Source organism: Antechinus flavipes, chromosome 4 (genome assembly GCF_016432865.1).
Source record: "Antechinus flavipes isolate AdamAnt ecotype Samford, QLD, Australia chromosome 4, AdamAnt_v2, whole genome shotgun sequence".
Classification (NCBI taxonomy): Eukaryota; Metazoa; Chordata; class Mammalia; order Dasyuromorphia; family Dasyuridae; genus Antechinus; species Antechinus flavipes.
In genome coordinates this window covers 424,710,102-424,782,190 of record NC_067401.1, presented here as the reverse complement: position 1 = coordinate 424,782,190, position 72,089 = coordinate 424,710,102, and the positions used below count along the sequence as shown (strand labels likewise).

The 72,089-nt window shown below is 38.4% G+C and overlaps 1 protein-coding gene across 1 annotated transcript; it reads left to right on the top strand.

The window, feature by feature from the left end:
• The first annotated feature begins 24,974 nt into the window (after nt 1-24,974).
• On the top strand, nt 24,975-48,360 carry METTL13 (methyltransferase 13, eEF1A lysine and N-terminal methyltransferase). Its single transcript, XM_051998951.1, has 8 exons — nt 24,975-25,382; nt 27,285-28,044; nt 32,386-32,585; nt 37,472-37,667; nt 40,132-40,299; nt 42,789-43,001; nt 47,551-47,682; nt 48,023-48,360. The coding sequence occupies exons 1-8, from the start codon at nt 25,230-25,232 to the stop codon at nt 48,295-48,297; spliced, it is 2,097 nt and encodes a 698-aa protein (XP_051854911.1). The 5' UTR covers nt 24,975-25,229; the 3' UTR covers nt 48,298-48,360.
• Nucleotides 48,361-72,089: the final 23,729 nt, after the last annotated feature.

Genomic DNA, 72,089 nt, shown 5'->3' with positions numbered 1-72,089 from the left:
GATACAGGAGAATGTTTGTCATTCTCCCCTTCCAGGTGCTAGCCAGGTCCTATGGCTAGGAACATAGCCAGGTGCTATAAACAGGATATTTATAACCTCTGTTCTTTGTCTTCTCCTTAAGTATACTCTAGTAAAAGCTTTTAAAAGTCTCTGATGTCAAAGAGGGTCTGCACAATAAAGGAATGAAATTAAAACTAAGATTGTAGCTGTTGAGTAGACTGAAAATAGGGAGCTTTCTCAATACTCAGTATCTACAAGCTTCCTTGGCCTAGCCCTATACATAATGGTTTGAAGGCATGGGGGCAAATAACCAGAAATTTGATTAGAGTTAAAAGGAATTTTCTAACCCCAAATCAAGATAGTTGAATGGAGTAGACATAGAATGGAGTCTGATGAAAGAACAATCAGTCCTAGCCCAAGGACTTCTCCTGACTTCTGCTGCATACATGACTTACTGCAGTCATCTTAGCTACTCAGCTATATTTTGTGGTTACATAGATTAAAAGAGATTAACTGTATTTTGCAAGGGTAAGGCTTCTTACCTGCTAACCCCAAGTTGATAGCCGCAGAAAATAGCTCAGAAAATGCAGAAGCTAGTGACCATCAGAGATCCCAAGCAGAGACAACACAATGCCCAGTGGTAAGTACAGATATAAAGATCAACAGAAATATCATTCAGAGGAAATACAATGCCTAGTTAAGAGCAGTAGGAAGCACTGTGATAGTGTTACTAGAGAATATTGGCAGTCATTTAGCATCAGAGGTGTGAATTGCCCTAAACATGTATATTTTCTGGCACCACAGATTACTTGCATAAATCTGCCATGGACATGTTTCCTGTATTTGTATATATCCTCCATATGTGATTCTTATTTATTTGTATTCTCTGCTTGTGTGCATTGGACCTGGGTCTGAAGGAAGACTTGACCTTAAATCCTGCCTCAGTCACTTAAATATGTGTGACCCAGTGTAAGTCACTTCACCGTATTTTACCTTGATTTCCTCAACTGTAAAATGGTTATTCATAACCTGTCTTCCCAGGATTTTTGCAAAGATCAAATGAAGTTATCTTTATAAAGTGCTTAACACAATGCCTGGTCCACAATAGATGTTTAATAAATTTGTTTCCTTCCTTCTACTTATTCCGCTGGTAATATAATAATAACCTGTAGAGAATGTAACAATTAAGTACAGGGATAAGGAATTCTTCAAGATGTAGTAAAAGGAGCATTAGCTCTAGAGTCAGAGAAGATTTTGGTTTACACCTTATCTAGGATGCTTATTATCCGTCTAAACCGTAGGTAATCTAGATAAGATTTCTGGCTCTCAGTTTCCTTATATATAAAATGAAGGGATTGGATCAGATAAATTCTGCAGTAGATCTGAGATACTAGGAATTTAATCCGTATGGCTCTTTAAATAAATTTATTTTCTTTTGAACGAATATGTATTTCCTGGTTAACTTAGTAAAAATAAATACATTGGTGAATCTGCTTGGCTCTTTCAATAAATTTATTTTGCTTTGAACTAATGTGCATTTTCTAACTAACTTTGTAAAAATAAATACATTGATGGAGGCTTATAAGCTATGGTTCTGTGTGATACCGACCCTCAGAATACCTAGAACCTAAGGCAGGCTTTTTGGAAGAGCCCCCAAAAAGGCCCATAAAGGCCCAGATGCTAGGATGGCATTTATTAGGATTCCTGACAAGTTTTTCTAACTTTTTGTGACTCCCAGTTTCCAAGTTCTATGGATGATATCCATCTTTAACATAGTTTTATGGATAGCCACATGCCCATATATGCCAGAACATGTGGACAGAGAACATATATAATTTGTTCCATTCTTATAGGTAATATCCTTTTACAAAGATTGAATTTTAACCTGTTTCAGAGCTACACTCAAAGATTAGATGCTCAATAAATATATATTTATCAATGATTTTGAGGAGAAGAGAATTGGCAGGGGGTGAGAAAAAGAGGAACATTAGGTGGTACAATGGATAGACTGCCTGGAGTCAGGAAGATCTGCCTCTTCTGTAAAATGAGGTGGAGGATATAACATCACTTTAGTATCTTTATCAAGAAAACCTCAAAAAAAAAAAAAGAAAAGAAAAGAAAACCTCAAATGAGGTCACAAAGAATCAGACATGAAGTGACTGAATGATCATTTTTTTTTTCTTTTTAGATTTTGTTTTTGAGAAGGGGGAACATTGTTAAAAGAAATTTAAGATAAAAGAAATGAGGAGAGAAATGAGAAAGAGGAAACAGGGGAGTGAGAAAAGCGGAGAGAAAATATATTTTGCCATATACATGAGCCTGAGAGAAAGCTGTATTGAATTCCTTGCTGGGGCTTCCTGATTTTTATTCTTGAGGAAACACTTATTAATACTTAATTCCATTTTCCTATCTTAAATACATGAAAAATCATGAGTGACAGTGTGAAATCGGGGATAGAGCATTGGACTGGTAGTCATGAGGCTTGGTTTTACCCTCTTAACAAGTGACCTTGGACTAGCTTTTCACTTGAGAGTAAAAAGTTTTCTCACCTGCATAAAGAGGTAATAATAATAATAATAATACCTCTGCTTTTCCTTTCATTTATAAAATTCTATGATTATAATCTCTGCCCATTATTTTCCAGAGTTATTACAGTGCTTAGTAAAAATGTTAGTTTGCAAAATATCCCATTAATTCTCACATGAAAAGTTCTAGTTAAGTATTAAACATATATCTTATTTATATAGTAATTTGTATTGTTTTCTGTTTCACTGTTTCATTCAGTTAGATGATAAAGATAAACTGTAGCCATTTGTAGTCATTGTTTTACTTTGGACAAGACAGAACTGAGTGGCATTATCTATTTCAGAAATATTTGATTTTGCAAAAGGATAGGGTAAAAGAAAGATGTATTTTTACTTTTTTTCCCCTAATCTTGAGCCTTATCAGATAATGTAATGGAATAGTTACTAGATGAGGCACTGTGCTTTGATAATATGAGCTCATCTTACATATCCATTTATGCCTTTGGCATAAATAGCCTTTTAACAAGATTCTGTATTCCTTAGAGGCTCTTAACTTTCTGCTTTATTCTCACATCAAGGAAAAGTCAAAAGAGTCACATTTATAACAATGAACTCAAGTACACCACTGAATAACAAAGTAATTTTTATTGGAAAATAGCTTTGTGCAACCCAGGAACCCTTTTCAAACAAAATAAATGTAGCTAAAATAAGAAGCTGGCAATTGATTTTTTTTAAACTGCATTTTTTGTTTATTGCCAATTTCATTGGTGTTTCCAATGATGGAATTTATTCCAATGAATAAAATAACTTCAGCCAATATCATTAGCTGATTTGCAAATTGTAGTTTAAAGACAGTTGCATCAAATACTTCTGATAAAAGTATGATATTCAAGATATGTAGGAAATTGCCATAAAATTTAAATAGTGGGGGGGGGGGGTTGTTACTTTTTGTTTTTACATCACCTACATTTCCCCTTATTCCTCATCTTTCTACTCCCAAGAGTCATTTTTTATAACAATTCTTTTTTTTTTTTTGAAAAAAGAGATGAACATTTTAATAGAAAAAAATGTAATCTCTCAACATGTTTTTGAAACTACTTCATATCATTATTAATAAGAGAAATGCAAATTCCAACTGAAATTTTACCTTTTACTTATCAAATAGGCAGTGATGATAAAATATAAGAATAATGTTGGAATTTTTCTGGAAATACCATGTCCTATTGGTGGGGTGTGAATATATATATATAACCCTTCTGGGAAATAATTTGAAATTATGTTTTTTAAAAAGTCATTAAGCTCTTCAAATTTTGATTGAACCATCCTACTATAGGTGTGTTAAGGAAGTCAAAGATAGATAAAAAAGGTGTATGTATATACATACATATATATTAGTGTGCATATCTATACAGACATATATATATATGTGTGTGTACATATATACCCTAATCAGCATCTTGTGGTAACAAAAAAAAAAAAAAAAAAAAAAAAAACTGGAAACAAAGTGAATCAATAGGGAAATGAAGGAACCAAATGTATTATATATAAATGAAATGGAATATTCTGTAAAAAAATGAAAAATGTGAGCAATTCAGAGAAATATAGAAGACAGGTTTGACCTGTTTCAAAGAGCTAGAAGAAAAAGACACAATATATGTATGTCTTGTGTATATAAAATATATCCAAAAATATATTACAATTATGTAAATGAATATAACATTAAGAGGAAATTGAACAGAGATCAATTGCATTGACTCATTTTGGTACTAGAGAGCAGATGATGACACATCATTTCCTCCTCTTGATGTGATAGAGGGTTACAGCTACAAAATATTATATGTGCTATCAAAGAGGGCTGCTTAGTGACTTTTTCTTTGTTATAAGGGAGGATTCAATGGGAAATAACTGTGCTATAAAAAATAAGAAACATAAATACTAATTCCTTTCATTCATTATTTTTATCTAATGATACATTCAAATTTCTCTGCTCTACTGGATTTCTTTAAACCATTAATAATTTTTCTTTACTATTTTTTTCCAGTAAAACTAATTGGGCATCTAGCCTTTTTTTTTTTTTGAAAGTTGCTTCTAACTACTTTCTAAAAGAAACTTGATAATTTTCCCAATGTTTTATCTAGGAAACTGAAAGGACTTGTAGCCTACTCTTTTTGCAAGACTTTATCTCTGATACTGGCATTGTTAGAATGCCTTTAAGCAAGTCATTTTGGCAGTGTCCATTCTGCCTCATTTCCCCCCATCAATAGGATGATGATAATACATAATTACCAACTTCATTGTACCGTGTGATGAGAATGATTTTTTTTTAGGTTTGTGCTTTGAATTACTTAGAAAAATGACCTTTCAAAAGCACAAATGTTTTGAACCTGTTTCCCTTCATTTGAAAAATGATCCTTCAGAAGCATAAATGCTTTAAACCTGTTTCCCTTAACATAGTTCATGGGAAAAGTAGTCTCTATTAAATCAGTAGGAGGGATATTTTCTATCTGTGGGGATACAATAAGAGTAGAAAAAGTCTTCCTAAATACATGAAGTTCTGTGTGTAATCATAGACCACATGTATGTGTTGTGCATTATTTCAAACACAAAAATGAAAATTAGGGTTTAATGTGACAGGTCATAAGTCAGCCAACATTTTTGCACCATGCTATAGTAGTTAGTGTGATGATATTATAGTCAAAAAGATCTAATTTTGAATCCCATAAACAGCCCTTAATAGCTATATGCATTTGAATAAATCTCAAACTATCTCATCAGAATTCTATCTCAGAAGGTTGGTTGAATGCTTATATGAGATCATAAGATAAGAAAAGTAAAGTATTTTACAAACATTAATATGCCATATAAATTTCATTTGTCATTATTTTTATTATTTCTAGCCTATATTGTAGCTGCTGCTATAAGGCCTTATTTATTGTTTGTTCTGAACTTCATAGATACCAAAAAAAAAAAAAAAAATCAAACATTTCCATATACCAAGCAGAAAGAAAAAAGAGAATTATGTGACAAACTGAATTTTTCTTTTGTACAGTTTGCTTTTTTAAAAATAGTATTTTATTTTTCCAAATACATGCATAAGTTTTCAACATTTACCTTTGCAAAAATTGTGTTCCAGAAATGTGTTCTCCCTCTCCTCCCACCTTCCCCCTTCCTTAAGACAACAAACAATCCGATATAGGTTAAACATGTGCAATTTTTCTAAACATATTTCCATATTTGTTATGTGTGCAAAAAAAGACCAAACAGGGAAAAAACATAAGAAAAAAAGCAAGCAAACAACAACAGGTGAAAAACCTATGTTTTGAATCTACATTCAGGCTCCATAGTTCTTTCTCTGGATGCAGATGACACTTTCTATCACAAGTCTATTGGAATTACCTTGAATCACACCTCATTGTTGAAAAGAGCCACATCCATCACAGTTGATCCTCACAATTTTCTTATTACTGTATTCAACATTCTCTTGGTTCTGCTCACTTCAATCAGCATCAGTTCATGTAAATCTCTCCAGGCCTTTCTGAAATCAGCCTGTTCATCATTTTTTACAGAACAATAATATTCTATTATATTCATATACCATAACTTAGTCAGCCATTTCCCAAATGAGGTGCATTCACTCAATCTCCAATTCCTTGCTACTACAAAGAAGACAGCTAAAAACTTTTTTTTTTGCACATGTGAGTCCTTTTCCCTTTTTAATGATGTCTTTGGGATCCTGCTGGATCAAAGGGCATACATTCCAAATTGCTCTCCAGAATGGTTGGATCCAATCCACCAACAATGCATTAGTGTGCCAGTTTTCCTATATTCCCTCCAACATTCATCATTATCTTTTCCTGTTATCTTAGCCAATATGTGTACAACTTGCTTTTTTAAGATTTATAATTCATTAATTTCAATGCTGAACTCTTGTCTATATTTCCTCCTTCTGAACGTCTGTTTCCTTCTGTACATCTTTACGCACTTCAGTGATCATTTCTTTTTCTTCTTTTTCTTTGGTCAACACTATCTCAAGCTTTCCATTGTCTTATAAAGTGGGGAAAAAAAGAAAAACAACAAAATTTGTTATAGTATAGTCAAGTGAAACAAAGTACAAATTATTTCCCATGTGCAAAAAGGTATGTCTCATTCTGCACCTTGAGTCCTCAGTAAAAAGGTGATCAGTATGCTTCATCAGTGGTCCTCTGGAATAACGGCTGGTCATTACAATGATCAAGGTTCTTTAATTTTCCCAGGATCTTTTTCTTTAAACGGTGCTATCTCTGTATAAATTTTTCCTGTAGTTCTGCTCACTTCACTTCATTTCATATAAATCTTCCTCTGAATTACTCTGAAATTGCCTGTTTTTGTCATTTCTTCTAGAGCAGTAATGTTCTATTACATTCATATAACATTATTTGTTCAGCCATTTCCCCATGTAATGGATACTCCCTTAGTTTCCAATCTTTGCCACCAATATAAAAGCTAATAAAATTTTTATTCTTATCAGTCCTTTTCTTCTTTCCTTGATTTCTTTCCAGACTAGGTCTAGTAGTGGTTTCAGTGAAGTATACCCAATCTGATGGACTTGGTGTGTGTGTGTATAGTTCTGAAATGCTTTCCAGAATAAAAAATCATTCTGGTTTTCCAAACTGTGATGACCATGTATTTAAAATCAGCCGGAGTCAGGAATTCAGGTTAAGGGAAAAATCTTCAATCTTTATTCTCAGTAGAGGTAAGGAGGGATTGAGATAGCAATATGGGCAACTGCAACAGGAAGGCAGCTAGCAGAGGGGGGATCATAGCGATAGCAATGCAAGCAGCTGTGTCAAGCTGTCAGCCAGCAGTCTCTCCTTCTGCTTCCCTTTCCACTCCCCACCCACCAAAAACGTCATTTCCTATACAACACATCCGGGACTTGCACAAAGAGTGGGCTGGGGCCATTCTTTCTCCAAGCATATATATTACTAGAGTATGGTCCAATTACTATTTAGCCTCATGTGCTTGGGACCCTCAGTGCATCAACTCAAGCCTCAGCCTATTACACCAAACTAATGGACTAATCTATAGTTCAATCTATCCTGTTTCCCTGAAACCCTTCAACAATGATTTTCTTGGTTTTTAAAATAATTTTTGTCAGTCTACAAAGTATGAGTGGGAACCTCAGAATAGACCCTTTTTTCTTCATTCTAAAGAAGAAGGAGGAAGAGGAGAAGGAGATAAGAAAGAGGAGAGGAAGGGGAAAAAGAAGGAAGACAAAAGGAGGAGGAAGAAAAGAAAGAGGAAAAAAGAAAGAAAGAATAGAAGGAAGGAAGAGAAGGATGGAGGAAGAAAGAAGAGAAAAGAGGGGGAGGGAGAGAGGAAGAAAGAAAGGAAGAAAGGAAAAAAGGAAGAAAAATAAAGTGATAGAAAGAAAAAAAAGAAAAAAGAAAATGATATCTAGGGATTTTTGTATCCAGTTAGTAATTCTCCTGAACCTTCAAAAAAACCCTCACTTGAGAAGGTAAGACTGAGCAGATGGCAGGATTCATTGGAGTCATTTGAGGGAGAGAGATCTCCCACCCTGAAATATAAGTTTGAGATGGCAGCTCTGAAGATCTCTATAAAATTGCTATGGGAAGGAGGAACAGGACAAAGCACGAGAAATAGCTATCTAATTGTATCCTAAATTCTGTTGTTTCTATTGTGCTAGAAGATTGCAAATGTCAACACTCTCTAAACTTGGCACCATTAGGCAAAGCCCTTCCCAAGGAGGCAAATTACATATATCTTCCTGGGTACAAACAGGACAAAGCCCATTATCAATTATAATAAGAAGTGAGCAAGAGTGTGAACTGGGCCATAGTTTCTTTCAGTCAACTTTATTCATGGTGACATTTACTTCCTGGGTGATTTTCTTGAACCACAGGCTATGCTGCCAAATAACTTTTAAAATTTAATTGTGTCTATTAATGAAAGATGGAAAACAAAACCAAGTGCAGTCATCTCCATTTATCACACATGTTGGATGGGACCCTTCACTCGCATACATACAACGTTTCCTTTGCCGTAACAATGACCATTCATCAGTTCTCCATTCACATATCCTCCTCCCAGGCTGTTTTTAAGACCACTGCTTATGCTGCATCCCATATCCAGGTGTTGCCTCACAAAAGAATCACCTCTGAGCTGGTTTCCCCCAGCTCTTATGACTTTACTAGTGAATGCATCCATTCTTCCTCTTGCAGTAGAGTACAAGAAAAGTTCAATGTACCTGTGTTGCATGTAGGTTTTCTCCTTCACCATGGCGGCCACTGCATCCTCATGTGTCACAAAATCAACATCAGCTTCTCCAGTTGCCTTCCCATCTTGCCCAATTTCAATGTGCACTCTCAAGGGGCAGAGTGGTGAAAAGAAATGGTAAATGTCGTTCACAGTTGCTTTATAAGGTAGTCCTCTCATGTGTACCCAATGATGGCAAGTTGCATTGTGAAAGATGAAATTTCCATATCTGTTATCAGCTATCCTCCTGTTACTGATGTTGACATCAATGTTGTGGTTATTATTGGATCTATTTTTGCAATCATAGTTTCCATGAACCCTCTCACAGACTCTTGGTCTTATTCCCTTATCAGAACCTTCTCCTCTTATGGTTTTAAGCCTCAATCCAAGACCTTGCCTATCATAAGGGCCTGGTCTCTGCCTGACCATGAATGCCTGAAAGGGTCCCCAGTGAGTGGGCATTTGTATTGAGCGAGGCTTGAGATTTCCCAGATGGCTAGGAGCTGGTCTTCCCTTGTGTTTCCTTATAGCTATTTCTGCTGCTTCCTGGGAAGCAAATTGCACCAAGGCAGTCCCAGTGCTCTTTCCCTGAAAGTCCACAGGAAGTATTATTCCATTGGGCACTGTTTCTAACTCTGAAAAGAAATGCCTAATGGTCTCCTTAGTACAACCAAAAGGGAGCCCTCGAATACAGAGAAGGCCACCATTAGCAATTAGGGAGCCATCAGGAGTAGCCCGATTAAAAACCTGAATCATTTCAACATTATTCCAGGAAAATCCTTCATTGTACCCAGGTCCAATGCACTGACTCTGTTTCTTCATTTCTAGTTGAGGTTTACCATCTGATTTAAGAGGTGCAAAGGCTTACCATTTGATTTAAGATCTGCAAAGGCTTCACTTACATAGTCTGTAATCCTTTTGGAGAAAAGTGAGTCTAAACAAGTCTTCTTTGAACTTGGTCTTTGGAGAAGCAGCTCTCAGTCCTGTTTGGATAGTCTCTGTATCTTCATCATGTTCTGGTTACTGCTAAAATGTTCAGGAACATTTAAACAAAAAGATTTGGACTGATGTAGTTAAAAAGATAAGAAAGTTCTCTTGATAATTTTCATTTACAGATACAGAGAAATCTACAAGATATCATTGGCATTTGTCATTGAAGTTTTGCTGTAGCAGAAGAATGAATTTTTATATCTTCATATTATTTTTAGATTTTTGTCTTATTCTGAATATAATTTTTTAAGCAAATGAAACACTGCACCTTCTACTAACATCTCAGGTTAAATGCCCCCCAAAACCCACAGGAAAACCAAATCTTAGGTCTTGTTTCAGTGTGTTAATGTGACATCATAAACCAAAAAGGCTTGCTTTGGATGCTATGGTTACAAATAGGATAGGAATAATTAGGCAGGAATGATGTCATAACCTTTCTTACTGAATGGACTCAACATCCTTCAGAAAAGAAAAAGCAAAACATTAACTCTCTTAATGCCAAAATAACAATGTTTGCCATATGTTATATTTTATAATACATACTTCCCCCCATATTTTATCTTTTTTGTTTATTTTTCTTTTTTAGGGCGATAAACATGGTTAGCCATTGCATTGCTGCTAATATGTTTATCCCTACTGAAATGCAGTAGAGAGGAAAGCATTCATGATTGAAGGGGAAGGAAGGAAAGAAGGGAAAGAGGGGAGGGGAGAGGAAGAGTGAGAGGTACAGGGAGAGGGGGAGAGAAAGAGGGAGAAAAATGGGGAGGAAGAGAGAGAGGGGGGAGGGAGGAGGAGAGAGCAGGGGAGGGAGACAGAAGGAGAAAGGGGGAAGAGGGAGGGAGAGGGAGAGGGAGAGAATGAGACTAACTACTATAGTTATTTTTGGTCACATAATTTTTATTATGCTGTAAGAAAACAATTATTGATTGATTTTAAAAATAATTTCCTGGTCAGAGAGAAAAGATTTCTACTGGGATTGCTCAGCATTTAGCACATAGGTACTATGTAGTACCTACATAGTAGATACTTTAGTGTATGGATTGATTTGCTTGTGCAGCAAGATAATTTGTATAAATATGTATGCCTATATTGGATTTGACATGTCTTTTTACCATGATTAACATATATTGGATTACTTGTCATCCTAGGGGAAAGGGTGGGGGAAAGGTAGAAAAATTGGAACACAAGGTTTTACAAGAGTCAATGTTGAAAAATTATCCTTGCCTATGTTTTGAAAACAAAAAACTTTAATAAAAAATAAATTTGCCTTGTCAGGTCTTTTCAACATTTTGGAAAGTTTTTCTCATTTTCCCTTGACACAATCATGATACCAAAAGAGCATGACGCATCTTTGGATCAAAACAAGAATGAGGTATATTTATCTTGTCATGTGATTCACCTATCACTTTCACTTGTATATTTCTTTGATGATATCTTTTAGTGTGCAGCAGCCAACTATTTTCTCCATTATCCCCTAAAAACATAAAAAAATTGACACCCATTTCTTCCCTATCCATATATCCAACTTTCTCATCTGCAGAATCAGAAAGCTTAGAGGAAGGCATGAATTTTGGGGAAAGCCAAAAGATGTGTGAAAGAGGTATGCTTCATTATTTAAAGAAAAAAAATTAATAACCATATGAAAAAGTTTTCAAATTCTTTAATACAAAAAGAATGCAAATTAAAACAATCCTAACATGTTACAGGCACTCAACTAGCCAAGATAGAAACAATAAAATCCAGTGGAGGGATGGCTTATGGAAAAATAGTCACAATATTAAATTTCTGGTAGAATTGTAAACTGGTACCATCTTTTTTGGAAAGCATTGTAGTATACAGGATGAGCTAGAAAACTGTTCATATCTTTTCACCCAGTGGTGAAAAGATTCCATTACCAAGACTATGTAAGAATGTTTTTGTCTGAGAGAAAGAAAATTGACTTCTTTACAAAAGTATTCTTGTGAGCCCAATGATTTCAGAAAAACCTGGAAAGACTTACATGAATTGATGCTGAGTGAATGAGCAGAACCAGAACATCATACACAGTAAGAATAACACTGTGCAATGATCGACTCTGATAAAATTAGCTTTTCTCAGCAATACAGTGATCCAAGACATTTCCAAAAGACTCATGATGGAAAGCTTCATCCACATCCAGAGAAAGAACTATGAGACTGAATGTAGATCAAAGAATACTATTTTTACTCTGTGTATGTGTGTGTATATGACTTTTTGTTCTGTTTCTTCTTTTACAACATGATTAATGTGGAAATATGAAAAACAAAAACAAGGTATTCTTAATAGCATTATTTGTAAAGAAGAAAACAAACAGGAAATCAACCATGTGCCCAATGCTTTGGGAATAGCTGAACTAATTTCAATTTATGCATGTCATATTAATTTCATGGTTCTTGTGTTCAGAAATTCAGAGCTAGAAGACTCTTTGGAGGTAATCTAGTTCAAATTGCTCATTTTACAGAAAAGGAAAACGAGACTCAGAGAGACTAAGTGATTAATATGCTTTAGAAATATAGGAAGAAAGCCACAGTTTGATCTAAGATTCTTTTGCATGCTATTCCAGCACCCCTCCCGAAGGCCCCATTGCCTGTTATTGAGACACTGAGACTTTACAAATGGGAAGCATTCACATAAATCTGAAAAGACCTATAGAAAATGACAGAGAGTAAAGGTATACACAATATTTTTATACACTCATTATAACAGTTTACAAGATCTAGAAAATACAAAGGGGGAAAAATGGAAGGGTCTATAAAATCAAACAACAATTTTGTCACTGTGCTACTAAAGTTAATATAAACATTTGAAGATAAACCTTAAAAATGCTCTTATTTTTGCTTGAATAATTGAATATCATTTTCAAGTTGTGTTTTTGATTATTGCTAGATTTATTTTCTTAAAAGGGTTCAGATTCTCATCTATAAGTTGGGGTTATTAAAAAGAGAGGGGACTTAGATCTAGTTGCCAATGCCCCAGATGTGAAATGATCTTTTCTTTTGAAAAATTGCTTCATAGTTTTAACCAAAGTTGTAGAGTTAATTCTTCTTGCATTATTCATTAATATGCAATTTGCTACGTGTTTAAATTTTAGCTTAGCTAACCATATTTTACAAGGGTACTCTTCTTAATCATTAATTACCTCAGAAATTTCCCAGCCATGTGCCCTAAGGGGTCCTTTCTTATGGGAACAGAAACATGGCAAGGATTGCTTAAATGATTAACTACAAAAGTTTGCAATGGTTTGTTGCTAACTTATCTCTTAATGACTAAGCAATAAGTACCATAGATAGTTCATAGATGAGGCAAAATAATAACAAATTTTGGATACTATAACCTCTCAGGAGTGTTTCGAATGCTACCATGGCAAGAAAATAATTTTAGAATTAGAGAAAGATTACTTTTGAATATCACTTATTTATTAGACTAAAGGGAACTTAGTTCTCAGATTCCACTAAAGAACTGACTTTGAAAAAACAATTTAATATCTTTAAAACCCCATTGGGGAAAAGAAGCCAATCAAATGAGTGATTTCATTGTTTTCCATTTTATTTTTGAATCCTAGGCATATGTGGTGGAAAAAGGATCTTATTTTAGTACTAAGACAAATCACTTGTAATAAACTGGGATGGATACCTGAGACGCTTGTAGTTGGATAGCAAGTAATGAGTTTTTCAAAGCAAGTCTATTGAATGCCAGGATTTAGCACAAAAACAACTTGTTTTTTTTTTTTTTTTAATTCTCATCTCCCCAACTTTTTTGGTAAAGAACATGTGGCTCAAAGGTTTAGAATGAAGTTATGGAGAAAACATTGCAACACCCTGTCTCTTTAAACCATCCCAATAAACAGGCTGTAAAAACACACATGAGATCCAGAGGAAGCAATGCCAACCTTCCCATTTGGGGCTCAAGGAGACAAACCTTTGCCTTGGAACCACTACTGAATCTGACTTTCCAATTTTTAAAACATTCCTTTTTGTTGATCCTAGGAACAAAGCATTTATTATATGTGATGGAATGGAACTAGGTTTGTGATTTCATTTGTATAGGGACCTCCTATCAACAGAGGTTGGTTGGTACCTATTCTGTAACTTACATCTTAGAAAATTGCCTTAGCAATTACAAGTTAAGTAGTGGTAAAACTAACAGGATTTATATAATGACACACATTACCATACTGGATCCTCAATAATAATCCTTTGTCAGGTTAAGTAATTTGTCCAGAATCATATAGCTAGTCTGGGGCAGGATTCAAAATCAGTTCTTTACTCCAAGTCCAGCGTTTTATTCACTATTTGACTGAGCTGCCTTCAACTGATTTTCCCGGGGCAGGAGGCATATGGGGAAATGTAGCACTTGACCCCAAGTCTTTTTTACTTTATGAGAACTTGCTTTATGAGGTCTACTTTATCTTTATCACCACATATGATATATCCATTCCCCCCCTACACCTACTAAATAAATAGGTCTCAGTATTTCATGCATATCATGCACTAGTTGTGTCAAGATTCTTGAAAATGAGAACAGAGAGTTTTCAATAAACACTTAATAAAGCTGTGTGTCAGGCACTATGCTAAGTGCAGGAGATACAAAGAAAAACAAAAGACAGTCACTATTCTTAAAGAACTCAGATCAACGGGAGAGAAACATGCAAATAATTACATACAAAATAAATCGGAGATTATCAACTATGGGAAGATATTAAAATTAAGAAAGATAAGGAAAAGCTTCCCATATAAGATAGGATTTTAAATGGGAATTGGAGGAAGTCGGGGAAGTCGAGATAGAAATGAGGAATTTACATAAAGGACAGGAAATACATCAAACTTCAGAATTATATTAAAATGAAATTTACATGATAAAAATGGTCAAATTTAGGTAGTTGATGAGTTATACAAGAGTTCCCAAGATCATAGATTCAGATCCAGAAAGGGCCTCAGAGGCAATCTAATTCAGCCCCTTCATTTTACAGAGTAGAAAACTTCAGCCCAGAGAGGGAATTGACTTACCCATAGTCAGGGGCAAGGTTCAGGTGTAAATCCATGTCTTTTGTCTCTAAATCTATTACATTTTCCATTTTGATATGTCATTCTGTTTTGTTAAATTGACTTTAATATACTGCTTTCAGAGTAATTGGATGTTCAATGGAATCTAACCTTAAAGACTACAATCCAAGGTCCATGTACTTATAAATTTAGGGAACCATTAATGTACTTATCTTGCATAAAATATGAATGCTCATTCAATCAGATAGGTCAAATGGATGAGTAGGGATTATAACTCTGAAGCTATAAAGTTCCTCTATGTCCAGAACTTTTAGGATCCAAATTTTAGCTTGTAAATTGCTTTAGCAACCCCCTTCTGAGGCATCCAAGACAAGATGCATCCCAGTTCCAGGGATAAAATGGGTGTGAAGTAATATCAAGAGCAGATACTAGGCTTCCTTCCCATCATTGTAAAGCACAGGAAAATACTCATTTCTTAACTTCCCAAATGTGAAAAACAAACACATTTGAAAAGCAGAGTTCCAACACTCAACAAACTTTTCCAGCACTGTGTGAGTCACTGAAATTGAAGCACTAGGAGGGAGTAAAGAATGCATGTAATTTCAGATTTCTTTTTAATCATTTTCACATGCCACCTATGAAGCACTGCCTTATCATGGATAATACCTCTAGTTATTGACCAAATGCAACCCTGACCAGTTTCTATTTAGTTTTGTTATTTCAAATAAAACCCAATTCTATACAAACATTGGCTTTTAGATGGGGAAAAAATTCCCCACACACAGTTTACCAAAAAAAGATACAGCTATATTCATGACTTCTGTAAAAGGCAATGAAATTCTCTCAAACTCCCAAGTTCCAAACTTTGAGATCATTTTTTTTACTCAACTATCTCATTCATCCCCTATATTCAACCATTTACTAAGGCATGTTTGTTTTTCTGTTGAGAGATTTCTCATATTCTTTTCTTTCTCTTCTCATTATCTAGAGAGGTGCCTACACCTTAGTTTATACTTTCATCCACATATACCCGGACTACTTTAATGGCCTTTTAATTTCTCTGATTCCAATATGAGGAGGTCTTCTCTTTGTCCATGAATGAATGAAAAGGCACTCACTATGCACCAGGCATTGTGCTAAACCCTGGGGATTACCAATTTAAAAATAGATTTCTTACCCTCAAGGAGCATACATTCTATTATGGGAATATCTAAGAGGGTATTGACCAACGAGAGAAATTTTGGTCTGGGGATGGTGAATTGACACCTAGTGGGCATGAAGTAATGGTACTATTTGATAGCTTGCTGTGCCCAGAGTAATAGGTATAAAGTTGGGAGTTGTATTGGAGAAGAACGTCCATGTAACAGAAGATAGAAGGAATGATAGCTTGGGTAAATAATCAGATATAGTGTGGAAGGGCACAGGGCTAGGTAAATATAGTATACTACATGGATAAATTTGTAATTAGGCATTAACTAAACCAACTATTATTAATTAATTTATTTTTAGTTGATTATAGGATTAGGCTCCTTTTTTAGGAAAAGCTAGTTGCAGCAGCTAGGCCAGACTAACATAATTACTTCAGGCTAGGTTACTTATAGATTTAATGAATAGATAAACTGAGAAAATATTATCATTTAGAAGTAAAAAAAATTAGAGTGATAAAATAATCATGAGTATGAGGTTTTTCAAATGGGTGAGTTCCTCTTACTAGTAGAAAGAGGGTTTGATCAGACATTAAATGCCCCTTTCTGGCAGCTAGAGAAAGATTAGCCAGAGTTAAAGTTAAATTCCCCCTCCCCCTCCTTTTTTTTTTCTTAAGCAAGACTTGAGTAATATTTTAAGGAAGATGGAGAAAGGGCAGTGATAGTGACTGTTAACCACTAACACAAATCCTTATTTCCAGTATACTTTCTGGTTATAAAAGGTATTACCTGGAGGAAAGGATATGTGGCATAGGATTAAGAAAATCTGGGAGCAACTAATAGTCAGGTGACTTGACTTGTCCAATTGGATTATCTTCAAAATAAGTTTCTTGTATTTTTCTAATTCTTCTTTTTTGCTATTAAAAAACATCTTCATAAATAACTCCTTGTCTCTAACCTCTGAGGAGTCAGGTAACCTGGCTTAATATGCAAATACAAGCTTTGCAAATTTTAACATCTTGATTTGCAGACAAATTAGATCTAAGTTAGGCTTTGTTGCACTTTTGTGCAACAAAATCCTCAGTCTCATTTTTTCTACCTGAGTCACTAAGGGCAAGACAAAAGTCAAGATGATTGATGATGGACCAGAGTGCTGTTGTCTTCAATGTCTTACCAAGCTCTAAGTACTCCACCGTGCCTGCTTTGGTCATCTTCATACCTGTTGGAACAAATTGTTCTCATTTGTCCATTCTTCAGTGGGAAGTCTTCACATACTTAGGGTAGACTTCCCCTTAACTTACTGAGAGATTGAAGCCAGTAGGTAACCATCCACCTGATTAATCCATCTGCTCAGGTAGGTTGCCAAGGTGCGGCTGCTGCATATGTTACAGCTTCTTGGAGCCACACATAGAAGAGTTGGGTAGACACCAAAGATAGATGAGCAGCCCTGAAAAGGGCTTGGCAAGCTCTCACACCAGAGGTGCTAGTCTTTCTGAACAGCCCATACACCCTGCAGGAAAAATGTTGCAAACTTTTATGAGTACATTTATAGTTGAGATACAAATGAAGGGAGGTGCTATGCTCTATGAGCAAAGGAGAATTGAATTAGCCCAAAAGAAACATGAGATGTGCAAAATTAGTCCACCCCAAATGTTCATAGGGACCTTGTGTCCAACCTGTTGCAGAGCATTCCCAGTTCGTATTGGTCTGATTAGCCATAGTTGGACACACTGTAACTCAACGCTAACATAGTAATGTCATTTTTGGTCCTCTTCAAGTATGAAGGACAACCAGCTAACCAACCAACCAATAAAAGTGTCTATGAAAGTGCATATCTCAGATATTCCAAAGCCCTGATGTCCTTTATATCTACCTGGAGTCCTTTTCCTGAGTTCTATGTGTTAAATGGACTCTCTGGATGTGATTCTCCTTACATTGAATCCATGTTTGGTTCTCTCCTCTGCTGTCAGGTATCACATTCCTCCCTCCAGTCATTATTTCTCTGTGCTTGTGGCTAACTGGAGACAATTTACCTCTGTTCCCTCAAGTATGCTTCAAAATCAAACTGACAAATTCTTTTTAAAATTATTATTATTATAGCTTTTTATTTACAAGATATATGCATGGGTAATTTTTCAGCATTGACAAGTGTAAAACCTTTTGTTCCAAATTTTCCTCTCCTTCTTCCTACCTCCTTCCCTAGATGGCAGGTAGATCAATATATGTTAAATATGTTAAAGTATATGTTAAATACAATATATGTATACATGTCCATACAGTTGTTTTGCTCACAAGAAGAATCGGACTTTGAAATAATGTACAATTAACCTGTGAAGGAAATCAAAAAATGCAGGTGGACAAAAATAGAGGGATTGTGAATTCTATGTAGTGATTCATAGTCATTTCCCAGAGTTCTTTCGCTGGGTGTAGCTAGTTCTATTCATTAATGCACTATTGGAACTGATTTCGTTCATCTCATTGTTAAAGCGGGCCACGTCCATCAGAATTGATCATCATATAATATTGTTGTTAAAGTATATAATGATCTCCTGGTCCTGCTCATTTCACTCAGCATAGGTTCATGTAAGTCTCTCCAGGTCTTTCTGAAATCATCCTGCTGGTCATTTCTTATAGAACAGTAATATTCCATAACATTCATATACCACAATTTATTCAGCCATTCTCCAATTGATGGGCATCCACTCAGTTTCCAGTTTCTGGCCACTACAAAGAGGGCTGCCACAAACATCAAACTGACAAATTCTTAAATTGGTAGATGGAGTATCTTCAACTTCTATGCTGATGGTATAAAGAAAGAAAATCCTTTCTCCTACCACCTGTCGCTGGTACAGGCGCAGCAAGCTCACTCCATAAAGCTGCATCCATCCTGGACTGAGGGAAATTCCAAGCTTATATTGATTTTTAAAGGTTCAGCTACCTTCTGGGGGTAGCCAAACCAAGACTTCCCTTCTAATTTAGAGAAAATTGTTCATCCTTCATAAACAGTAAAGTATTAATATTTTATTAACATGTTAACATCTCATTGGTGTATGATCATATCCTGCAAGGAAAAATTATTGATCACAGATTAACTTCCTTCTCATACTTACCATTTACTGACCCTTCTTAGGTACATTCCATCCCTTAAAAGCAAATTACATCTATATTTTAAGCTAGAAATCAAATCTCAACTAAAACACCATCTTCTTAGCAAGCAGTTGACTTCTCAAATTTGTCTTCTTCTTATGAAACCCCTATAGTCAATCCAACTATTGGCTAGTGTATTTTAAATATCCTTAAGATCTTCATTTTTATTCCTTGGACATTACAATCATCAGTAATGACGTTCTTTCCACTAATGGCATCTCTCTATGAACCAGAAGGTGTGGGTTTCAAGTTTGATAAGGTATTGGGAGGTCTACTGTAAGGTGCTAGATTATAATGGTATTAAAAATGATAGCTTAGAAGATGGAGAGACAGCTCACATCTAGGGGGATCAAAAAGATTTGAGAATGAAAAAATATTTGAGATGAGCCTTATGATCATAGATTTAGAGCTTACTAGTCTGACCAAGAACTCAATGTTTCAAATGGAATGTCTTCTTGATATCTCATATGTAACTGAAGTTGCTAAAGACCAGATGTGATCACATCATTCTCCTCATTAAAAGCTTTAAAAATTCTTTTTCCTTGGGCATCAAGTACAAATTCCTCTCTTACTCTACTTTTCCTTTCTAAATCAATTTCATATTTCACTCTTCTGTGTCTTCCATTCCAACCAAGATGGCTTGTTTTCCATTCCCTAATAGGGTATTTTATTTCTTGCCTCTGTGCTTTTTCATAGGCTATTCATATGCTTGGAATATTAATCTTTCTTCCTTCTGTTATGCCAGTCTCCTTGAATTGTTCTACCTCAGTTTCCCTGCATTAGTTTCCCTGAATTACAGTATCTCAGTTTCCCTGAATTAGAATGCAACCCCGTCCTAGGACTATACAGATATGGCCACCTTGACCTTCCAAAAGATAAGACTCCAGATGTCCTATCTCATATACCTAATTGACATCCTCCACCTCTATTTCTCCAGACTTCCTGACTCTAGCTGAACACCTCAACTCCCAATTAGTAAGAATTTACAATTCTTACCCCCAATCTGTCAGAACAGAATTTATGGCCCGTTCCTGAAAATTGCTGCTCTTTGACTTTTGTTTCTCTTCTTACTGACTTCCTATTAAAAATCCTTGGAGTCTCATATTCTGGATACTTTGAGATGAGAGTCCAATCCAGTCAATCAATAAGCTCTCCAATAAATAAAATATTAAAAACTCTCTAATCTCTATCTTGCCTCAGTTTCTCCATCATAACACTTCTTCCTCTCCCCTGTTTTCTGCCTTTTAGAATTCCAGCCACAATCAAGGTATGGTTTCAAAGATAAAGTCTTTCTGATCATCCCAGATATTAGTCCTTATTATTCCCAGTCAAAATAAACAATGTGTTGACTTTATGTTGCATTTTCTCATCTCTGAACATTTTTATCCTCTCCTCCTTAACTTTTAATTTTTGTCTCTATATTTCTGGGTCTAGCATAATAAATGCTTGTTGAATTGAACTGATAGTACATGAAGAAAGATTTTTATAGGTCTCATCCCACTCACATTTAATGACAAGTCTGGTCTCCAGATTAAGGCTGGCTATGTCTCCCCTAAGTATTTATAGAAGAAATAATGTTTTTCTGAAAATTCATGAGTTCCCAAGACTGTATTTCTCACAATGATTATAAGTTAATATATCATTAATCACCCAGATTTAACTAGTGTTTAGAAAGGGGTATTTTCTAAGGTGACATACTAAGATAGTTTATATAAATATTTGCCAAAAGTCTCTGATATAATCCTCCCTTACAATGTGTTTCTTGAGAACAGAAACTGTTTTAATTTCTTTTTTTTGTTTGTTTGTTTTATTTTTGGTGTGTGTGTGTGTGTGTGTGTGTGTGTGTGTGTGTGTGTGTGTGTTTATATCCCCAACACAGCAAATTGTAGGTGCTTAATAAAAGCTAGTTAGTTGACTTCTCTGCAAAATTGGAAAGCATCTAGGATTGGAAAATATCCCTATTGACTCACATGCTTTAGGTGGCCCCTTATTCAGTAAAGTCCTTTATTAGCTTCCTCACAGGTAGGAGGCACTTGAGTCTGTCTTCTCTTTTATTCTAATAAATGGAGAGGGAAAAGACACACAGATGACACACACAAAGAGCCAAATTTCTTGGAGAAAATGAGATGAGTTTGTGATCATTTTAGTCCAAATTCTGAACAAAACAAAACAAGAGAACTTCAAAATGCAAATTGGATTTCTTAAATGCTTCTTTGAGTTCCCCAGGCAATCTATCATTGCCTTTCAGAAACAGTGATTTCCCAGCCAGTAGAATTTAGCATAGAGTTTTCCTTCCCCCTTTCACACTTTGGCAAAACACAAACTAAGGACTGCACTAAAATTATCTTTATTGAACCTTGGTTGGAAAAAATAACTTAGTAGTCAAAACATTTCAATGATCAAAGCAATCTTTAGACATTAAGGCTATCTTTTGCTTTGGGTAATAATAGAAGTATAGAAACAGAGAAACACTATCCTTCCAATAGTGTCTCAGAGAAATTAGAACTTAGTTACACTCTGCTAGAGACTTGTAAGGAGAGCTCAGAGATAAGATAGAATATTTTCTAGAGGCTAAAGATTTTAAGGCAGTTACCCTTCTTCACAAGCTACCATTATCTCCCCTCTTTCTTCCTTTCTCTCCCATCTTCCCTCTGCTCTCCTCTTTTCTCCCCTTTAGCTTTTCTCTCTAACCCTGTTCCTGAGATCAGAGTATTTGTTACTCAACTGGAAGAAATAGATTCCAAGGTGCTTTTATAATTTCTGTCTCCTAGAAGGCAGTTCAGCCTTGCCAGAAGGATTTTAGGCATTTGAACCAAGAGACTTATTATTATTCTGAAATCATATTTCAATGGACAGCATTTATCTAAATCAATTATCACCCACATCAGTCTAAATGTATACTTTTAGGACAACAAAATAGAAATAGCTTTGTTAAGTATCCTATATAATATTAATAAAAATAAGGTCCATGACCTGAAGACAGCTATTTAAAGATTAATAAGAATTGCTATATATATTTAGAGCTCACTTTCCCAAGCAATAGAAATGTTGAAAATATGAATTCACCACTAGATTTGCCAAATATACCTGAAATTGATTTATCTAAAGATGAAGTACATAAAAAAGGCTAAGATCCAAGAGTAGAATCAAAAGACTCTCCATGATCAATGTCAGAAGTATGAGAAGTTAGGTTTCCACAGATATTGTTAAAACAGAAGGAAGGGAAGGATGAAATATTTTGTTAAAAAATCTCCAACAAAGTTCCTGGTTAAAGGGGCCCAGGCCTAAATCAGCCCAAATCCGCTAGGGTCAATGACAAAGAACAAGCCTTTTGACTGATGGAATGGGCTAATAAAGAGGATTGGTAATCTGACCAATTGTAACTAATTCAGATTATAAATCTGACCAAGTGTGACTCTGACTAAATCCAACCAATTGTAACTAATTCCAATTGTAAATCCGGCCAATCCTAACCTTGAAGGGAGAGGTAGGGAACCAACTAACAGTATAAAGCTTGCATTAGGTTTGTCTCGCCATTGAGCACACCTGCTTCTCATGAGAATCACTGAATACAGGATTCTTCTCTCACTCTTTTAAAAGAGTGTTGGTTGTAACACTACTCCCCGACAGGCTTGCAAATGGGGAAGTAGTGGGTAGCAGGCAGTTTGTCCTGGGCTTACTCCCCAATCCTGCTGGATTCCCACAGAGTCTTTTGATAACAGTTAATATCCATATCATTTCAATCAACAATATGTTGACAAAGTTAGATGCTGATCAAGTACTTGAATCATAAGGATTTGTTTACAGAAAATGAAGGTTTATGATGGCAATTAATCACCAGAAATTACTAAAAGGTTGTCCTTAAAAGTTCTCAGAATTGTTGATGAATAAAGATTGTGCAGAGAGTAGAAACTATGCAACATATCACTGTAAGTTACAGACCAGAAGACTGGGAATAAACTTGGAAAAGTAAAATAATTAAATTTATTGATATATAATAAACCTAAGTTTTTACATTTAAAAATTTTTTCATATGCAATTTGTGTTTTTGTTGTATTCTCTTATTTTATATGATTTGGCATTGGACTCACAGAATTTTGGATACATATCCTTTAATTCTTCATCATAGATTACATTGTGTATTAAGAATACCTTTCATGAAAAGTCCATTCTTCTAACTCTAACTTTGACTATAGCCATCTTCCTTGTTTCTTTTTTTCCTCTCTCTTTTTCACTTTTCCTTAGAGTAATATACATTCTTAAAAAGCTCAGAATCAACAATACAATGCAAGAAAGCAATGAAAATGTGTATGGCATAAAACCCTGTACTCAGAGATCTAACTAAAAATGGATAATTAACCTCTATCTGGTGCAAGTTAGATGTTCTGAGTTTAGTGTCAGTAGAGGGAGAAATGCCTGATCACTGCTGGCACAAAGTTATTGCTATTATTGCACAAAATAATGCAGTTGGGGGCCAGAATAACATACCCTCGTTCATAAGCCAGCAGATGTCAAGTACAGACTCCAAATGCAGGTTAGTACTTTTTTGGTTATTTCATAGTTTTAAAGAGTTTGACTCTGAATAAATTTTTGCCCTAGTGCTCAGAAACCTTTTACTGTTGTCAGATTTTTTGCCACACCCACACTCAATAACTTGACATCTTATATGGGGTTCAGTTTAAAAAGCTTTGATAATAGGATTTGGGAACTTGGAGTCAGGAAGAACTGTGAAACCCTGGACAACTTCACTTCTTGGGATTCAGTTTCCTCCGATATAAAATAGGAGGGTTGAACTCAGTGACCTGTAAGGCCCATTCCAACTCTAAATTCACTATCCTATCATTTGGGCCCTGTTCTTGTAACTACAAATTCTACTCTTTTCACTTGTGAACATTGATCTCATTAGAGAATTATAAATTAGTTCAGTTTTAATTACCAACTTCTGCTGACTTCTCCTTTGTCACTCATTTTTTCTTTGCTTTATGCTTCTGCTTTTCTTCTTGTTCCCTTAAACCCACAAATTAAACTAAGATTGGTAGTCAAATAAGTTTTTCCTGGGCTTGCTTAAGGCAGGTAGGTGGTCCAGTGGATAAAGCCCTGGATCTGAAATCAGGAAATTCTGCATTCAACTTCTGCCTCAGACTCTTAGCCACGTGCCTGTGGCAAGTCACTATCTCTGTCTACCTCAGTTTCTTCATCTGTAAAATGGGGATCATAACAGCATTTAATTCCCAGGTTTGTTGTGAGGTTCAAGTGACTGTAAAGAGCCCGGCACTTTTCAAATGTTAGTTATTATATTATTCCTTTTCAATTCGACAAATATTAAATGAGACAAAAGGCAATAAGACAAAAGCCCTCAAGGAGTTTAAAATCTAATTGGGGAGACAGCAAGAAAACAAATACAAAGCAAGAGATATGTAGGATCGATAGGAGATAATTATCTGACGGAAGGCACAGGATTTGAGGAGTTATGGGAAAATGTGCCTGCAAAAGATGGGATTTTATTTACAATTTGAAGGATTTGAAGGGAGGTCAGTACTGCAAACCTACAGTTTGTAGTCATTATTTTTCAGCCCTGGCTCCCTATCCATGGAGGTTCAAGGCTTCCGGAAGCCGATTTTTTATAAATCAAGAAATTTATAAACTCAAGAAAAAGCCATAGAGAGCTGGCGCTCCCCATTGGAATTGACAGTACAAGCCCCGCCCTCACCCCAGCGGCTGTCAATCACTTACTTAACCGGTTCTCCCTAAACTGCCGAATGAGAGGAAAGGCGGCGGAGCCAATGAGATGCCGGAAAAGGAACATAGTTAGCCAATGAGAATCCATGTTGGTCCGGCTAACCGACCAATCGCGACGCGGCGAACCCGGAAGGAGTTGCAAGGTTCTAAAATCGAGTTCTGAGAAAGTGCGGCCGGGATCGGGGAGGGAGACTCGGAGCATGTGTGTCCCTGGCGGTCAGTGATCTGAGCTTAGTCTCGGGTTCCCAGTCGCTCTTCGTGGGAAGAGAGAATCCGGAGGAGAAGCCTATCTTTGGGAAAAGACAGTTCCCCCAACTTTGCTTGCACGGCCCTGAGGTCAGCCTCCGGGTGCCGTCGGAGAACCGCGGATCCTTCTCAGCCACGCAGCTGGCTGGTCCGGGAACATGAATCTACTGCCCAAAAGCTCCAAGGAATTCGGGTCTGTGGATTACTGGGAGAAGTTCTTTCAGCAGCGGGGGAAGAAAACCTTCGAGTGGTACGGGAGCTACCTGGACCTCTGCGGCGTGCTGCACAAATACATCAAGGCCAAGGACAAGGTAGGGGAAGGGCCGCCCCCTTCACCTCACCCCCGCGCGCCCACCTCACCCTCCTGTTCTCCCCGCCCCGGGGCACCCGCCTGCAGCCCAGCCCCAGCCCCCGAGACGCACCGCCTCCTCGCTTTGATCTTTTCTCCATGTTCTTTTCATCCAGAGCCTCAGGCGTTAGGCCTGGTATTTGCTATTTACTGGAGAATTATTGGGGGGGGGGAAGAAAGAGGGGGAATCCTGCCGCTTTTCTGCTTAATGCCTGGGAGCTTGGGAAGTAGAGACTGAGGGGCCCTTGGAAATTAGGTACGTGGCCTCCTGTGAGACTGGGGGCTTCCCGAGGTAGACATCACCTTTGTATTCTGGGCACTTAATACAGCATTGTAGGTGCTAAATAAATGCTTGTTCACCCTTCCCCTCAATTGTTTAACACGGCTTCTGGTAACTCGGAGGTGCTGAATAAATGCTTACTCCCATCCCCTCCTTTTAGCACGCTTCCTCCAGTGCAGCAATCTCTTAATAAATATCCATGAATTGTCTCCGTCCTTTAGATTATGAGCTCCTTGAGAGCAGGCACTGACTTTTGCCTTCCTTTTGTGTCCCTGGTCCTTAGCACACACAGTAGGTGTTAAATAAATGCTTGTTCACGCTTCCCCTCAGTGTTTACCGCAGAACCTAGTACCTAGTAGGCACTGAGTAATTTATACCCACTGAATTGGTTGAGTTGATTGTCTCCTTCCATTAGATCTTGAGCTTCTTGAGAGCAGGCATTGGGCAGTCTTTTGCCTTCCTTTTGCACCCCTGATCCTTAGCACAGAATCTGGCACCTCATAGGTGCTGAATGATACTTATTCTCCCTTTCCTTCATTCTGTACATGTATTGGCACAAAGTAGGGGCTTAATTAATGTTTATTGATCAACTTGCTCTACTCCCTTTATTTTGCTCCCCAACAGTGTGATAGGTTCAAACCAGGATCCTAAGGTCAAGAGGAGAAAATGTCCCCAACTAGGGATGAATGGGAATGAACAAGTCATGAGATCAGAGCCCGGAATCAGGAAGACCTGATTTTTTTTTTTTAATAGCTTTTTATTTACAAGATATATGCATGGGTAATTTTACAGCATTGACAATTGCCAAACCTTTTCTTCCAATTCTTCCCCTTCTTCCCCCCACCCCCTCCCACACATGGCAGGTTGACTAATACATGTTATATATGTTAAAGTATAAATTAAATACAAAATAATTATACATGTCCAAACCGTTATTTTGCTGTACAAAAAGAATCGGACTCTGAAATATTGTACTGGGAAGGAAATCAAAAATGCAGGCGGACAAAAATATAGGGATTGGGAATTCTATGTAGTGGTTCATAGTCATCTCCCAGAGTTCTTTTGTTGTAGCTGGTTCAGTTCATTACTGCTCCATTGGAACTGATTTGGTTCATCTCATTGCTGAAGATGGCCAGGTCCATCAGAATTGGTCATCATATAGTATTGTTGTTGAAGTCTATAATGTTCTCCTGGCCCTGCTCGTTTCACTTAGCATCAGTTTGTGTAAAAGACCTGAGTTCTGATGTGATCTCAAATTTAATAGCTGTGTGTGTCCCTTGGCCAGCCACCTAATGCCTGCTTGCCTCAGTTTCTTTATCTGTAAAATTGGGATAACAATAACATCTATCTTCCTGGGTTATTGTAAGAATCAAATGACATAATATAATTATGTTTCTGTTCCCTGGAAGTAAACTCTAGTTTTAAACAGTACAGACAAGATTAAGCCCTGTTAATTTAAGAATCCTTAGACAGTTTCTTTTCCATGATGCCAAAGGGTGCTAACCATTATTCACTTCTCACTTGAAAAGATTTTCCCCTTGGTAGGTGTTTTCTCAGAAGAGCCCTCTTTTTTGCCTTTTCTAGGTGCTGGTGGTTGGATGTGGTAACTCAGAGTTGAGCGAACAGCTTTATGATGTGGGCTACCCAGATATTGTGAACATTGACATCAGTGAGGTGGTCATCAAGCAGATGAAAGAACGAAATGCTAGCAAGCGACCCCAGATGAGTTTCCTGCAGATGGACATGACGAAGATGGAGTTCAATGATTCCTCTTTTCAGGTGGTGTTGGACAAAGGCACCCTGGATGCGGTCCTGACAGATGAGGAAGAGAAAACTCTAGAAAAGGTGGACAGAATGCTGGCAGAGGTGGCCCGGGTGCTGCAGGTGGGAGGCCGATATCTATGCATCTCCCTGGCCCAAACTCACATTTTGAAGAAAATTGTGGGCTATTTCTCCAGAGAAGGGTGGATGGTAAGGGTGCACCAAGTGACCAGCAGCCAGAACCAGACATCAGAAACAGAGCCACAATTTTCCCTGCCTGTTTTTGCTTTCATCATGACCAAATTCAGGCCAGTTTCTGGCTCTGCCCTTCAGATCCTTGAGTTGTGTGCTCAGGAACAAGGCAAACCTGTCCGGCTGGAGAACACTGAGCGGCTGGCAGAAGCCGTGCGAGAGCGGCAGCGGTATGCCTGGTTGAGGAGCCAGTTGAATCGAAAGACTGGGCCTGGAAGTGTGTCCCTGGATTTATGTGATGGGAGCAGCGGGCAGCCACGCTACACCCTGCATGTTGTGGACACCCCCACTGTGAAGCTGTCCAGAGACAATCATTTTGCCATTTTCATCAGTGAGTTGAGATCCTTTCCTATTGTTCCTAATTGGGTTGGTTTTCAAGAAAGTGGGGCTTGGATTGTTGGGGACATGTATGAATTGATTACTTGTGCTCTTTTACAATAAAATAGGATTGAAGGAGCCAGTTCAGCATAGACTCAGGCCAGATTATGAGGTGCTCTAGGTCCTTTAGGCAGGGGTGGAAATGTGGCTTGGTCTCTTTGGATCAAAAGATCTAAGGATGCCATGTAGGCCATCTTCCTTATTCTACAGATGAGGAAACTGAAGCCTGTAAATATCGAGTGGCTTGCTCTAGGTCACACCGCATTGTAAAGATGGAAAGCTCCAGTCCGTTACATTTTCTTTCTTTATTTGAAAACAGTAACCCTGTATTCATTCATTGTTTTATTAGGCGTTTATAAAGTATTTAAGGAAGCTGAGTAAATAATAATAATAATAATAATAATAGCTCTCATTTCTGTAGCACTTTAAGGTTTGCAGAGCATGTAGCAAACATCTCATTTTATCTTTACAAGAACACTGAGAAGTTATCCCTATTTTAAAGAAAAGGCTAAGTCATTGCCAGGCTCACCCTGCTAAAAAAGTGCCTGAAGCTATATTTGTAATTGGGTCTTCCTGATTCTAGGCCCAGTATTCCATTTATTGTATCTTCTGACTTTCATTCATTCGTTTTGTTGTTATGACAAATAATTGTTGAACACTTAATGAAGCACAATAAATGGCTACAAATTACTACAAAGGAAAGAGTGCTGGACTTGAAGCAAGAGGACCTGGATTCAAATTCTTCTTATGCCATTTGCCCTCAAATGACCTTCAGGAGGTCACTAAATCTCTGGGCTTCACTTCCTCATCTGTGAGTTAAAGACATTGGACAAAACTTCTGAGGCCCCTTCCATCCAGACGGAGCTCTCATGCACCACACTAAGATCCTCTGGATAGAGGCAGTGTCTCTCTCTTCAGGAAACTTCTCTTCTGAAGGAGGATCAGACCAGTGTTTCCAGCAGTAGAATAATAATAATTCATATTTACATAATGCCTATTAAGGTTTGCCGAGTGTTTTCTTCACATTAGCCCTGTGAGGTAAGTAGCAAAGCCTTATCCGAGTTGGGATTCAAACCCAGGGTTCCTACCTCTTCATTCTGTGAAGGATCCTCTTTCCATCATTGTACAATCTTGCCAACAGAGAGATTCAAACCAGGGTCAAGAGGAGAGACTGTTCCCATCTAGGAATGAATGGGAATGGTCCTGGAAGTAGAATTTGACAAATAAGTAGGATTTTCATGCAGGGGTGGAGGAAGGAAAATTCTAGTGAGGATCTGTGGGCTTTTGCTCATGGTGAGTAATTGAGTTTGAGTTTAACGTAGACATGAGGTATGTATAGAAAGATAACAGCAACAGACATTTATCAGGTGCTTACTGTATACACAACATTCTACTAGGTATAAGACTGGTAGGAATGCAGAGTTGTGATAAGCCAAAAGCCCTGCCCATATGAGGTTTAGTTTAGTCTGGAGAATTAAAAAAACATAACAATCAGTTTAGATGCACAATGTTACATTAGAACTAAGTGCAAGTTAGAAAGCAAATTGTTGTGAGAAATCTGGGTGTAAATAGGGTTCTTGTAACAAGGATTTTTTAAATAAAAAGTTTTACTTTTAAATAAAAAGTAAAACCAATTAATCAAAAAAAAAATTCTAAGCAGTGTTCTACCAGTGGGCTATGTTGAGCTTTGAGAATGTTAGTTTTGATTTTTTTGTGGTTCTTTCCATTTACATTGCTATAGTTATTATGTGTGTTATTTTCTAGGCTTTTTATTTCCTTTTGTATAGGTTCTTGTTTCTCTGTATTCATATTTGTTGTTTCTCACAGCATGCTAGTTAATATTCTATTAAGTTCATGTACCAAAGTTTGTTTAGCTGTTCCCCAATCAATGGGCATCTACTTTGTTTCCAGTTCTTTGCCATCACAGAAAGTTCCATCATATGTACATGTAGGGTGTACCCCAAAGTCTTAACTTAAATAATTTAAAAGCTTTAATGTCTTAAAACTGCTCTGAGACTTTGGGAATGCCCTGTATGTTGGTGTATATGGAGGCTTTCTTTTTGCAGTACCATATTTAGTGGAATCTTTGAGGTCAATGGTATGGCTGTTTTGGTCACTTTGTTTTTATAATAACAAAGTGGTTGTATCGACACATAGAGCGCTATCAGCAAGGTCCCTTCAACATTGATTATTCCCTTGATATTTTTGCCAGTTTTCTGGGTATGAAGTAGAACCTAAGAGATTTTTTTAGTAGTAATTTCGATCATTCTTTGAAATTGTTTGTATGACTTAGTTCTTTTGGTTTTCTTCCTCACTGTTGGCTGCTACTTCTCATTCTACTTTGCTGGATTTTCATTTAGGTCACTTTGTTTTGATTGTGATTGCTTCCCCAGATTCTGTTCTGAATTTTCTTACTTTTCTATGGTATCTCACTTTTGATTTCTGATAGCATCTGATTAGTTGCCCTGGGTTCTATTATCACTATGCAGAAGGTTTCCAGATCTGTAGAGCCAGTTTGGGCCTCCCTCTTAAATATCCTGTAGGGATCTCAAACTCAATATATTCCCAACTAGAACTCATCTTTCCCCTTAAAATGATTCTTTTTCCAAATTCCCTTATTGTCCTTGGAGGCACTACCATTTTGCCTCAAACTAAGTCTCACAGCTTTGACTTCTTACTCCCTTTTACCCCAATATACAATCAGTTACAAAATCAAGTTTCATTTTCTACAATCACCCTGGATCTATTCCCTCTTTTCTTCCCGCATTATTTAGCATCACTTTCTCCAGAAATATTGTAGGAACCTCTTTATTTTAGAGTCTGTGCCTCTTCTCTCCCTACAACAATCCCATCTTCCACACAGCAACCTAAGTGATTTTTCTAAGGCTCAAGTTCTGACTATACCACCTCTCTATTTAATAAACTCTAGTGGCTCTCACTACAAGGATCCAATATGAATGATTCTGATTTAAACTACAATCTGATATCTTCCTGTACTTTGTTCATCCATTAGTATCTTCCGTAAACTCCATGGTCCAGTCCCACTGGCTTACTTGTTATTTCTCACAGGATGCTCCATCCTTTTCTTCACACCTTTGTGGTGGCTGTCCCTCCTCATCTCTGCCCCTTAGAATTTTTGGCTTCCTTCAAGACTTAACTCAATTCTGATTTTGGCAAGGAAACCTTCCTATGTATTCTCAGCTATTAATGTCTTCCCCCCATAATTGATCTTTCATCTCTTACATCTATCCATTATGTATTTGGTATATATCTCTGTTAATTATAAGCTGTCTCTCTCATTAGGATGTATGTTCCTTAAGGACAGACTTTCAATTTCAACTTTGTATCCCCACCACTTAGCCTTTTATCAGGAACGTAATACATGCTTAATAAATACTTATTATCAACTGATTGCTAATAGTCTTCATTTCTTCTTTTAAATACCATTTCTATCCCTTGACTGTTTTTCTTTGGGGAAATGGCTTTGTGTCTTAAGTATTTTTATTATTTGCTTATATACTTTGGATGTCATATTTTATGCAGAGTTAATTTTCCTAGTTGACCAGTTCCTCCTTTTCCTACTAGTATTATTTTTCTGTGTACAAAAACATTTTGATATTCATATAATTGAAATAATTTGTTTTATCTTTTCTAACCATCTCTATTCCTTATTTGCTTTAGGCTTTACTTCTTAGCCATGGCTATAAAAATTCCCTGATCTTGTTCTCTCCCAGTTATTTTATATGACCTTTATGATGTTTAATTTCCAGGTCAAAATATTGGCATAATGCTAATTTGTGACAAGATTGCTTTTTTATTATCCAAAAAGTTCTTGTCGAAAAGGGGGTTCTTTTCTCAGTTGGGTTTTAAACACTTAGGTAAGCCTTCAGTAAGCAAGCAAAGGGATGGATGGTATTCCTAACATAGAAAGAATAGTGAGTGAATGTGTGGCTGTATGAGAACAGAAGATTTAATTGGATTTAGTTACTAGTGTGAGATTATGCCAGGTGCATGAGTGGTCGAGGCACAGAGCCACCAATCCTAACTTAGACTAGTTTGAGGCCCTATATACAGGAGCAATAGCTGCCACCCCTCTGTCCCAATCCCTGCCCCCTTCTTTCAGTGTAGTTTAGAATTTTGGCCTGGTTCAGAAGCGGGGGACAGCAGCAGAGTTTCTTAGGCTGCATTGCTTCCCAAGGCAGGTTCCATTTTGGGCCATGTCTTTGGGGGTAAGCCTTGGCCCCAGGTGTAAACATTGTCCCTGGTACCCCTAACACGGAGCCTTTTCTTACAGTTCCCCAGGGCCGAGAGACAGAGTGGCTGTTTGGCATGGAGGAAGGTCGGAAGCAGCTGGCAGCCAGTGCGGGCTTCAGGCGACTGATCACAGTGGCCCTGCACAGGGACCAGCAGTACCAAGGCATGGACAGCATCCAGGCCGAGCTGTCAGGGAAAGTCATGGAGCTGGCACCGCCAGGGCTGCCAGCCCAGCAGCAGGTAATGTTGCTGCCACGGCCCAGAGGCCCAGAGAGGGGCCCTGCCCTTCCCCTGGGAGACCGTGCTGCCTCAGCAAGGTTCACACAGCGCCTTCCCCTGTCTTCTCAGAGGTGATGCTTTGACAGAGTGATAGGAGGGTGAGCATGTCATCAGGGCATGTGGGTCCAAGCCCAGCCTTTGCCACTGACTGCCTGTGTAACCTTAGGCAAGTCATTGAGGCTTAAGGTACTTTGACCCCCACTTTCTGTGTTTTTCAGTTAAGAGGATTGGATTGGATTAGGTAATTCTTGAGTCTCTTTCTAGTTTTACATCCATATAACAGCCCTTGGTCCAATTTGTACATTAAATCAGCCCATACTATTTTTTTATTTTTTATTCATTTTCTGACATTTTTGGTCACTGCCATCCAAGGGTGGGAAGGGATTTACGCAAAACTCACCTCAAGCATATGTACTTCAGGTTAGCATTTCTGAACTTGTTGGGGAAAGCTTGACCATTGGTCATGATTAGGGTTTGAACATTTTTGTGCCATCCTGGCCCATCTTCACTATGAGTAATGGATGAATATAGAGGCAAGGATTTGTGTCTCTACACAAAACTGGGGTGCAATAAATGGTAGAATCGAGAACTAGAATCCAGGTATCCAGACATCTGGTCTGTTACTCTGCTTTGTAGACTGTCTTGTTTCAAAAAACAGCTCATTTGTCTTTCTTGGCCAGACCTTGGGATTAAGGTCTTTTAGTTGCCAGTTAGGAATTCTTCCTGGGAAGCTCCGGATGTTGTGGTTAGAGCATGGCTTTTTCTTACTGGACGGGAACAGAAAATCAAGGGGTCATTTGGTGGGTTATTTTTTTAAGTTGCTAAAGAAGAACATTTTTAACATATATATGAAAAGGAGAAAAAGAAGATTGTGAATGAAGTCCAGCATCTCCATTATACAGCTTGCATTTCTTTTCAGAATTAGATAATTGATTGCACACATTAGTTTCTTTCTTTCTTTCTTTTTTAAATAACTTTTTATTGACAGAATCCATGCCAGGGTAATTTTTTTTACAACATTATCCCTTGCACTCACTTCTGTTCCGATTTTTCCCCTCCCTCCACCCCCTCCCCCAGATGGCAAGCAGTCCTTTACATGTTAAATAGGTTACAGTATATCCTAGATATAATATATGTGTGCAGTACCGGACAGTTCTCTTGTTGCACAGGGAGAATTGGATTTAGAAGGTATAAATAACCCGGGAAGAAAAAGAAAAATGCAAGCAGTTTATATTCATTTCCCAGTGTTCTTTCTTTGGGTGTAGCTGCTTCTGTCCATCATTGATCAGTTGGAACTGAATTAGCTCTCTTTATCGAAGAGATCCACTTCCATCAGAATACATCCTCAAACAGTATCGTTGTTGAGGTATATAATGATCTCCTGGTTCTGCTCATTTCACTCAGCATCAGTTCATGTAAGTCTCGCCAGTCCTCCCCGTATTCATCCTGCTGGTCATTCCTTACAGAACAGTAATGTTCCATAACGTTCATATACCACAATTTACTCAACCATTCTCCAATTGATGGGCATCCATTCATTTTCCAGTTTCTAGCCACTACAAACAGGGCTGCCACAAACATTTTGGCACATATAGGTCCCTTTTCCTTCTTTAGTATCTCTTTGGGGTATAAGCCCAGTAGAAACACTGCTGGATCAAAGGGTATGCACAGTTTGATAACTTTTTGAGCATAGTTACAAATTACTCTCCAGAATGGCTGGATGTGTTCCACACTTTAGTTTCAAAGCTGTCCTGCTTGTCCTTGTCTTCCTAATCCTGTCTGATCTCTTCTGTTCAGTTTTTTAATAGCTAAAATAACCCTGTTTTCTTCTTTCCCCTTTCCTCCCTCTCCCTGCCGTTTTTATTCTCCTTTGCTGCTCTGAAACTCAATTAAAAAACATAACAAAGCTTTGTAACAAATAAGCATAGTTAAATAAAACAGGTCTTCACTTTGGCTATAGTCAAAAATGTATGTCTCATTCTCTATCTTGTGTTTATCACTTCTCTTGTCAGGAAATGGGAAATGTGCTTTGGCCATGGCGTTTATCAGATGGCTGTCTTTCAAAACTATTCGATTTACAGTGTTGATATTATATACGTTGGTCTCCTAATTCCAATCACTATACTGTGCATCACTTCTGATTTCCCTGAAACTGTCTCTTAGTCACTTCTTATGGCACAATAGTATTCCATTCTATTCATATACCATGAGTGGTTTTGATGTTTCTTAATTGATAGGCATCCTTTTAGTTTGTGGTTTTTTGTCACTGAAAAAAGTGGTACTGTAAATTTTTTTGTATATGTGGGACCTTTTCTTCATTCTTTGATTTCTTTGGATTTTAGGCCTAGTTGTTGGTAGCTAGGTTGCATAATAGCAAGAACACCTGGACCTAGAAATAGGAAGAGTGTGGAAGGGTAGAGTTTGGGGAGAATGACGCTGAGTGAGGTTTTGGAACATTGAGTTGAAGCATGATCTGCAGTTAGAGGTGTCTTACAGACACCTGGAGATAACAAGACGGAGGTTTGGGGGCTGGATAAGTAGGTTCGAAAGTCGTCAGCCTGCCGATGATAACTAAATCAGTGGGAGCTGAAGAGATTGCCAAGTGAAGTGTGGTAGAGGGAGAGGAGAAAAAGGGTCTAAGCAGAGCCCTCTAGGATACCCACAAATAGCTGACACAGCCTGGAGAAAGATCTAGCAAAGGAGATAGAGAAAAAGGGGTCAGAGAGGGAGACGGGATGCTGGAACCCAGAGAAAAGAGGGTCTTGTGGAGGAGAGAGCGATAGAGAGCATTAAAGGAACACCCAAAGGCGATTGTCCCCGAGCTCCTGGTGGTTGGGGAAGGGGAGGAGAATGAGGGGATTGGAAGGTGATTGGACACTCAGGTTGGGTCGACTGAGGGGAGGATTAGGGGAGCGGGGAGGCAGGCTGTGCGGTGGCTGTCATGGTGGGTCAGAAGGAAAGGTGGGAGATGGGCTATGTGGCATGAATTCCCTGGCTTGGGAACCTGTTTTTGGGGTGAGGGCAGAAATGGAGAATTCTGTTTTGACCCATGTCCGTAGGACATCCATTTGTAGATGTACAGTGGGCATCTGGCGATGGGAGACTGCAGTTCAGGAGAGAGGTCAGGGCTGGATGGAGCGCTCTTTAGATTATTTGCATAGAGATGAGTTGATTCCATGGAAGCTTATAAGATGAACACATGAAATGGAATAGCGAGAGAAGAGAAAAGGATACAGGACCAGCATAGGGAGGGGAGACAGTGAGCACTAGCTAATGGGAGGTAGAGGAATTAAAGGAAGAGGGGAGACATAGGGTAAATTTGTGGGTAACCAGAGAGCTTCTCGTAGATTGGGAGAGGTTGAAGAGAAGTGAAAAAATGAGCATGTTAGACCTTGGATGTTTTATCCACAGAAACTCATAAAGACTTGCCCTGAAGAATCTTGGAGTTTGAGTCATGGAGGCTGGAGGTGTTTTTGCATTCTTTTTATTTACAAAAAAAATTTTTTTATTCTGGCACTCAAATATAATAACTCTGTATTTTCTTTAGTTTGTCAAGTGGCAAGACATAATTTACATTTATATGTGTATATCTGTATATCTGGATGTGTATATATATATATATATATGTGTGTGTGTGTATTTATAAACATATAAAATAGAGAATATCTATACACACATGTAATATTTAGATATGTATCGATAGGCTCATGTGTCTATATATACATGTAAATATATGTACACACACATACAAATACATACATTTATATATGATAAATTGTGGAATAATATTCAGTTACAGTTGTAATAACTTGTTTAAGAGAAGAATATGGCAAACCATTGCAGTATCTTTGCCAACACAGAGTTGAACACAACTGAATGACTGAACAGCCACAAGCTCATTTAAAGTGCAGCTCCTATCACTTCTCTTTCAGTACATTTTTTCTGCAGCTGTTACTCTTTCTTTGGAGGTCTCCCTGGCTTTCTCCTGATATCTTAAGGGAACCAGTGGAGTAGTCTATCCTTCTTCCTGTCATCCTTTATTCCTAGTATGGAACCATCTTGTCAAATAATTGTATACATCATCAATTGATGAGGAAACAAGTGCTAATCACTGAGAGAGGTAGCAGAAGTTTCTTAAAGGAGGCACATATGAGGAACCTTAAAAGAGACTGTGGATTCTAAGGCTATGATGTGAAGTAGAAGTGCATATATTACAGGTGTAGTGGCTGAGATAGAATGAGGAATTCAGGGAATAACAAAATAGGAGTGACTGAAGGAGAGTAATATATATTGAAAGCTTGAAAACAATCAGCTGGACCAGTCAGATTGGGAAAGGCTTTAAATGCCAGGATGGGTTTGTATTTTCTTCTAAAGTCAAGAAGCAGTCCTTGATTATGGGGGGAAAACCCCCCAAAAGTTGTACTTTAGGAAAATTATTTTGGCAAGAGAAATTGGAATTGAGGGATCTGATTAGGAACTTTTCACTGTAATATAGGTGAGAGGTGATAATCCCTGAAGCTGGCACTGTTGGTTATGTGAGTAGAGAGAAGATTACACCAATTCTCAACTCTACCACTATTGTAATAATGTGTTAATAATAATGTTATTTCTCCATGATAATAATATCTCCAAAAATAATTGTATTTCTCCATAATCCTGCTAACATTGAATCAAACCATTAAACTCTGTTAAGCAAATTAATAGTCTTTTACTATATTTTCCTCTACTCTCTCCCCTTTCACCGTTCTCACATATATATACAAAAAGTGTAGACTGTCTCTCTGACTTTTTTGGGGTAACTTGGTCTTGTGAACCGCCTTAATTTTTTTTACCTGTTTTACCTTCAGGTGCCTTTCTTGTCTGTTGGTGGGGACATTGGGGTCCGGACCATTCAGCATCGAGACTGTAGCTCCTTGAGTGGTGATTATGTCATTGAGGACGTGCAGGGGAATGACAAGCGCTATTTCCGACGTCTGATCTTTCTCAGCAACAGGAATGTGGTGCAGTCAGAAGCCAGGCTGCTGACTGATACACCTAATAGAGGTAGGAGTCCCATGGCCAGGATGGTGGGATGAGGGTGGGCCCAGCATACCTGTGGGATTGGGATGGATTGGAGAGGGTTAGGAGTGAATTTGTGGGATAGAATAAAAAGTAACATTTCAAGGTTTTTTCCTTGTCCTGAATCCAGGTGATAAAAGATCAGGATGGTCCTGTTTACTCTGATCTTTAGCAAAGGACTTCTCAGTCATAATGAAAAGCAGAGTTATTAGTTCACAAAAAAAGAAAGAAAATTGTTTCACTTTTTTTCTGGATAATTAGTCATTTTATTAATAATACTAGAATAGCAGTGGGCTCAGGGGCCCATGGGAAAAGTGGGTGTTCCAGAGGGTGGCAGTCAGTTCTGATTGGTTAACAAGTATTGAGAGGAAATTAATGTTACAATGCTTCTTCTCCAGGTAACATATCATCTCACTGATCTCTTGTGACTTATTTCCCTTTTTTTTCCCTCCCCTCTATCTACATTTTATTAACCTCCAATTTGTATAATTGTAGATTTGGAAGAGATGATTGAGGTCACCTATTCTGTTGCTCTAATGCAGGATATTATTTTGTAACATCTACCTCCTCTGCTTGAATACTTCATACAATAGGCAGCTTACTCCTTCAGAGTCAGTTGTTTTGTAGTAATCCCAGAAATGGAATTTAGTGACTTGATTTCCTAATGAAAAAGTTTTCTTTTTGCTATATCACACAGACCTATATCTGGGTCATCCAAGGGAACTTTTGGGGGGAAAAAAAAATCTTAAGAACTCTTCATAGTCATGTATTTGCTGTTGTTTTGATGTAAGGATGCTTGTGACAAGTCTTGGGCTTTCACCCAGTCCACTTTCAAATAATAATTTTCACATCTCCTGTTGGCCATTTGGTAGCTTCCCCAGAAGCGGTCCCTCCTTTTTAGTATAGTTGAAACATTCTCCTTATGGTTCAGTTTCAGGTCTCAGGAGACAATTGTTTTTAAAAAAATCTTAGTTGAAAAACAAAACTACAAAAAGAACCTCTTTCCTTTTAGAGCTTTTTGGCTTTTTCTCTTCAGCTAGGTCACTGGACTCTGAATTATTCCCATTTCATCACCTCTAAAATGAGGAAAAGGAGGCTGCTCCTTCCTGGTTCACAGAGACCTTGTTGAGGACATGGGAACCCCACAGGAATGTGATCCCAGCTGAGAAGGGAAGTACGCAGACCAGCAATTGTGTCGTCTGGTTTCTGACCCTGTAACCCCCTGTACCCGCTGGTGCTGTAGCCAGCAGGCAGAGTCCTCATATGATGGTGCAGAGACCCTTCTGCAGTTGGGGGAAGCAAGGCTGTACAGTGGACGGAGCCTGGGCCTGGCATTGGCAAGACTCCTTTTCATGAGTTCAAATCTGTCCTCGGACACTTCCTAGCTGCATGTCTGTCTCAGTTTCCTTGTGTATGAAATGAGCTGGAGAAGGAAACAGCAACCATTCCAGTGCCTCTGATGAGGGAACCCCCAGTTGGTCATGAAGAGTTGTTCACGATTGAAATGGTTGAACAAGGAGGGGGACAAACTGACATTTTGTAGACCCCAGCAGTCACTATTTGCCACGGTACCTCGATTGTCCCAAGCCAGCCTTTGGCTTTAGTGGAGGAGCTCCCCAACTAGTTTTCACTGAGAATAGCACATGAGTTGCTGCCTTTCCCTTTTCCAAGAGAAGTTTCCCAAAGCAGACCTTCAGCCACCTGTCTGGTCCCATCTCTTTGTTGAGCTGCAGCCATCTCTTTTTTGGTTCTCAAGCTGGATTTCCCATAGGCATCAAAAACTTGACATGTTTAAAACAGAATTCCTCTCTCCTCCCATCCCTGCCATTCATGACCTCTCTGTTACTGTCAAGGGCCCCACATCTTCTGGGTTGCCCACAATTCTGTGTCATCCTTGATTCTCTCCTCTCACTCACCCATGTATCTGTTCTTTGGCCTAGAATCATCATTTATGCCTTGGCTGCATTTCTTGCATTGGACTCACCTCCCAGGGGACTGCATGAGGAGCCTCCTCTTTGGTCTTAGGCTTCAGGTCTCCTCTCTCGACTGCTTGTGTAGGGCCAGTCATGTTCCCACCTACTCTAGGGGCTCCCTTTTAGTTATTACCAAGATCAAATATAAACTCTGTCATTTAAAGCACCTTCCTGCCTCATCTGATCCTGTTACGTTGGCCCTTGTGCTGTTCTGTCCTAATGTTTAGCTCTTCATTTCCTTAGTTTCATTCAAGATACAGCTCAGATCCAACCTTCCGCAGGAGGCCTTTCCCAAGCTTCCAGCTGCTAATGTTTTTCCTTTTCAGACGATCTTTCTGTACTCTGTATGTGTCTTTCATATGTTGTCTCCCATTAGAGGGCTGGTTTTTGCCTTTCTTTGCAGCCTCTCCACTTGCCTGGTAGGTAGTGAGTACTCAGTAAAAGTTTGTTGACTGACTGTCACTCTTATGTCTTAGCCCAAAAGAAGAGAAAAAAGGATAAGAAGAAACTCCGGCCAGCAGATGCTCCAGAGAACCCTCCTGGGCCTGCGAGTCAGCCCATTGACAAGGGTTTTCTGTGCTGTGAACACCACAAGGCTATGATTGCTGGGCTTGCCTTGCTGAAAAACCCAGAGATGCTTCCAGGTGAGAAGCAGAGATCCACAAAAACATTGAATTTGTAGAGGGAATAGCCAGGTAAAGCTCCTTCTAGGGAGAGGAGCAGACATTCCAGTCTGGAGGCCTTAGATTCAAGGCTTGCTTTTGACACATACTATCTTGTGATCATAGGCAAGTCTTAATACAGAGGGGCCCAGAGAACTCTCCAAGAACAAAAGTTAGAGAGAAGTTGTTGATTCTTATCAATGGAGGGAGTTTTTCCCTACTAGGGTTTATCTGTGCCAGTTTCAGATCCTTTGTCCTCATAAATATTTGCACATTTTGTTAACCAGCGTGTTGCTATCTGGGCACAGTTTTAGCACATAGTGAATAATTAAATACCTTTTCATTTCTTCTTTTATAAAGAAGATTATGATTTTAAAACATTACATCATCTAGGTTAAGGAACACATGTTCAGAGCTGTACCAAGTTTCTGTGTGTCTTTCTGAGAAAGATGTACATAAACTGGTGGACAGCTCACAGGTCAGTGGATAAAAGAGCACATTGGACTTAGAGTCAGGAAGTGTCCTCTTCCTGGAGCCAAATCTGACCTCAGATATTTCTGTAGGATTAATCTAAGTTCAAAATTCACATTTCAACAGGCATAGTCTTAAAGGGGGTGGGCACAAGCTTACTACTGCTTAGAACCTTGATTTAAATAAGACATAAGGGAAGAGGAAACTCACAGCACAAAAGGAATACACAGCTAACAAATATTGTGGCAGCCATAAAGACACTATAACAAACATTTAAACAACATACATCACCACCACTACAGAAGCACCAACATTTAAATTCCTTGGCTGGGAGACTCCATGGTCACAGCTATTCAGTCTCACGTGGGAGTCATTGTTAGGCAAGCTGTTACAGTACTTTCTAGTCTGAATCCTTCAAGTCCCTTTTTATTAAGGGGTTTTTATAGGCTGAGAATAAAGAAGGTACTATGCTGAATATTCTTACTTGGTACGTGACTCTTAAGACAGAGCAACCTCCAACTGTAGGATGCGCCATCAATGATAAGAGGCCCACCAAAGAGAATATTTGGGTGATTATGTTTACCCCAGGAACTGGCCAGGTTTCTGGGGTAAACACAACATTGAAATAAAGGATACTCATTAATTAAGGCACCACAGAAGGATGACTGACCCTTCTTGTGTGCTTCCCTGGCATTCCATCAGAAAACTACAAGTGTAGTTATAAAAGCAAAAAAAGTTATACAAAAAACATGGCTGAGACTTATTCAAGATTCCTTATTCACTAGAATTCCTTACAGCTTTCTAGCTGAGTGATCCTGGGCATGTCATTTAACCCTGTTTGCCTCAGGTTCCTCATACATAAAACTGAGCTGCAGAAGAAAATTTCTAAGAAAACCCCAAATGGGCTTATGAGGAGACTAAAACAATGACTAAACATAAAATATATAAGCTGATATATATAAGTGTCTGGGTAATTTTAACCTCAAATTTATATTAACCCCAAATGTTGACATATATTAGTCATTTGTTTTTGAATTCCTATCTCTTTAGCTTACATTTTGAGCCCTTGAACGGCAGCATTTCCTAAAATGAGATCAATAATTATTCAAGAGTTCAGCCTAGCTATCTACACAGGAAAACCTGAATAGATGGAGAATGCCTTTTGTCGGACTGTGATAGGCAGTGAATGGCCATCCCACAGAGCTGGTCCATCAGTTTTTCTAGACCCGGGTAGACTAGTCCTGGATAGTGAGCTAGGCTAGATTGGAGCAGGAGGAAGGAAACAACTGGGATTGTCTTTGGAAAATTGTGCAGTGCTTTGTGGGACCAAGCTTCTCCACGAAGCAGAGGCCTGTCCTACAGCACACTGGCCACAGAAGTCCACAGTCACTGGAGTTCAAACTGCCTCCCACAAGTACAGGGAGCTGCGCTGATCCTCAGAGTCTGACTGCTTCAAGTAGTCCGGGGAGCATTGGTGCCCCCGGTGATGGGAGGGCCCAGGGCGGTTCTGTTTGGGGGGGGAGGGGCTGTGTGCCCTCCGTGATTACCCAATCCTGCTTCTCTCTTTGGGAGGGAACCAGGTGTTGGTTCTTCTGTCAGTTACATGGGACAGATGGATTAAAGGGCCTGACCCTAAGCAGTGGATGCCTGGCAGAAATGGGCTGGCACTGGCCAGAATGAGGATGATCCACAGGAGGAGGTCTGGAGTCAGGCTTCCCAGGGACATTGAGGACACCTCCTGGGGAGGACTTTTTGGGAGAGTAGGAACAGATTTACCCAGGATGAGAGGGTGAGGGTGGGTTGCCATCTGTACCATGGAGGGGGTCCCCACACACTGCAGAGATCACAAAGCCATCAAAATATTGAGGTCCTGATGGTTTTTGTTTTCCAATTGCTCTTTAAACAAAATAAATAAGTTTATATAAAGTCTTTTAAGTGATTCTGTCCCCCTGAGATTTCCTGTGTGGAGATCACAGTGATGTTTCTTTGTCTCACCTCAGAGGCCGCGCTGTCCCTCTTGGTGGTTGGTTTGGGTGGCGGCAGTCTGCCCCTCTTCATCCACGATCACTTCTTGGAGTCTCACATCGATGCTGTGGAGATCGACCCCTCAATGCTCGAGGTGGCCACCCGCTGGTTTGGCTTCACCCAGAGTGACCGCATGAAAGTTCACATTGCCGATGGCCTGGACTACGTCACCACCTTGGCTAGAGAAGGTAATGGCACAAGAAAACTTGGAGTGGGGTTGCTGAGAGAGATCTCAAGTGTTAACCTGCTAGGAAAAGTGTCATGTCATTCATCCCATGCTTGTGGGTTTCTATTTTGAGCCAGGGATGAGCCCACCAACCCCAGCCCCCTAAAATCTATGTAGTGAGGTGAATTGTTGGTCAGATGGGTGGGATGTTTCTTGGGAAAATGACAAAGGAATAGACCAGAGATTAAACAAAATCATTACATTGAACTGCTATGAAGTGGAATTTGGTAATTCCCAGAGAGGCAGGGCTCAGGTTCACCTTTGTGCTAGCAATGAAAAAGAAAATCTTCATTGCTGTGATAAAAAATACATATGTGGCATTTCTGTACTGTCATTCCCTGGTGCTACTGGCACTGTTGGTTGACTCCCAGGAGTCTTAGAGCTTTAAACAAAGCAAAGAGTATTTGTCTGGGTCATGGGTCCTTCTGTTGGGGAGCAGGATCTGATCTCTGAGAGATGAAATGTACCCTCACTCTTTGGGTGGGAGTGCTCTGGTACATGCCATTTGTCACTGCTACCTGGCATCACCCTTAGCTTCTCATGAGTGGGGCAAGTAAAAGGATTGGGTTGAAGGGATTTGTTTGGTACTGGGGTGGTTGGAAATTATCTCACCTTTGGTCACAAACTCAGTAAGCAAGGGTACATAGGGACTGGATCCGTGATTTCTTTGGTTTAGTGACTTTTTCTAGTAAGGATGCTCCCTCTACCAGTGGAAGTTAGCATCTTCTCATAGAGTTGGAGTCAGTCATTCCTTTCCTTTTCCATTAACTTCTCAAGCCCTCTGCTTACCTAATGACCTCCCTGGCTTCAAATCCCAATTAAAATCCAGCCTACAGGAAGCTTTCTCCACCCCTCTAAATTTCATTGCCTTCCCTCAGTTAATAATTAATAATTATTATCCTGTATAGACAGTCAGTTCTCAACATTTGTATATTTAACTTTCATGACATCAAGTATTTATGTAATTTTATTAGTTTTTCACTTTCATGTTGGCAGCCATGCTAGTGCCAAGTTTCTGTGCTAGTGTTGCCAAGTGAGTATCCTGGTCCCCCTGCCCATGCTATTGGGCTTCTGATCTTCCTGCCAGTTTGGAGGCAATGGAAAAGGGAGGGTGAGACATGACAGCTTCCCCTTTTGCTCTTTTTTACCTTGGGGTTTTCTGACATTACCTCTTCAGTTCGTCCGCATCTCATCCAGTGTTGCCTCTGTAATCTAGGGTTATTTCATGGTTACTGCATCAAGACAAGCACATATCACAATTAATGTTTTGTTATAAAGAACTGATAGCAGAAAAGTATGTTTTCAGTCACCTCTAATGAAAGATTAGTTTTTGGTGATCTCTCTAAACTGACTTCTTACTTCCTATAGATTGAGAGTATCAGTATTTGCATTTTTGACTTTAACACTGTTTTCTAGGAATGATAATCTGATAAAAGTTGAGTGTTGACTGAGATATATAATTTGCTTATTGTCTTCCCCCATTAGACTGTAAGCTCCTTGGCAGGGCAGGAACTTGTTTTTGCCCCTTTTTGTCTCCAGGGTTTAGCATGGAGCCCAATACATAGTGTGCACATAATAAAGGTTTCTTGCTTGATAACAGTTGTTCAAGTAACCAAGTAGGGTGGATTGACTTGCATTTTAGAACATTTTCTATGTAAAGGTACTACATCCCCAAGCTAGTTGAGCACCTTTAAGTATAGATAACTGTTCATTTATACATTATAGTCTCTTGCTGAGTACCTTTACCCAACAGTTTCAGTTGTATTGTGATTAAATCATGTTCTACAAGTATTCCTATGAGATGAAACAAATTAGTGGATAGAGAGATGGATTTGGAGTCAGGATGACGTAGGTTCAAGTCTGTTACACCCTAAGCTGGTTGTATAATTTCTTAATGGCCTCCCCACTCCCACCCTCAGATAAATCACCTATATGTTCAAATTAGATATTGCTCTACATTGGTTGAGTGAATGAACTCCTTACCTTTCCCTTTACTAGTGAAATAATGATTGATGATGATAGCTAACATTATTATATCATACAGTGCATTGTGGTTCTTAAGACAGTTTCTTCTCTTACCTGATCACAACCCTTACCTGTGATAGATATTATTACTATTTTCCAGATGAAGAAACTGAGGCAAAGAGAAGTTAAGTAACTTATGTACTTAGAGTCACACAGTTCATAAGTGACTGTGGCTGCATTTGAATTCAGATCTTTCTACCTCCTGAGTGCTTTATCAACTACATCACCTAGTTACCTCTAAAATCATGGGCTTTATTTCAATTTTTTGCTACCATTTTTTCTTTTTTTTAAATTTTAATAGTATTTTGTTTTTCCAAATACATGCAAAGATAGGTTTTTTTAATTTAATTTTTTTTTTTGGCAAAGATAGTTTTCAACATTCGCCTTTGCAAAATCTTGTACTCCAATTTTTTTTCCTTCTCTATCCTCCTTCTTCCTCAAGACATTAAGCAACTTGATATATGTTAGATATTTGTAATTGTTCTAGACATATTTCCATATCTGTCATGCTGTACCCCCCAAAAAAAAATCAAAAGGGAAAAAAAACCAAGCAAATAAACAGTAACAAAAAAAGATGAAAATATTCTACTTTGATCCACATTCAGTCTCCACAGTTCTCTCTCTGAATCTAGATGGCACTTTCTGTCATGTCTATTGGAATTACCTTGAGTCATCTCATTGTTGAAAAGAGCCTAGTTCCATCAAAGTTTATCGTCACATAATCTTGTTACATTGTACAATGTTCTCTTGGTTATGTTCACTTCACTCAGTTCATGTAAGTCTTTCATAATTTTCTAAAATCAGTTTGCTCATCATTTCTTATTGAATAATAATATTCTATTACTTTCATATACCATATGTAGCCATTCCCCAATTTATGGGCATCCATTCAGTTTAGTTTTTAGCCATTCCAAAAAAGATTTCTACAGACATTTTGCACAGACATTTCCCTCTTTTATAATCTTTTTGGGATTTGAACCCACTAGTGACAATACTGGGGCAAAGGGCATACACAATTTGAGATATCTTTGGGCATGGTTCCAAATTGTTCTTTGGAATGGTTGAATCATTTCACAACTCCACCAACAATGCATTTTTCCCATATCCCCTCCAATATTCATCATTATCTTTTCCTGTCATCTTAGCTAGTCTGAAAGATGTGAAGTGTTACCTCAGTTATCTTAATTTACATTTCTCTAAACAGTAGTGATTTAGAGCCTTTTTTTCATATGACTAGAAATGGCTTTAATTTATTCATCTGAAATGTTCATATCTTTTGACTATTTATCAGTTGGGAAATGGCTTGTATTCAATTTGAGTCAATTACATATTTTAGAAATGAGGTCTTTATCAGAAACACTCTGCCTGTAAAAGTTTTTTTCCCAGCTTTCTGCTTCCCTTCTTATGTTGGTTGCATTGATTTTGTTTGTGCAACATGTTACAAATTTAATTAAAATGATCCATTTTGCATTTCATAATGTTCTTTAGTTCTTCTTTGGCCATAAATTCCTTTCTTCTCCACAAATCTCAGAAGTAGACTATTCCTTGTTCTCCTGATTTGCTTAGAGTGTCACCCTTTATGTTTAAATCATAAACTCGTTTTGACTAGTGCCTAGTTTCTGTTATAATATTTTCTGGTTTTCCCAGCAATTTTTGTCAAATAGTGAATTCTTATTCCAGAAACAGGAGTTTGGGTTTATGAAACACTATGTTGCTATAGACTTTGATTATTGTGTCTTGTGAACCTAACCTGTTCCATTGATCCATTACTCTATTTCTTAGCCAGTACCAAATGGTTTTGATAACTGCTGCTTGTATAGATTTAGGTCTGATATAGCGAGGCCACCTTCCTTTGCATTTTTTCCCATTTATTCCCTTGAAATTCTTGACCTTTTGTTCTTCATATGAATTTTATTAATTTTTTTATTTGTTATTTTTTCTAGCTCTATAAAGTAATTTCTTGGCATTTTGGTTGGCATGATACTGAATAAGTAGACTAATTTAGGTAGAATTGTCATTTTTATTATGTTAGCTTGGCCTACCCATGAGTCCTTGGTATTCTTCTAATTGTTTAGATCTTACTTTATTTATATGAAAAGTGTTTTGTAATTATGTTCATATAATTCCATGTTTGTCTTGACAGATAGACTCCCAGATATTTTATATTGTCAACAGTTATTTTAAATGAGATTTCTCTTTCTTTCTCTCACTTCTGGGCTTCATTGATAACATATAGAAATGCCGACAATGTATATTGGTTTGTTTTCTGTCCTAGACTTTGTTTAGAATGTATTCACATAGTCTGTCTGTGGCAGGTATCTGTAACACCATCTCCTTCCCCATGTGGCCTTTCCCTCTTATTACCTTCTCATCCTTCACCCTTTGCCCAGGTCAGATACAAAGAGTATTTGTTACAGGAATTCAAGGCTTCTTCCAGTAGCCGGATGAGAGTTTCCATTAACTGTGGGCTGATCTTCTCTTCCCAGCACAGCCTCGCTATGATGTCATCATGTTTGACGTAGACAGCAAAGACCCCACAGTAGGAATGAGCTGTCCGCCCCCTGCCTTTGTGGACCATGCTTTTCTGCAGAATGTCAAAAGGATCCTGACTCCAGAAGGTACGGGCAATGGAATGGGGGCTGGGGCCACAGACAGGAGCCTTCTTGCATCCTGCGGAGGGGCCGTTCTTTTGCCTCTTGCTAATTGTTCCGTCCCAGTTAATTCACTAGAGTCTAGTTAGACCTGGACTCAGGAAGAGCTGACTTCATACCCAGTCTCAGACACTTTATTAGCTGTGTGAATCTGGCAGTCGCTTCACTGCTGCCGGTTCCCTCATCTGTAAAATGGGGATAATAATATTGACACTACCTCCCAGCGTTGTTGTTAAGATCAAATGAAATGCGCTCTCTCTCTGGGCTGAGACCCCTTTGCCCACTTTCTCTTTTCTCTTCCCTGAAGGCGTCTTCATTCTGAACTTGGTGTGTCGGGATTCAGGGCTCAAGGACTCGGTGCTGGCGGGACTCAAGAAGGTCTTTCCCCTGCTCTACGTGCGCCAGATCGAGGGCGAGGTCAATGAGATCCTCTTCTGCCAGCTGCAGCCCGAGCACAGGGTGGCCACCCCTGAGCTCCTGGAGATGGCCCAGGCCCTGGAAAGGACACTTAGGAGACCAGGGAAGGGCTTTGATAGCACATACATCCTGGCGGACATGCTCAAGACCGTGAAGATTGTGTGATGAGCAACATAGTGCATCTTTGGGGACAGAAACAAAGAGAAAAATAACAAAAATAATTTGAAAGCCTCTTGTTTCTCTTGTCTTAATAGATTTACTTTCTCAATTGGGACTTTGGCTTGCCCTGGATCTGGGAAAACAAAAGAGGGCCTCTGCTTTCAGTATCACCTGCTATTTGGGATCCTGCCTCCCTGAATTTCCCATTGAGCTTTCTTTCCTCCCTGGTTCTAGTTAACTCACAACAGAGGCTACAAACCCTGGATATTAGGGAAGCAGGACTCCAAGATCAGCATTTACTAAGTGCCTTAGGACCATGAGGGATCAGTTATACTTAATAGATTTTGGGTTCTGTCTAGTACATCTTTAGGAAAATGCACCTTACTTTGTGTACACTGAACTAGGTAGTGATGGAAATAGAAAATTTTGATAAGACTTTGTCTTTATCCCTTGTCTTCATGGAATTTATGGTCTATTTGGGCTCAGAGAACTGTAGCGCTCTCCCTTTCATGCATCTTTTTAAAACTCTTACGATCTAAGGGGCAAGTGTGGTGAGAACTTTGTGCATTTGAATTGGATCTTAAGGAGTATTTAGGAATTCAGTGGGCACAGAAAGAAAGGGAAGAGCATTCTGGACACCAAGTGCAACCCAAGCAAAGGCGGAGAGAGGGCAGAGTATAAGGCCTGCTTAGATGGGTTGCAGTTGGCTGGATTGTAAAGTGTATGAAGAAATGAGGTAGGAATGGGGCCAGATTGTGGAGGACCTGAATGCAATGCAATTATCTTCAGCTTCTCACTTGTATTCCCCTAGATACCCAGTATGTTGTCAAATCTTATTTACTTTCTCACTGTCTGTTGTGTACATTCCCTTTTCTCTAGTGCTATGGTCACCTCTTTCCCATACTATGGCAGCCACCTCCTAATTGGATTCTTGGCTTCATTTCTTCCTCTTCCAATCCATCTTCTATTCAATTGCTGCAGTGACCTTTCTACACAGGTTTGATCATGTTCCCATCCTGCTTAATAAATACTAGGGACTCATTCTTGCCTCTAATATCAAACACAAAATCCTTTGACATTTAAAACCCTTTACAACTTGGCCCCTTCCTGTTTTGCTATGTACTTACACTCGATACTCATCCATGTACTCTGCAATCTCGCCCAACTGTCCTGTTTGCTCTTCTTATATTACTCCCATCAACTTTCTCCCTGCCATTTTCACTGCCATACTTTCCTTCCTCACTTTTAACTTTGAGCTTTCCTAGAATTCCGTTGAGAGACAACTCAAGTATCACCATTGACCGTTACCTTTCCCAGTTACCCTTGCTGCTAGTCCTTTCTCTCTGAGACTATCTTCCATTTTCTATATCTTCTATAAATCTTATTTGAATGTTGTCTCCATTATTAGAATGTGATCTTGAGGGCTAGAGCCATGTTTTTTGCCTTTCTATGTATTCCTAGTATACAGTAGATGCTTAATAAATGCTTACTAATGGAAGGCAATGGAAGACAATTAGAATTTTTTGAACAAAAGAATGATAATGAGGACTGTGGGTAAGGATGACTAATTTGGCAAAGAACATAAGACAAGATTATAAACATGGTGGATTAGGAAAATATAAATTTTAATGAGAGCAAAGAAGTTGATAGTGGAATAGCAGGTGACACATGGCTCAGACTGGGACTTAAAATACAACTATTAGTGGGATATCCACATTTCTAGAAGCTCAAACATAATAATTTGGGCTATTTCTCTTGCTTAGCACATAGTAGGTCTTTAATAAACAACTTTTTGATGATTTGACTATCTGTGGTCTGGTACCAAACTAGTTTTTTAGAGATCAGAGTCAGTAGAGTTCTTAAATTCCATTTGGACTAGAACCTTCAAGAACAGTGTAGTCCAAACTTATTGTATAGATAAGAGGTTAAATTACTTGCCTGAAATTCACCTAAGTAGGGAATGGCAGAGTGAAATTGGAATCCATTGTCTTTTGATTCTAAATCCAAGTTTTTTTTTTTTTTTTTTTTAATATTTTGTCAATGTTGGAACTCGAAAAGCTGGGATCAAATCCTATCTCTTCTACTTATGGTAAGAGGGTTGTGACTGTGTCAGTGCCCTGGGCCTGTCTGAAATAATACATGGACAGGACTTCATGAATGATCTTTGTGAAATGAATACATTGGGTTAGATTTTTGTGAAAGGAGTGCATTGGGTTAGACCTTTGTGAAAGGAGTGCATTGGGCTAGATCACTCCTAAATCTATGATGATCACCCCTTTGAACTATGATACCCAGTGCATAGACTTTTTTTTTTTTTTTTTTTTTTTTTTACAAACAAGACCCAAAAAGTTTCTGTGTACTTATTACCTGGCCAGAAAGACAGCCAGGAAATAAAGTTTATTTATTCCACACTTAGAAACTTGGACATTTTTAACTTTAATGTTCTGGCCTAAATATCCTTTTTAGTGGCTTAAAGCCATTCTTGAACATGTGTTCAGTAGAAGTAATAACTCAACTGTCTGAAATTTTTTCATTTTTCAAACCCATTTGCATGCATCTTTCATACTTTATCTCATGCCACATTAGTTAGAAAAGTAATATAGTTTTACAAAGGATAAAACAAGACTATCAGGGGTGAAGTAAGTTGCCCAGAGATAAAACACTTTTGTTAAGTGGCAAAGAAAAAACAATTCAGGATTTGGGTTCTGAATCCAGACCTTTGCACTATACTGGCAACTAGGTGACCGCTGGGCCTGGACGTTAGGAAGATCTGAATTTAAATTTTACTTACTAGTTGTATGACCTTGGACAAGTCACTTATCTATCTGCTTCAATTTCCCCATCTGTAAAATGGAGATAATAGCACCTACTTCTTAGGGTTGTGAGGATCAAATGAGATACTGTTTGTAAAATATCAGTTCCCGGTTCATAATAGGCATTTAATACCTGCTTTCCTTCCTGTTCTAGGCTATCTGGTCACAAAGATAGTCTATATATTTGTAGGCTGTTAACTAGGGGCATCCCCTTGTTTTCTTCATGCTATATCTGTTCCCTCACAAGGGAAGCAATAGGAACCATACAGATAATCAACAATATGTTAGCTTGTGGTTTCTTTTTTTAGATTATTATTTTTAACATTCCATTTAAAAGAATTTTTGAGTTCTGATTTCCTCTAAATCCCTCTTCCACCCATTAGGAAGGCAAGCAGTCTGATAGCAATTATGCGTGTGAAATCATGGAAAACATGTTCATATTCATATTGCAAACAAAAGTGAATTCTGCACACAGATCATCAATTCTCTCTTTTGAGGTAGTGAGCATTTTTCATATCGAGTCTTGGAATTGTCATGGATCATTGTATTGATCAGCATCAGTTACTGGTTTCAATTTATGCTATCAAAACTTTTTGGAGGAACCAGAGTCTTGTCTGCCCTCTACTGGTGCTGATGGGCATTGATATTGGGGTTGAGGGAGGCCGGAGAAGCTAGCAGATCATCCCACACGCTCAGATCCTGTCTGGAAGGGACCTCATTTTGCAGCTGATTCATGTGCTTCATTTTACAGAGATGGAAACTGAGGGCTGGCATTGGGGGTTTACAGATATAAAAACTGAGGGCTCGCATTGGGGGAGCTAGCTAACTTTCCTGGGGTCACATATTTGCAAAATATATACAAGGGATTTGTATCCAGATCCTAGGAATCTAGAGTCATTGCTCAGGCAGTGATCATTGGGCTTGTAGAGAAAGGGTCTTGGGATCCTCCAAGTGGGCAATAATCAGAGGTGCAGCACAGGACTTAGATATCTATGACCTGGTATTTAGCTGTTTCTAGATGCATGTTAGTGCATCCTAAACAGTCCATTAAAGAAGGAATCCTGGAAAAGAACATTGTTTTAGGATAGAAGTATATGTGTATATGCATATATACTTTATATATGTACGTGTGTGTGTATACATACACATACATATATATGTATATATACAATACATAATCGCATTTATGTATATACATGTTCTGTCGATCTATCATTTCCACCATGTATTATCTATCAATTTCTCCATCCACCTATATTTATCTGTCCATCCATCCATTTATCTATATCTATTCTCTCCGATTATCTAAATCTTTATTCATCTCTCAGTTTATCTCCCAATCTATCGCCCTATCTGTCTCTATCTCTCCTTCCATCTTTATAGCTATCCATCCATCTCTCTCTCCTCTTTCCCTTGATCTTTGTCCAACCATCCATCCATTTATCTTTCTATCTCTCCATCCATTCATATGTAATGTTCGGGCTAGCTTTCTGAAGGTCCTCTGGACAGACCTTGGTCTCAGCAGGATAGTCACCATGAGGATGGTCAGGAATAGAGTCTAAAGTCTTTATTGTCTGCTTCCCAGTCTGTACCTGTCACAGTCTGACCCAGTCCTGATTTTAGTGCAGGAGGCAGGAGAGCCACTAGGAGGATGGTTAAAGATGGGATGTCTCATTTCCAGTTCTCTCAGCCCTTTTATATCTTAGTACAATTACATCATTATAACACACTAAGTATGTGTGAACTAGAGAACAATTACATCACCATACTGAATATATATGTGAACCAGAGAACCACTATCTCATCAATTCCACTAAGTGTACACCTTGTAAGTATCCTAGTTTCAAGTATGCTTCTCCAGAGTTCTGGCCCTCTACATCTATAAAAAATATATCCATCTGTTTGTCTGATCTGTCTACTATCTATCTCTCTATATTTGCTCACACACACACATCAGGGAAGCTAGTGGCAAAATGGATAAGAATACTAGTCCTAGAGTCAGGGAGACTTATTTTTAAAATTCAGATCTGGTCCCACACACTAGCTGTGTGATTCTGGACAAGTCACCTCATTAGTAAAATGAGGTGAGAAGGAAATGGCAATCCCTTCTGGTATTTTTGCTAAGACAATTCCAAATGTGAACATGAGGAGTTGGCTATGATTGCACAACAACTATATATATATGTATATATAGCACTCTGCAAATCTTGTAGGATTATGTAATCATGTATCATGAAGACAGGCCTGCACCAAGTGATCTGTAAGAGTATAGTGCCTCATTTGTTATGTTGATATAAATTTATCTATATTAGTTGTACCTGTGATTTCTAGAATCACAACATTTCTACCAAATATCCTCAGTCTTCATTTGAATTCTTCCAGTGATGTGGAACTCACCATCTGTTGAGGTAAGCTCACTCCACTTTTGGATAGCTTGAATCATAGGGAAGTTTCATCTCAAATTAAGCTTAAATCCATCTCTCTGCAACTTCTCCCTGTCCTGGCTTTGGCCTCTAGGCCAACAAGGCTATGAGATCACTTTCAATTAAGGCAGCTCTTCAAATGCTAGCTCCTTCCCTTTAAGTTGTTTCCCCTATAGTACACATTCTTATTACCCTCAACAAATCATGGCATCGTTCCACTTGTAAAATAGGACTGGGGGAAAAGTTCCATCTAGAATTTAGGATTAATGAGGCTGTAATGGCTGCAGTTTTGAGTCAAGAAGTCAAAGGACTGCTAAGCTCAAGAGACTGACCAGCAGCTGGGATAGTTCCCCATCACAGCACTTTGTGTCTAGTGCAGTATGGGGAAGGATGTAGCTCCTGAGCCTGCCTCCTCCCCATCCCAGCCTGAACTGGTGATTCCATTACTATTGGAAATTTCTGGTGAGAAAACTCCATACAACCAATGGAATCAGCTCTTATATTTTATATGTTGTCTTAGAGGATTGTCCAAGGTAACTATGATCTAAAAAATCCCCCATCAAACTCAGAATCAATTTCTAAGCTTTTGTAAGAGATTTATCAGATGCAGTGGACCTTCCATGTCCTTTATTATTAGCTCATTAATGTATTGTTGTTGATATTGCTGTTCCACCTTCCTTTGACATCATGAGGGTGACATTTTTGAAGTAAGCATGAATTGGGATTTGAGTCCAGGAACCTTGAAATCCAGCAAGTCCAATTTTCCCATTTTACAAATGAGGAAACTGAGGCACAGAGAGAACTATCCAGGAATTTGCCAAATGTCACTTGCCTAGTACATATTTGAGGCAGGATATAAATGCAATCCAAGCCAGCACACTCTTCACTCCACCATCTTGTCTCCATGTTTGTTGGGAGATCTGATCTGACCTTTAAGATAGCACTTAAAGGCTCCTAAATCTTGAGCAGGATTGCGGGGGATGGATAATTCTTAACATCATCATGTACTAGGTACCCTGCTTAATCTGCAGACAAGAAGATGGAGAGAAAAACAATCCCTGATTTCAGTGAACTTGCATTTGACTGGTGCTGATGAGAGGAAGACTATTACTTGTAAACAAAGAAGATTATTTTCAGTAATTTTGGCAATGGGTGGGAGCACTGATAACCAAGAGGTTGAGCTATACTTTCAATAAAGCTAAGGATTGTAAAGATATGGCGGTTAAGGGAGAGTCTTATATCAGGAACAGGGGACAGACTGTGCAAAGTTATAAACACATAAATAGGAAATAATGAACAGCAGGAAGGTACTAAAAATAAAAGGGGCGGGGAAAGGTTACCTATAAAAAGATAGGATTTGAGTTAGGACTTAAAGGAAGCTAGATATATCTTGCCAGGTATGAAATGATACCTTTGTTACCTTCATTTAAACATGGTTAGCAATTCTCCCATGTTTTGATAATTGTCACCTGCTGGTAAGATTTTGGGATTTAAATGATATGTGAGCCATATCTCAATAGCTGGCTTGTGTATGATGCATCTACGCAGGAGCTTTGATGTATGGAGAATTGTTCAGGCTGCATGTCACAGAGCTGCATTATAGATGAGGAAGTCTCCTTCCCTACACAGCCATCAAATCCCATGAGAGAAAGTTGGGAGGGGGAAGTAGTGTGCAGGAGCGCCTTTTAGTCCAAGCAGCTGATCATGTTTGTCATCTCTGCCAAAATCTCCAACAGCCTACGGCTGGAATCCAGAAAATGGGAACCTTTCTGGAGGGGGCAGCGGGGAGGGATTGGGTATGGTCACTACTGGAAATGAACATGAGTTGTTATTTAAGGTTTCAGCTTTCCTTTCCAGACTTATTTCCCATTATTACCCTCTCAGAAACTCTCAGTGGAAGGCAAACGGACTCATCTCTGCCAACTGCACAGCTGGAAGAGATCTCAGTGGCCAGATAGCCCACTACCCATTTTACAGATAGAGAAACTGAATTCCTACCAAATGCAGCAATGATTTTATGATACTACTTAAACTTCAAACTCACTCTTCCTCTCTGTCTGTCTCTTATCTCTCTTTTGCTTTATTTCTCTCTCTTTCTCTGTCTGTATCTCTCAAATCCTCCTTCCCTTCCTCTCTCCCTCTCTCTGTCTCTGTTTCTGTCTCTCTCCCTCTGTCTCTGTCTCTGTGTCTGTCTCTCTGTCTCTCTCTGTGTGTGTGGTTGGTCGTGGTGGGTAGGGAAAGGGAGATTACAATCCACTTTGTATAGGCCATATTTGTTATCTCCATCTCCAGTTTGGTACCATAATAGTTTATGAATTTCCACAAGGGGGTGCTGGAAATCACATACTATCCACTGAGACTTCAATAGAGCTTCATCATAATCTACATATATTCGAGGATTTGGAGATGGAAAAGAAATTATCTAGTTTAACTGTCCCATTTTATGTAGGGGAAGGCCAGAGAGTTTAAAGAGATTCACCAAAGTCATATAGCTTGTAAAAAAAATATGGCTAAACTTTAAACCCCCAGTCCTCTATCTTCAAATCCACTGTTTCTCCTCACATTATATGTCAGATATATATAGTACTGTCAGATTTTTCAGAAGCTAGGGCTCTTAGGGTCTTCTCTTTTTGCTCCCTGTCACTTATGACAGTCACCCTACTCAGCTGCCAGTTTTGTATCTCACCTTTTATTCCCAGTTGAATATCCATTGGACATGCAGTTCTCCCAAACTGAAAAGGGGTCTCTGACTGCATGGACCCTTTACAATAGTAAAAGGACAAATAGAGAACTTCTATTCTCCCTTTCCCACACTCCCCCTTGCTAGCTGGGAAATTCAAATGGTTCCTGTGCTCATCCATTTTTATTTTTATTTTTTATTGTTTTCCATTCAAATTAATGTAAACTCTCTATATTGTTTTTTTGAGGAGAGAGGGTATCTAGCAGCTATACTGTGTTCACAAGAAATCATCATTCATATTTCCAAAATCTCCCTTCCCTTCCAAATTTGACTTCAAAGACAATGGACAGAAAGTGAGAATTGATAATATAATATCATAGGCTCTGAGAAATAGAAAGGACTTCAGTCACTAGTCCAATTCATTTCTGAGGCAGACATTCTTTCTACCACAAGTAGTCATCCAATCTCTATAGAAGAAATCTATTACTTTCAAAGGCAGCCTTCTATATTTTCTTTTTCTTTTTAAAGCTTTTTATTTTCGAAACATACATGTAGTTTTCAACATTCACCCTTGCTAAACCTTGTGTTCCAGATATTTTATCTCCTTCTCTTCCCCTTACCCTCTTCCCAGACGGCAAGTAATCCAACATATGTTAAACAAGTACAATTCTTCTATAAATATTTTCACAATTATTATGCTGCACAAGAAAAATCAGATCAAAAAGGAAAAAAATAAAGAAAACAAAACGCAAGCAAGCAACAATAACAAAAAGTGAAAATCCTATATTGTGATCCACACTCAGTTCCCACAGTTCTCTCTCTGGGTGCAGATGGCTCTTTTCATCACAAGATCATTGGAACTAGTCTGAATCATCTCATTGTTGAAGCAAGTCATGTCCATCAGAACTGATCATTGTATAATTTTGTTGTGTATAATGATCTCCTGGTCCTGCTCATTTCACTCAGCATCAGTCAATGTAAGTCTCTCCAAGCCTTTCTGAAATCATCCTGCTGGTCATTTCTTACTGAACAATAATATTCCATAACATTCATATACCATAACTTAGTCAGCCATTTTCCAATTGATGAGCATCCACTCAGTTTCCAGTTTCTGGCCACTACAAAAAAGGCTGTCACAAACATTTTTGCACATATGGGTCCCTTTCCCTCCTTTAAGAACTCTTTGGAATATAAGCCCAGTAAGAAACACTGCTGGATCAAAGGGTATGCACAGTTTGATAGCCCTTTGGCAGTCTTCTATCTTGAATAATTCTAATTGTTAAGACTTTTTTTTCTTTGCAACAAAGTCTGCTCCCTTTAATGTTCACCCATTGCTCCTGAATCTGTCTTTTGGGGGCCTAAGCAGAACAGTTCTATCTGAGAGACAACCCTTTAAATGCTAACTCTTGTACCCTAATACCTCTTCCCCTTCTCCATGTTAAATACTCCCAGTTTCTTTGACCAATAGTCATATATACAATAGTTTTGAGCCTAGTTGCTGCTAAACATAGGGAATACAGTTCCAGGTCTGAAGTCAGGAAGACTCATCTTCAAGAGTTCAAGTCCAGCCTCAGGCATTTACTAGCTATGAGACTCTAAGCAAGTCACTTTATCCTGTTTGCCTCAGTTTCCTCATCTGAAATATGAGCTGGAGAAAGAAATGACAAATATCTCTGCCAAGAAAATCCCAAGTGGGGTCATGAAGAGTTGGATGTGACTATACAATAACAGCAACCACCATTAAATTAAACTACTTTGGCTTATCACTGTCTCTTCTAAATAACAAATATGTAACTTAGAAAAATTATATAAATTAGTCCAGGACTAGGGCCTGGAAGAAATTAAGACATTAAGGGAGAAAAAAAAATCAAGCTGGAAGTAGGAATTTTAACAATGAATGCTACAGTCCCATAGGCCTGGGATTGGGTTGGAACAACTCTCCTTTGGAGAGAGAGATACAGTTCTTGCCAAGAGGTAAAACTCAATATTTCACTGCCAACCCCACAGAGGCAGCATGTTGTAATGAACAGGACTTGGTGGAATCAGTCCCCCTTTTCGGATCCTTTTTGTATGTTGTCTTCCTCTGGTTGAACGAAAGGTCCTTGAGGGCAGGTGCCATCTTTCTTTTTGTTTTGTGTTTGTATCCTTGGTACTTAGCACAGGGCCTACCACATACTACTTAATGAATATATGTTACTTTGTCTTTTCAAAATCTGACACTAGCTGAGTGATCCACTTCCCCTGAATTTGTAGAATGAGGTTAGATTTGCTGGTCTCAAAAGTCTCTTTCAGCTCAGAATCTGTGATCCAATGGTCACTATATTGATGACTGGTAAGGAAAGAGGCTGGGACCAAAGTCTGGGATGTTGCAAAAAATCAAAAGGTCTATTTTGAGACTGAGATCTGTAATGTTAACCAAGAGGGCTTGAAAATAGGTTTTTAATTTTATCATAAGGATTATGTTTCTCTACCCACTGAGTAGTGCCCTGAGATTTTTCTATTTTAAACTGTGATCCAGAAATCCCCAAGTCAATGCTAGATGCTATCTTATTAAGCAGTTTGTACATCCTCAGCAATTAATCAGTTACTCTTTCTCTTTGGCCTTCATTGCTTTTGATGGGCAATCATGATGAAAATACCACTCTACACCTGTAATCCTCAATTTCTTTCCTAAGATTCCATAAGTATTATAAATGATTTTCGATTTCTTGTACCTACATGCATCCAGAAGTGAGCAGCAGTTATATCCAGTTGGACAAATTAATCACTCAATGAGGATTTATTAAGTGCATGCTTTATATCAGGTATTTTGTTAGGCACAAAGGATCCAAATGCAAACATGGGACAGTGGAAGCCTTTTGCTCTTCTAAGGGGATACTATATCATCACAGATCTACAAATACAGAATATGCTTACACACATTCACAATAAATGCATGATGATTTTTTTAAACAGGGTATTAAATTGGAGAATTAATAAATGCCTCTTGAAGGAAGCTAAGAATTCTGAGAAGAAAAAGTGACTGTAGGCATAGGATAAATATAGACTCTGCAAAAACACCAAGATGAGAGACAGAATGTTGTGGATGGCAGATAGCAAGGAGACCTGTTTGCTGTAATACAGACTAAGATGGAACAATGAGTGGTCAGCCTCAATGAAGAGTCTGCAGCTAGATTGTAAAGGGTTTTAAATATCAACCAGAGGTTGCTCATAGGACTAGATAAAATAGGACTAACCAACAGGAGCCCAGTCCCTCATTCTTGCACTCTGCCAATTGCCAACTCACTGGGAAGAAAAGTGGATGATCCTGCTTCCGGATATGCATAATAGAAAACCTTCCCTCCATTTCAGAACATGCCCTGGTATTTAGTGACTGTGTCCTATTGGCGCATTATGTGATAACTAAAAAGCCTTTTATTGGCTGCTATGTAGGAACTGATGAGTGTACTTACAAGAGACTTCAGTAGAGGAACTTTGACTTTTCTCCCTGTTGTCTTTTCAGTAAGAAGGAAGAAAAAAAATGCTGTGGACCCCAGGATGGCAGAGACATAAATCCCTGAATCTGTAGTACTCCTATTTTGCTCCTCCTGTTCCATTATTCTTCCTAATCCTAGATGAGTGAGTATTGGAGATTCCATCAAGTGACTCTCCTCTTTGCTTCAAAATGGTTAAAAAAAAGAGATCACTAGGAGTTTAGGAGCTGGAATCCATAGCAAAATCTGCTTTCTGTCAAATCTGGTAAGGGTCCAGTCCTTGAGGAATGAGCTACTTGACAAGCAGATCCAGCAATGAACTCACCTGAATGCCAAAAGACCATATCTTACAAGCAAGAGAGAAAGTTATCTATCAGCTATGAATTTGGTGTGAAAAAATCTTGTGGCAACCACCTGAAGTTTGAGCTTACTCTTATCTGAGGACAAAAGTACAAAGGGGAGAGTGTGTGCTGCTCTGGGGGAATGTTTTCATACTTTGGGTTTTGTTATCTCTTGTTATTCATATACTCTTTATAAAAATAAGTGGTTTTATTTGGTTATTAGTGGTATTGGGGAGGTAATAACTGATCAAAATGATATTGAGATACTTAGTGCTAGTTAGATGACATAAAGATATCAATTGGTTGATTGCTAGTGAAAGAATACAGTTGCAATATCATTAAAAGAATTCTACAATGCCTTGGGGGTTAACCCTGGCACTTTAAGGGAAAAATAGCTGAACTCGAGACTTTCTCAGAGCAAATATAGAATATATTGATTCAGAGTGGGAAGTCTTAGCAGTCAACTATAGTCTTACCTACTCTTCATCCCACCCCATTTTACACATTAGTAATTATGGTCCAAAGAGGATGGTAACTTGCTCATGGTTGCCATGTCAGAGTCAGAACTGGAAGTGAAGTCACTGCATCATGCAACTTCTTACCCTTTGAGCAATGGCAGCATGAGCCTGGGGTAGCATGGGCACTGAAATTTCTTCTTGAGCAGGAAAGTGACAGGGCAGGAGGAGCAAGTTGGCTCATTAAACTTAGTCTACTTCAGAAGCTACTTTGGTTCATTTGTGAACCGAAATAGGGTCTGGAATGTATATTCTGGTACAATCTAGCTTGGCCATTTTATGGGACATGGGGAAAGTTTTTCCTGAAATCATTGCTTAAAGAAAATGTATAGCATGTCTAGCCAATGTTACCTATCAAATCCCAATCAATCCAGAGCTCTATTTTTTCCTTGCCCCCAAAAGGACTAGAACTAGAAGAATTCTTTTTTTTCTTTTTTTAATATTATGACTACTATGAAATCAGACTCATTTGCACCATCTTGAAATATAGAAGAATTACAGGAATCTAAGACTGAAAGGCACCTGAGAGATCATCTAATTTCTTATTCTGTACAGTGAAGGGATTAGACTATTGAAAGTATCTTCCATTTCTAAATTTTATGATAATATGATTTTAGCCCAATTTTACTAATTTTTAAAATAAATTTTACTAACATGGAAATTGAGGTTCAAAGAGATTAAATGATTTGACCAAGGTCATAGAAATGAGGACTTTTTCACTTTAAGATAATGGTAGAACACTGGGGGGCTAAAAGTTATAGGGGGAGTTGAACTTTGACAACTCTTCCATCTTAGAAAGATGAGAATATAATCATAAGTTATTAACTAGGTATTAAACTAACTGTAAAGATGATGCCTTTATTTCTTTGGAGCTTACTATTCATTTTAGTAAATATTTCTCATAAGAGTAGGTTATATCTCCTGGATGATAATAAATAGGAAACCTACTGATGGGTATTCATGAACTATAAAAGTACATAAGTATCACTCATGAGATATCCTATAACCTGAGATAGTTGTCCCCTTGGGGATGCAACCTGCAAATCTGTGAACAGGAGGTAGGGAATATCACAGAAGTGCCACATTTTCATAATAGTATAAATTTACAAAATGTTTTCCTGACAATAATCCTGGAATTGGTTTTATATCATTAGCCCATTGTAGAGATGGTGAAACTGAAAATCAGAGACTTGCTTCTGATCCCACAGCTAAGAAGTGTCAAAGCCAGGGCTAAAACCTATGTCTCCCAAATCCCAAACACTGCACCATGCTATCTTTTCAGCAATTGCTTTATATAACTATCATTATCTGTCTGCTCTTAGTTTAAGAGTACTTTAAAAAATATTACTATCTTTTTCTACTTTTATTATGATGTGAGCTCCCTGAGGTCAGGGAATTAATTTCGTTTGTATTTGTCTTTTTCCCAGTCATTATATATGGATGAATAATTTTTAAAAAATTATTAAGTGCTTACTATGCATAAAACACCATACTAAGTGTTGGGAATACAAAGAGCAAAGTAACACAATCCTTGCTCAAGGACTCCACAGTTTAAATAGAGGAGACAATAGATAAAGGAGGTTTCAGCTACAAACGAGAAGACAAAGTTGCATGATCTCTAGGTTGTTGTGGCAAAGGGCATGGTAATGCTTTTTTCTTTAATGTTGTATCCACTGATAAAATCATGTTCAGTTCCTGATGTTGAACTACTTGATGATGAGAAGGACTTCAGTGACAATACATTCTTCTGGGTTAGCTGTGGCTGTAGCCACTGCAGGAATCATTTGTAGAGTACATCTCACAGGGACTGCTTCTCAGGATGGTTTCTGAGGGCATTTGGATAGAAGTGTTGCTTTTCCCAAGGCGCTTGGGTTCAGAGTCCCAGGCTATCCCCATCAGGGTCAGAGGGAAAATAGTGGTCAAAGTGGGTGATGATTTGACATATATGGTACATACTGCTTTTTCTCTCTCCCTCAGGATGCCTTGCTGGGTCAGCCAGGCCGGCTTGCTTACCCTACATGTATGGCAGTTGGTAAGGATGGCTGAAACTTTATAGGAGGCACTTGTTGAATACTTATTGAATTGATGAATAGATGGATATAAGTATGCTCTATTAGTATACCCAATATTGCCTTATTTATTTGTTGTGTAGTCATTTCCAGTCATATCGAAGTCTTTGTGTCCAGTTTTGGGGGGTTTTCTTGGCAAAGATACTGAAGTATTTTGCCATTTCTTTCTCCAACTCATTTCATAGAAAAGGAAACTTAGGTAAACAGAATTAAATGACTTGCTCAGTAAGTGTCTGAGTCTGGATTTGAATTCAATAAAAATGAATCTTCCTAACTCCAGTTCTAATATTCTATCAACTGCATCCCTAGCTGCTCTTATGTTATTTGTACCAAAGGTCTAAGGCTGGGATTTCTGCAGTTTGCTCTATGACCTTTCAGGGAACTTTCTTATGACTTAAAATACCAATATAGACAAAATTATCCATTGACATTCTGTGGATTGTGCCATTTAAATTCTTCTGAGATTGTCACTTACTTTGACTGGTAGTCTTTGAATGAGGGATGAATATTTTGGATTGCCTAAGGACCTGAGTCTCCCATGTGACAATTAGCAACACTAGTACTGTAATAAGAGAGATGGGTGGTACATCTTATCCTGAGGTTGCCTAGTTAAATTTGGCTATTTTGAGGCTAGGCCCCTAAAAGACTGATGATGTCTTTATGCTAAGGGCCTACTCTTCTGGCACAATGGAGCCTTAGAACAGAAAATTGAGCTGTGAGTGACTCACTGGTTGAGAATGGCTTGGGTCTGGGTCATCTACCCAGTAGCTCGGGCAACCGAGTGAGAATCTCTTTGTCTGCATTTATTCTGCCTATAATGTAGATGGCCAATCAGGAAAAAATTTCCTTTCTTAGCTTGGTCAGTCCATTGACACATACACAGTAGAAAATCTCTTATCTTGTACTTGTTTGAAGGGGAATATGATGGGAGAAGAAATGGAAACTGTCTTAGTTTGGAAGAATCAATAAATCAGCAAGCATGTATTAATCACCTATTTTTTAATTGCTAACTATGCTAAGTACTTATGATAAGAAGACATAAGTGAAATCCTCCCTATCCTCATAACACCTATATTTTATAGAGAGAAATAATATTTGGGGGGGAGTCAGATGGCACAGTGGATAGACCATCAGCCCTGAAATCAGGAGGACCTGAGTTCAAATCTAGTCTCAGCCACTTATGCTGGGCAAGTCATCTTACCCCAACTATCTCAGCAAAACAAAACAAAACAAACCAAAACAAAAAATGAGACATATAATATTTACTTAAGTAAATATATGCAAAAGAAGCAAAAGAAAAGCACTAGTAGCTGAGGGAAGCAGGAAAAGCTTCATATAAAAGGTGGCACTTAAGAAAAGAAAGTTAAGAATTATAAAAGGTCAGAGGAATGCATTCCTGGAATAGAGACTGAGATATGAGAGCAGCAAGAAGAGCACTTTGACTGGATAGTAGTAGAGTACTCTCTGGGGAATACTGTAAATAATACTGTAAGGGTGGTTTGGGGGCAGTTGTTGAAGGATCTAAATGCCAAACAGAGAATACTGAAATTTCCAGGAAGCAGCTGGAATTTACTTGAATAGGAAAGTGACACAATCAGACCAGTGCTCTAGGAAAATTTTCGTATGGAAGCTTCATGATCATAGGAACAAGGGGTTAGAATTAGAAAGGATGTTAGGGGTCATCATGTCTAATTTCCCCATTTTAGAGATAAAAATACTGAAGTCTTAGAGAGATTGTGATTTGTAAGTAATCAGAGGCAGGATTCAGATCCAGGTCATCTGATAATAGATTCAGCATTCTTTCCAATATATCACCATGAGAAATATGAAAGGTCAGGTGTTCCCAGAAATGGTGACTGATGTGACTTTAGAATCACTGATTTTTAGAGATGGGGAGGACCTTCCATTCTAATGCCATACATAAAGGGAAATTGACTTGTCCATAGTCACACTGATGCGGGAAAGCTTCCTTTCTAGATTCCCACCCTTTCCTAGTTAATAATGTAAATTGCCCTTTAACTCACAAATCCTGGTCCCTTTGAATTCCAATAGAAGATCTGACCTGTTCCCAGCCCCACCTGGATATGAGCCAACTTTGGGGCTACACCCGAAAGCCCCTCAAGCTAAGTCTCCTATTATAAAAAGGCCACGCTGGGAACCCCTCTTTGCAGAGATTCCAAACATGGCTACCATGTGAGGACCCTCTGTCCACTGGACCCTCTGTCCAGTGCCCTCCTTATCTCTACCTTCGCCTATACTTTAACTTTGCTTATCTAATAATAAACCTCTTTTATCAATCTAGCTCTCTGGGCCAATAAATGCTTTTATTGGGAACTCGCGAGCTACTAGAACACCTTGCGCCGAATCTGTACCCCAAACCTGCCACTAGACCTTAACCCTAATTTCATTTAGGTACCCCAAAGCTAGACCTCAACAACACAACTGGTGACTGAAAATTCTGGAGTAGAACCCAAGTTTTCTAGTTCTTCCTAGTATACCATGCTGTACCATGTCTTTGTGGATGGAAAGATGGTGCAGAAAAACTAGCCCCTTGAGGGCCTTTAAAAAATATCATGTCATTTGAGGTCAAGCCCACACAAGGTCTTTGTTCCTCCAGCAGGGCTGTAAGAAAGCCCCAGCAGGCTTCCACAAAGCTTCAGAAAGTTGATGGAAGAACGGGCCATGGAATAGCAATAATAGGTTTCTTAAGAAAGGCTGAAGTGATCTGCCAGTCAGGTGGATGAGTCTGGCTGGTGCTTAAGTCTGGATAAAGTGAATGTGCTATTAGCTGGTAAGATTGTGGTATTTGAGGGCTTTTCATTCTCCCCACTCAAAGCTCTTAAGTCAGGACTTTATCCACTAGGATTTTTCCAAGGGACACAAACGGATATATGAAATGATCAGAAGGGTCACTGCTGAGCATATTGGTTTTGCTTGTAGAGGCTGCACAGTCAATTTTGAAGCAATTTCAAGTTAACTATCAAGGACAGCAAAAGAAACATTTTTATCACTGCCCCAGATTGTCTAGCAGAGATGCCTGGGGAATGAAGAGTCCTGGAAAGTCAGGATTCTGAGGAAATGGGGGAATAAATGTCAATTAATCAATCAACAAGCATTTATTAAACACTTATACTATGCCAAGTTTTGGGTTAGGTTCTAGGACCAGCCATATCTTCTGGATGCTCTATGATCCCTGAGTTCTGATCTTAGAAAATGATTCTAAATTATTCTAGATGCTAAATTGGAATCTAAATCTAAAATAATTCAGGGCAATTTTCTTTAATAATTAAGGGGACAAAAAAAAGAAATTCACATGATAACTTTATTATATATTTAAAAAGAATAGGAAGTTGTACATAATAGATTTGTAGATTTATGGGCAATCATCTTTTTATTGTAATTTATTAATTATCTATGTTATGGAAATGCTTGTTTTATTTCATAAATTAAGAATAAAATAAAATTTTTAAAGGATTCTAATTCATGCTTGCTTTTTTTTTTTAAATGGAAAAATAGGAGGCCAAATCCTTACAGAGATGTTACTATTACTAATAATAACAACTCACATTTATAGTGTTTTAAAATCTGTAAGCATCTCCTCCCTGATGTCATGGTCCTCTTCAAGAATAAAGGACAAACAACAAAAAACAGCAAAGCATTTTACACACCTACCTTATTGAATTTGATGGGGATAAGTAGGAACCCATTAACAAGCTGAGCTGCCGCATGGGATGAAGGTCAATCCTTAGCCTTGAAGGGCCCAAGGCTGGCTTCCCTCCCTCTGCCTGGCTCTCTCAGACACTGCGGTTGCAGAGCTGCCAATCTCTAGCAATTTGGAAGAAGAAAAAGGATGACTCCGCAGTTCAGACTCAGAGATTGATTCTTATGGTTCTCAGGGAATACAGGATATAAAGGTGGGAAAAAGAGAATACTAGCCTGTATCCTCTCTTAGAGCTAGCCAAAGTAGACTAGATGGCCTTTGGGAGGTTGTGAGTTCTTCCACATTGGACATCATCAAGGAGAGGCTGAATGACCATTTATTATGTTGCACTGAGAATTCTTTTTGGAGTATAAATTTGAGTTGGAGGCCACTGAAATCTTCTACAACTCTAATATTCCATGAATATATTAATATAAAAATGTTTGTGTTTCTATAGGATTTAGTTTGTCAAAATCTTTGATGTGTATTATCCCGCCAACAACCCTGCAAGACAAGTAATGAAAGTGTATTATTATACCCACTTTACAGATGTGGAAATGAGACTCTCAAAACAACTTGCTTATTAACTATTAAATAAGCTATTAAAACGGTGCAGGTCTTTTGGCTCCCAATCAACAGCCTTTTCTGGTAAGTCACACCACTTCTTATAATCAAAACATTTGATTCATAGGTCTGCTGGAAAATTGTCTGTACTAGAAGTCAGGATACTTGAGGTTCTAGATCAGAGCCTCTGTTCCTAATTTGGCTTTATGGCCTCGAAAAAATCCCATACTCTCTCTGTACCTCAGATTTCTCCCATCTGAAATAATATGTGACATTTTGAAAACCCAAACTGAAGTTACCAAAGGAAGATTCTTATACTGTTAGTATGCGTTTTTATTAGATTTTTCAGAACCATTAATAGGATATACAGTTACTCCTCAGAGTTACCCTAATGGATAAATGGGCATTTTGGAAAGCCAGCCCAGGAGAGACAATTAGGTTGAGTGGTTGGCCTGTAGCCGAGGACACTTGTGTTTTGTCATAGTAGGAGGTACATTATTAGAAGATCCTTCTCTTTCTGTGGAGTCCTAGGTATGGATGGATTATTCACTTCCCTGGGAACTGATCCCTTGAGACCATCCCTAGAAGGATCAGTTAAGCTGTCTAATGTGAAGGAGAACTGAACACACTTTTCCTAAATCAAGGACTGTAGAAAGGGATCTTTTTATACCCAAAACAATGGATGGAAGTCACATTGAGATGCATTTAGGGTCAATGTAAAGAAAATTTTTCAAAGAAATCGAGCTATCCAAAAATTTAATGTGTTGCCTTGAGAAATGTTAGGTATTTTCCCTCACCTCCTCCCTACTACCTCAATGGGGGTCTTAAGTGATAGATGCATGATCATTACTGGATATATTACAAATGATATTATTTATTTATTTTTAATAGTGTTTTATTTCTCTGAATATATGCGAAGAGAGCCTTCAATATTCACTTCTTCAAAATTCCAAACTTCTCTCCCTCTTAAAGGAGGTTTTTTTAAATTAAAGATTTTTATTTACAAAACATATGCATGGGAAATTTTTCAACACTGACTCTTGCAAAGCCTTCTGTTCCAAATTATCCCCTCCTTCCCCACCCTTCCCCCAGAGGGCATGTAGTCCATTATATGTTAAATATGTTAAAATATATGTTAAATCCAATATATGTTTACATATTTATACAGTTATCTTGCTGCACAAGAAAAGTTGGATCAAAAAGGAAAAACAAAAAACTGGGAAAGAAAACAAAATGCAAGCAAACAACAAGAGAAGAGTGAAAATGCTATATTGTGCTCCACACCCAATTCCTACAGGCCTCTTTCTGGGTGTAGATGGCTGTCTTCATCACTGAACAATTGGAACTGGTTTGAATCATCTCATTGTTGAAGAGAGTTACATCCATCAGAACTGATCATCATATAGTCTTGTTGCTGCTGTATACAATGATCTCCTGATTATGCTCATTTCACTTAGCATCAGTTCCTGTAAGTCTCTCCAGGCTTCTCTGAAATCATCCTGATGATCATTTCTTATAGAACAATAATATTCCTTAACCTTCATAGACTATAATTTGGTCAGCCATTCTCCCATTGTTGGGCATTCACTCACTTTCCAGTTTCTTGCCACTACAAAAAGGGCTGCCACAAATATTTTTGCACATGTGGGTCCCTTTCCCTACTTTAAGATTAAATCAGATTCTTAAAGTGTACAAGTTGATTACATCACATTTGAAGTCCCTTGCAACTTTGTGACTGTGTAATTTTTACAGTTCTTCTCAACTTTATTTAGCTGACTAAATACTGTGTATCATTCTCCAAAGTCCTCCCTCCTTTTGGACTGTTAACTTTGATTTTGAAGAGACTCTTAATCTTGCAATATTGGCTAAACCAAATTAAGTTCCTAGGTATTCTGGGGACTGGCAATGATTTGGGGGCCACATCTAGAAACTGATGTTTTTGTCCATGTCAATCCAAGAATAATGGTTTATCTGGACTAGACTCCCAAACCCTGGTACTAGATTGTAGGAAGGGTAGATATAGTTATGGAGGGGGTGGTAGAGAAATATCTAATTTACAATTTTTGTGTAATAGGGTACTGAAAATGGGAGCTCAGTCATTCAAGTGAACCCATTATGCTCTGCCTTTATGGAGGCTTGATGAGCCTAGTTCTGGCAATGCATAATAGAAGAAGGGGTCCTGTTTTCCTCTTCAAAGCATGCAAAAATATTCTATGATTCTTTACTATGGTTTACTACTGGAAAATAGGAAGGCTTTTAACTGGTTGCTGAGCCAGAATTAAGTCTCTCTCTCTCTCTCTCTCTCTCTCTCTCTCTCTCTCTCTCTCTCTCTCTCTCTCTCTCTCTCTCTCTCTCTCTCTCTCTCTCTCTCTCTCTCTCTCTCTCTCTCTCTCTCTCTCTCTCTTTCTTTCTCTCTCTCTCTCTCTCTCTCTCCATCTATCTATCTCTATCTTTTTAGTCAATCTCTCTTTATCTATCTATCTATCTATCTATGGCATGGGCAAGTCAAATAGCACTCTTACTTTGTGAAGTTTGAGGAAGAAATGGCATACATCTTCCAATGGGGAGAGAGACTTTGGACTCATCTCTTCTCTGTTTCTGTTAAGGAGTATAGGATTTGGTTTGACCTTGTGAGCTTTGAAATGATGGAATTCTCTGATAGAGCTTGTCACCAGAACTCAGCTGAATGAGGATCTAGAATCAGGGTCCTCAAGCTTTTTAAATAGGGGGCCAATTCACTATCCCTGAGACTGTTGGAGGGCCAAACTATAGTAAAAACAAAAACTTTGTTTTGTGGGCCTTTAAATAAAGAAACTTCATAGCCCTAAGTGAGGGGGATAAACGTCCTCAGCTGCCACATCTGGCCTGTGGGCCATAGTTTGAGGACCCCTGATTCTACATCATCCCTGAGGAGCAACCTGCACAAGTCAGTTCAGCAGTGGATAATTTGGCAGCTGAAACACTGGGGTAGAAAAAGTGCATTGGCTGTGTTACACCTGCAAGGGAACTTGGAGGGACAGAGGTTTAGTACCTATCATTTTAAATTTGAATCTATTCTCCCTTTGATGGAGGTGGTGGAAGGGAGAGTGGGACTTAGTCCAGGATGGGACATTGTTGTACTTTGGTTCTTACTATAGCTTTTCAGTAAATATTCCTCTATAAAAACTATTTGATATCAATTACATATTGATGATAACAATGAGATATCAAGTGATTAAATGATACTGGGGAATTTATATTCTTTTTTTCTTTTTTTATTATAGTTTTTCATATACAAAACATATGCATGGGTAATTTTTCAGCATTGACCCTTGCAAAAACTTCTGTTTCAACTTTTCCCTGCCTTCTCTCCACTCCCTCCCTTAGATGGCAGGTAATCCCACACATGGGGAACTCATATTCTAACTTGTATTGTCAAATGATATTGAGGCTGTAATTACTAGCAATTGATATTGAGGATAAGGAAACTAAAATAAATAAATCAGAAGGGGATCTTGGACTGAAAGCATTAAAGATTCTGTCAAGTTTTCAGGAGTACCATTAGAATATGGGGGAAGGTATAACCAACCATGTTCTAGGCACAGGGTCCTCAAACTTTTTAAATAGGGGGCCAGTTCACTGTCCCTCAGAGTGTTGGAGGGCCGGACTGGAGTAAAAACAAAAACTTTGTTTTGTGGGCCTTTAAATAAAGAAACTTCATAGCCCTGGGTGAAGGGGATAATCATCCTCAACTGCTGCATCTGGCCCACGGGCCGTAGTTTGAGGACCCCTGTTAGGGACTCAATCTGTTAATGTACATATGGACTGATAAAGTCAGTTAGGCATTAAGCATTTATTGTCAACTATATTCCAGTCACTATGTTAAGCACTGAGGATACAAAGAAAGGGAAAAGCCAGTCCTCTAATCTTAAGGAACTCATACTCTGATGCGAGAAGACAATATATAAAGAACTATATATAAATAAAATATATCCAGAAAGAAGGCTTAAAAAAAAAAGAAGGTAAGATTTTAGCTTAGACTTGAAGGAACGCAGAGATGAGGAAGGAGAGAATTCTAGGCATTGGGGACAGCCAACACAGATGGAGATTTGTAAGTTGGGGTACCTTTTTATGTCTAAGCTATATTTTTTATTATATCCTTTTATTTTCAAAATATATACATGGATAATTTTTTACATTCATGGGGTGCCTTTTGTGAGGAACAGCAAGGAAGTCAGTGTCATTGGTTAACAGAGCACTTGGGGGTAAGTAAAATATAAGAAGTTGAAAAGGTAAAAGGAAGAGCAGAATATAAAAGACTTTTAACGCCAAAGAGATTTTATATTTAATGCTGGAGGCAATAGAAAGGCACTGGAGTTTATTGAATGGGGAATAGCATGGCCAGACCTGTACCTTAGAAAGATCAATTTGACAGCTGATGAGAGGATGGAGTAGAGTGGGGGGAAAAGTTTTCTGTAAGGGGACCAACCATCAGATTATTGCAATCATCCAGGCCTGAGATGATGAGTATTTTAATCAAGGTTTAATAATTTCTTAGGTGAGAAGGGGGTATAGGTAAGAAATGGCAAGGAAATAACATTGACAGGACTTGGGAACAAATTGGATATGGTGGAAGAGAATGAGGAACTGAGAATAGTATGCATTGTGAGTCTGTACTAATGAGAGGATACCACCTCATCACTAAGAAGGAAGTTCAGAAGAGGAAAGATAATTAGTTTAGTTTTAGACATATTGGGTTCAAAATGTCTAAGGACCTACAATTCAAGCTTTCTGTCAGTTGGAGGTCATCGGAGAGGTTAAGGCTGGATAAGTAATCTTGAGAATCATTAGCAAGAAGATGATAATTGAATCCATGGGAGGAGCTCACCCAGTGAAATAGGACGTAGACAAGACCCCTGGGAGATATCCACTATGATTGTGATCCAGTGCAGAAAACAAAGAAAGAATGGTCAGATAAGGATGAAAAGAAGCAGGAGAGATTAATATCTTGGAAATCTAAAGAGAAGAGAATATGAGAGAAAACAAAAACATGGTTAGTATTACCAAAGACTGCAAACAAGAAAAGATTGAGAAAAGGTCATCATATGTAGCAATTAAGAGGTAACTGATAATTTTGGAGAGAGCAGTTTCAGCTAAATGATGAGCATGGAAGTCAGACTAAAAGAGTTAAGAAGAGGAGAGTTAAGCCACAAAAGAGAGAGGAGATATATGGCACGGGAG

Coding starts and splice junctions, on each gene's coding strand:
- METTL13 (XM_051998951.1), top strand. CDS start 25,230: ATGAATCTACTGCCCAAAAGCTCCAAGGAATTCGGGTCTGTGGATTAC. Junction 25,383..27,284: donor ACATCAAGGCCAAGGACAAG/GTAGGGGAAGGG, acceptor TGCCTTTTCTAG/GTGCTGGTGGTTGGATGTGG. Junction 40,300..42,788: donor AAACCCAGAGATGCTTCCAG/GTGAGAAGCAGA, acceptor GTCTCACCTCAG/AGGCCGCGCTGTCCCTCTTG.